This window comes from Astatotilapia calliptera, chromosome 9, assembly GCF_900246225.1.
Source record: "Astatotilapia calliptera chromosome 9, fAstCal1.2, whole genome shotgun sequence".
NCBI lineage: Eukaryota > Metazoa > Chordata > Actinopteri > Cichliformes > Cichlidae > Astatotilapia > Astatotilapia calliptera.
The window spans coordinates 11,391,732-11,448,195 of record NC_039310.1 but is presented as its reverse complement, the minus strand read 5'-3'; the positions used below and the strand labels follow the sequence as shown (position 1 = coordinate 11,448,195).

At 41.0% G+C, this 56,464-nt stretch overlaps 3 protein-coding genes across 3 annotated transcripts; 1 reads left to right on the top strand and 2 right to left on the bottom strand.

Moving 5' to 3' along the window:
* Positions 1 to 3,154: 3,154 nt before the first annotated feature.
* LOC113029885 (sialoadhesin-like) lies at positions 3,155 to 9,652 on the bottom strand. The gene is made up of 8 exons (XM_026180906.1): positions 9,637 to 9,652; positions 7,172 to 7,241; positions 6,028 to 6,396; positions 5,499 to 5,804; positions 5,163 to 5,423; positions 3,730 to 4,002; positions 3,288 to 3,369; positions 3,155 to 3,191 (listed from the first exon to the last, which is right to left on the bottom strand). Exons 2-8 carry the CDS (start codon positions 7,212 to 7,214, stop codon positions 3,155 to 3,157), a joined length of 1,371 nt encoding a protein of 456 aa, XP_026036691.1. The 5' UTR covers positions 7,215 to 7,241; positions 9,637 to 9,652.
* A 6,595-nt stretch (positions 9,653 to 16,247) lies between these two features.
* Positions 16,248 to 21,142, top strand: LOC113028801 (sialic acid-binding Ig-like lectin 7). Its single transcript, XM_026179254.1, has 7 exons — positions 16,248 to 16,334; positions 17,643 to 17,708; positions 17,908 to 18,285; positions 19,406 to 19,711; positions 20,293 to 20,562; positions 20,640 to 20,721; positions 20,829 to 21,142. The coding sequence occupies exons 1-7, from the start codon at positions 16,265 to 16,267 to the stop codon at positions 20,908 to 20,910; spliced, it is 1,254 nt and encodes a 417-aa protein (XP_026035039.1). The 5' UTR covers positions 16,248 to 16,264; the 3' UTR covers positions 20,911 to 21,142.
* Positions 21,143 to 33,359: 12,217 nt separating this feature from the next.
* LOC113028797 (sialoadhesin-like) lies at positions 33,360 to 37,336 on the bottom strand. Its single transcript, XM_026179248.1, has 7 exons — positions 37,279 to 37,336; positions 36,602 to 36,979; positions 36,012 to 36,317; positions 35,657 to 35,917; positions 35,304 to 35,388; positions 34,345 to 34,384; positions 33,360 to 34,027 (listed from the first exon to the last, which is right to left on the bottom strand). The coding sequence occupies exons 1-7, from the start codon at positions 37,319 to 37,321 to the stop codon at positions 33,809 to 33,811; spliced, it is 1,332 nt and encodes a 443-aa protein (XP_026035033.1). The 5' UTR covers positions 37,322 to 37,336; the 3' UTR covers positions 33,360 to 33,808.
* Positions 37,337 to 56,464: the final 19,128 nt, after the last annotated feature.

Here is a 56,464-nt window from a genome sequence, read left to right as displayed (position 1 = left end):
TCGTACATTTGCCTGTGGTATGACGTCATTGATGCATTTTCATTTGTAAATAAAGTCTGTTACATACTCAGCATAATTGTTGATGTTGTTGTCAGCGGCAGTCCGGAAGACTTCCCAGTCTGTGATGCTGAAGCAGTGACGTGGGGCGCTGTCTGATTGGTCGGTCCAGTATTGAACCGAACGCGACATGGCTGATCACTTTTCAGCTTGCAGCAGAACCGAGGAGTGATCTGATTTGCCGAAGGTCAAACATGGTCCAAAATGTTCCCACTATGCCTTCTGATGATACTGCCTAAAGGAAGCATGTATAATGTAAACAGAATTGGTCCTAACACAGAACTCTCTGTGGATGTGATATTGATAATGGAATCGGAGTGTGCAGAGATGCCCCTGACACAATCCAGCACATAACAGCAGGGTACAAGATGCGACAGAGGCATCAGGATCACACTGGAAGATGGGCAGGAAGGGAGTAAGTCGGAGACCAGTGGCCACCAACTTGCAGTCTCCTATCTTTTTTAGATTGCACCTTCTGCATAAGATATAGTCCTCCAATGTGCACCATTTGGCAAAAGGAAACAAATTGGAAAACAAAGTGGTGCCAAAAAACAAAACCCCACATGCACCACGACGCAACCTCCAGCATTAGTCATTTTCAGTGGCTAGCACAACTGTCGCCACTAGGTGGTGTAGGCTACTTGGATGGTAATCACTATGTTGTTGTCTCCCCTCTCAGGACTTTGACTGGACCCATTCATCTACTTCCTAATATAGAATCATGATTAACAAACTGCTGTTGTAGTCCTCCATTTCTTAAGCATTTCAATTTAGAAACAGGAAATGAAAACTTGACTCTGACCTCAAATCCTTTAGATTTATTTCTAAAAGAAGTTGTAAGATGTAAGATGATTGTAAGATGATCCCATGTCTTGGAATAACTACCCAGAGAGCTCACCTGAAAAAAAGCCACAGTTATATTTATGATTATTAACATCTGTGAGTTCAAAACAGTTGAAAAATAAAAAGTATAATAACTATAAGTATTTGTGAGTAAAACTAAAACTGTAAAAATCAAAATCTTAAGATCAGGAAATAAGATCCCCACATGTCAGTGAAGTAAAAGAAAAACAATTAAATAAAAGTTTGAGTGAAATGAAACCAGCTTTTGAACAGCTAAGATAAATCATGCAAACTAGTTTTTATCTTGTCAGAAAGAACATGCACTGACTATCACACTGCATAATGCAGTCAGTTTTGTTCTTTCTCCTTTTATCCTGCAAAAGAGGAAGTCAGTCATTACTGTTTAAAATTATTTGCCACCCTCAATGTTCTAACTTGACTCAATCAAAAGCCTCAAAAGCTCAACCTTACAGAACATACATAACAATATGAACTACAGTGTGCTAGGACTTGTTAGTATGTTATTGACTTCTGTCCCAGCTACTGTGCTGACGTTAAGATGCTGTTCTGCTTGTAAAATGTAGCAACTTTCTACAAACCCAGTTCAGAAAAAGTTGACACTGTGTGAAATTGAAATTAAAAATACTGACGGCCGCCAGTGCTTCACTTCATTCTCATAATAAATACACATAGGGTATCATTTTCAAAAACCCCACATTACCTTATTCTCGATTTATTACACTCACAAGATTTTTAGAAAACGTGACATCTCTTTACTTTACCTTGGTCACCAGGATTCGTGCTCATCTGAGATTTTTAGCAGATGCACCTATGGTACGAATTTGAAATCCTGTCAGCCTTTTATGGCTCAGGGGTAAAAACAGAATCCAAAGATTTGAAGTCCCAAACGTTTCCAAATATGCAGGGCTTTGGACTAAATAATGAAAACAAGCCAGATGCAGCATCTGTGTTTTCCAAAATAATTTTTCTGACTTCCACTTTTCCTCAGTCCATTTTAAATAAACTTTTGTTAGGACTAAAACGATCAAATAAAGCTGTTTTTATGATTTTATATAAACATTGCATGTGATCATTAAAGTGTTGGCACTCTGTGTTTTTGAGTCGGATGCTTCATTCAACAAGGTTGTCTTTATGAGTTTTATTTGCCTTTGCAAAGAAGTCAAATGACAGTACAGAGAACATGACGGCACTTTATGTTTTTACAAAGAGCTACAGTAATACTAGAATATATACAGAATCAAAGTATCTACCTGCCAAAGATTACATGATGACAGAAAGAGACAATATGAAGCCTTTCATTCAGTAAAGTCAGCTTGACACACAAGCAGAAGAATCTTATAATACATCTTATGGAGAAATGATGAACATAGACTCTCTTGCATATTTATATCAGGGAGTTCTTTTCTCAAGGTGCATAACATAGGAAGGAGAATATTTAAATCAAGTACACAAACGATTCAAACATTTTTATGGTTTACAATTTCCTGCTAATTGTTACGACATAGCTATGCTGTAAATTTCCCACTGAAGCAAAAATCCCCAGTTAATATTTAAACTTGCGCTAAGTTACGTGGCTCTTGGCAAACTGGACATTTCATATTGAAATGAATTGACGGTGCTTGTGAAACTAACCACACCTATCCTATCAGCACCATTTGGAGATCGCGCCCACACAATATTTTGGTCAGATATAATGCAGAAACTACAGTATTATACCGGTAACACAACTTCGGCTCTTTGCAAGTACCTGCACAGACAGTATGCTAACACGAAGTTAGCCAAGAATCCAGAGTCATGTTAAAGCTGAGTAAATGCTGAACCTTGCCCAGCACCGTGATAAAGGGGGGTGGGGCGTGGGGTGGGGGACGTCCTTTTCAGTGAAGCTACCCACTTTTTGAACATTTGAACCTGGGTGTACTTAAGCAATATACTGCATTACCTTTAAGAAAAGTTCTGTGTAATGTGTAATAACTTTTCTACTTTTTTGAGTATTGATCCCAACACTGATCACAACAAATGAATCAATTCCCATCCTTAGGGAAGGCAGCAGTGGTTTGAGGAGAGATAATTCTGTAATAACATCCCTATAGTCAAAGTAAAATGGTCATACACAGCTGTTGAACATCAAACTATAAACAAATATGTTACATTTAATGGTTTAGCAGGTAGCATTTATCATCCTGCAGTCACTTTAGTTGATGTGTTGTGATGTTACTCTGCTCATCTGACAGCTCTATGTCTGTTTGTTGGAGCATCTTGATTTGAACCAGCTGAAGGATAAAAACAAATGAGAAACAATTAATCCTTTTTGTTTTATTAGAGACGAGTCGTTTCAAATGAGTTTGTCATAGAAACATTTGTCTCACCACTCAAAGATGCTCAGTGTGGTCAAAAGCATTATGATTCCCACAGTCTTCGTTATAGTGTAGACACCAACCAGGTTTCCAGCTGTAATGAAAAAAAGAGTGATGAAAAATAGCGGCAGAATAAATGTTAAAGAGTAACTGAGGTCTGTTAAAGTGAATCAAAGTCAAGAAAACTTTAATTTATGAAACAAACAGTGCAAACAACTGCTGAAGAAGCATTGTTTTGTTTTTAAAATTTCACAGCTGAAAAACAACATGTTGAAAGATGAAGCACAATCTATAAACAAAAAACCATACCGACGCTCACATAAGGCACACTTCTTTTTGTCTCTTGTATAGGTATAACACAAAAAAGTTTGAAAGAAGGAAAAGAAATTATATTAACACTTTGAAATTGGATTAATTAAAGAAAAATAAAATAAAAATCTGTGACTGACTTTACCTTCACAGTAAGTAAGAGTTGAGAGAGCAATCTCTGCTGATGTCTGATTACCCAGATCATTAGTAGCCACACAGTAATAAACTCCTCCATCTGTTACATTGAAGCTGTAAATCTCTCCTTCAGATACTTTCACAGCTCCATCTCTGCTCTTCTTGAACCAGGTGAAGCTGCTGACTGGAGGTTTGGCTCTGCTGGAGCAGGTCAGGTTCACCCAGCTGCCTGCTGACACCAAACCTGATGGACTGATGGATGCTGAGGTGTTTTTGGAAGCATCTGGAGAAAAAGAAATATCCATAGATCAAACTCTGACTGACACACAAAGATGATCAGTGTGCTCACAAGAATTGTGATTCCCACAGTCTTCACTACAGTGTAGACACCAACCAGTTCTGTAATGCAAGAAGATTTCAGAGAAAAGAAATCTGCATGAAATGACAGAATAAATGTTTAACAGTAAATTGTCTGCTGACTGTGTGGAGAGAGGAGGAGACACGCAAAATCAAAACGTGATTGGCTGATTAAAGAACCAAAAACCAAAGGCAAAGCCAATTCAATGATAAACAAAAACCTAAACTGGGAAGACTAGAAAGAAAACATTAAATATCTTAAACGTGAAAACTTGGCATGGATACATTAATAACTAGAAACATGACAACAACATAACAGATGACCGGGGACAAGGAATGAATGACAGCAGACCACATGAATACACACAAGGGTCATGATGGAAAAGAGAACACATGGGGAACACAGTTGGGATGAATGAACATAACAACAAGACAGGAGGAAGTAAACTGAACACACAGAACATGGGATGTAAGCCCGTCAAAGTAAAACAGGAAACACGCAGACTAAGACAAACAGGCTTAACATGACGAACCAACGAGGAAAACGTATACTATAAACCCAGACGTAGGGAAATGGAAACTGGAGATGAGACATGGACATAACTAAGCAACAAACAGGACTTGATGGCTAGGGAGAACACATGACAGATGGAAATGAACACAAGGGGAAACATGTAAACAGAGGGAAGAGAGAGAGGAAGAGACGGGGACACGAAGGAAAACAAGGACATCACTGAGACACATAAAGGACAAAAGGGACTTAAACACGGGGGACATGACAAACTTGCACACTGAAGAAACGATACTAACCAACATAGTGGGAGAGACACTGACATGGGAGGAAACAGGGAAACTGAAACTGAAACTAAATTGTAAATTATACAAAATGGAACATAATAATACAAAAAGGGCAGGCAACTCAAATTGTTTTTAATGTTTAAAGGCTGAACAACCACACAGTGATGGATGAAGCTGATTTTTATAAAGTGAAATTCACTCTCTTATCAATTGTGAAGTATATCACAAAGAAAACTTGAAAAAATGAAAATGCATTTTTTTTTTAGAATAACTGGTGAGTAACTTTACCTGCAACAGTCATATGAATCTCTGTTGATGTCTGATTACCCAGATCATTAGTGGCCACACAGTAATAAACTCCTCCATCTGTTACATTGAAGCTGTAAATCTCTCCTTCAGATACTTTCACAGCTCCATCTCTGCTCTTCTTGAACCAGGTGAAGCTGCTGACTGGAGGTTTGGCTCTGCTGGAGCAGGTCAGGTTCACCCAGCTGCCTGCTGACATCAAACCTGATGGACTGATGGATGCTGAGGTGTCTTTAGGAGCATCTGGAGAAAAAAAAATGAAGTCCCACGAATCATGATATGTTGACAGGATCCAACAACAAACTCTGATTGTCTTACATGAAACACTGAGAGTTTCTTCTGTCTCTGCTGTCTTGGTGTCTTTTCCTTGGTTCACAGGATATCTGGCAGAGCAGCTGATCTTCTTTCCATCATGTGTGTCTGACAGAGTGATGTTCTGCTGGATTTTAGTTGTAAAGCTTCCATCTGTGTTTTCCTCTATTTTGTTGCGAGAGTCTTGTTGGAGATTCCAGGTGAGTTGAGGAGGGGAGTGTGGACAGGGAGTGAGAGCTGAGCAGGTTATAGTGACAGACTCCTTCTCCTTCAGATCACCTGAGATTGTAATATTGGGCCTCCAAGGAGAATCTGTGGTTTCACAACACAAACATCAATACTACAGAGCACACATCAGCTTTTAAAATCTTTAAAACTTGTCCTGTGAAATTTTACTATTAAATTCAGACGTTTAGAAATGTCATCGAGTCCTCAGAATAATAACAGTGCATAGAAATTATAAACATTCTCTTAGTGTCAGGCTGTTAGGACAATTTTTCATGGTATAAAATCTAAAACATTTTTCTTTTTTTACCTCTGACTGTTATTTGAAGTGGGTTACAGTCAGCTGTCGCCTTGAATCTTTCACTCTCTACTCTGAAGAAGTATGTGTCTGTGTATGTGGTGGTTAAATTAGAAAACAGAGTGGTGCAGTCTCTCTGACTCAGGTTCCCAGTAATACTCCTTGGATAACCTGCACCATTACTGTTGTAGATGACGTTGGTTGGATTTCTGGCATCAATTTTAATCCACACTCCAAAGGTTTTTCCTGTGCTGATAAATGTCTGTGCTTCTTTGGGTTTGAAGCTACATGGGATTTGCAAACAAGATCCACTCAGTGCTTCCATCGTCTTTGGTGCAGTTATGGAGAGTGCTGTTTTATCAGAACAACCAGCCAAAGCACCTATAAATAAAATTTAATGATTAACCTGTTCAGACATTAATATTATGCAATTAATTACATTATTTTTCATTCTCACATTTCTGAGCAAATTTTTCTCTTTTTAAATTTTTTTTAATTTAGAATTTAAAAAAATCAAAAATATAATTTTTTTAATAGAGAAAATAAAACACAATATATATATAAAACAATTCAAAAATATGAGATACATAATTTCAGAGGTTCTTACGAATTCAGGATGCCTTGGCAAAATGTAATGTTTCCATTTGTCACAAATCTCAACAAATGTATCAACCTGTTAGAAAAAATAATTTTTTCCATTTTGAACAACCTCATGCCAGTCATTTAGTGATGGGATTTTTTTCCACTTAGCCATCTCTTAGTGATAGTGTTACGGGCAGCCAAGCTCAAAGTGCCATATAACAGCTTGGTCACTTTATCCACGTTTACTGAGTATAAACATCCAAACAAGAGTTCATTCCAGTTAAAAATAATCTGTAACTAAGAGTGTATCGAAACCCAAAAATTGTTTTTCAGTGGGCAGGACCAAAACAAATGGAGGCGCTTTCTGAGCAAATTATTCTCTTTTTTAAAATTAGTGAGATAACAACAAACTTTTTTATTCCTCTGTCGTTAACATTTTGTACATAAAACATTTTAATCTAAAGTCAGGATATAAAGAGTTTGAAAAAGTAATGCTATGCTTGCTTGGTATCTAAATAATGTTCACTTTGTAAAATAACTTCAGTGTTTTTGAATGACTGAACAAACAGCTCACCTGAAACAAACAGGACAGTCAGTAGCATGCCAACCGTCATCATGTTCACAGAGCTCTATTGCCTGAATATCTAACGAGAAAAAAAATGAAACACCGTTAATGCTTATTATCTGTGGTGCTGTAACATTATACTTATTTTGTATTTTAAGATTCACGGTAAACTTTTATCTGCACATTTTCTTCTGTTATCAACATTTAAAATATAAAGTTGTAGTGACACAAAGCTGTTTATTTAAAACTGGAACATCAGTAAAAAAAAGTTATATATTCACTTGTCAGCACATCAAAAAAAGGAAAAAAAGTTATAGCACAGAAAATTATTGAATAAAATCAATAAAATGTTACCAAAGAAGCCCAAGTGTATTCCTATCATTTTACAGTTTTTGCAAAATTACAGTGAACCGTGTCAGCCAATGTTGAAGAAAAGGAAGTACAGAAAGATGCTGTTTAAGAAAGTGCATTAAAATCAGTTTGTCACAAAGCTGCTAGGTGTCACATGATGCCCTAAAAACTGTTTAGAAATATTATTTCTAAACAGTTCTAAACATATTATTTATTTTATGCATCAGTTCATTGATTACAATAGAAAGTTACTCAAATTACTTTTACAGTGTGTAAACCAGGGTGGTCAAAATGTTGAAATATAATCAGAATAAGTGCATCCTTAAGTAAAAACAACTGACTGCTCTTTTGTATCCGAGTGTTTACTCTTGGGATGCTCGTAATTTGATTCACAATTTTAAACAGTACATATAATTGTTTATATGTTTTTATGGTCAAACAATTCAGTAAACTACAGAACACATACATTCATACAATCTGCTTAAAACAGGCTGTGAATAGAAAAAAACAAGCTGTGAAACAGTGGCACACCGAGCTGATTTGAAGCTAAAACTCCAAACATAAACTGTTTTTATTCTTTCAGCTCTGTGCTGTTTAAGGGTTTGAGAGTAGAGTATAAATATCCAAGCAAAATTCAAACATAGGCTTAGTCTATGTTCCAATTTCATCAACAAGTATAGTCCTGTTTTAGGATCATATTTTAATGCTTATAGAACAATAAAAATGTAAAATTGTTCATTGCCAATTGAAAGAAAAAACCCCTCATAGAATAAAGCTATGTCTTAGAATTTATTACTGATGGTCAATAGAAAAACACACAGAATTTATACACAACTGAAAGAATTTTACCCCATTTTACACCCTCTTAATTCCCCCACAGACACCTGAGGAATCTTCTAGAAATGTGTTTTCAGTATTGTGATATACGCCACTAAGAAGTGAACGATATTGCAGTACAAGAAAACCCAGGTTTTACCCTGAAGTTACCTGGGCAAGGCAAAATCCTGCTTTTTAGTATAGGCCTCTCATGTTATTCTACCTTAAAAGATAAATAAGCAAATCTTTCGGACTTCAAAATCTCATGGAAGCACTAATTACTTGGGAGCTGGAAGCACTGAAGTGAATTTGTAATGTGTCCTGGTTTCCCCTTGCACCACCATAAAAACAGTGGTGGAAAACAGACTACCCAAGGAAGAGAGAAAGGAGTAAGGATGTTTTCTGTTAGAGAAGCACATTAACAGAAGATGCACAAGAAAACACAAGCTGAATGCAGTCTACATAGCATGTCAATGTTTCCTTGGGCAAGATACTGAAGGCTGAGTTGCTTCTGCATGCATGCATGCATATATATGTCTGTGCGTGTAAATGCTGAATAGAAAGCACTTAAAAATAGAAAAAAAGCTTGTGTGAAGGGGTGAATGAGCTGTGTTGTAAAAAGCACTTAGTGCTCAAATATGGTAGAAAAGTTCTATAGAAGAAAAATATTTCTTCTGTTATTTTAAAGCGAACTATGAGAATTATGATATGCAGCATCACACTGGCTTAGGGATATGGTAGGAGCTTCATGTAAGTTACATCTACATAGACAGGACTGGCAAAAAGTTTAAAAATAACTTACCTTTTAGCTTCTTTATCAGTTCCTCAACACAAGTATTAAAATTAAATTTTTGTGTAACCACATTTGCGCTCTTTCATCAACATATGGTTAATTGTGACTCCAGAAGACAAACAATGAGCAGAACACTCACGCAGAGAGCTAAAATTTTGCTTGGAGGACTCAACCAACTTCCTCCCTGACCAACTTCCCCAAAATACAAAGTCTCATTGTCACAAGCGCATACATTTACATATATATTTTAGCACATCAGCACTGGCTGCATCAGCACTTAAAATAATCACAAAGTGTGACAAAGGCCTCAGTAGCAACATATTTTGGTTGTTGAGGAGCACCACCAGGCGTGTGATTTTTTGATGTGAGTATAGTTATTAAAGACAGCACTTATTTTGTATCTGAGCTCAATAAATGATATTTCATTTTTAATGAAGCAACAAGTCTAAATTTTGATTGTATGCTATTAATTAATAGGATAGACTGGAAATAAGCTATTTCTGTTAAATCTCACCTTCTACTTCTGCAACTGTCACGGGCTGCGACGGCAGACCGTGGAGTTGTAGGGAAAGAAGGGCCCAAACGCGAGACTCTAGTGAAAGACAGTGGATTTATTTATGGACAGAAACGACAACTATATACAATCCAAGCACTGTGACTCCTGTGGCGATTCCTCTAAGAATCCCACACAGTGCACGTGTCCATAGCAGTGAAAAGGTGACAACTCCAAAAACCCGATTCCACTCCGTGATTTCCCCTCGTGACGACGTTCCTGACTCCCGACTCCTGGTGACACAAAAACACACACAGCTCAGCAGGCAGCCTTTAGTAGTGAAGCCGATCTCAACACACTACTCTACGGAGGTACTTAACAGGTTCGACTTAGTATAATTCCGCGCCGACTGGGGCTCCGCCACCTTCTTAAATAAGGCGCCCCTCATGAAGCCATCAGCTGCAGCTGGTGAGGGCTAATGGGCGGCAGGTGCGGCAGTCCCCAGTGCGGGAACACTTCCGGGTCGCAGTCCCCTCATCAACCCCAAAACATCCGGGAGCACACAGGGAGAAAGGACAAAAAGGGAGAGAAAACCACTATAACATATGGAAAAACATATACAAGAAATACATGAGCTCTGGTTCATCAGACACAGACCATGACAGCAATGTTTATGTTGATAGATGTAAATGACAAATCATGTATAATCTTAGTGGTAAAATACAAAATTATTATAAAAATCACTCCATCTAGGAGTTTTGTTTAGAAACATAACAGTACGCACAAATAATCTATTCATTTATTCCCCCCCCCCAAACAGATCTCAGTGAATAGAAATAGTGGGTTGTTGTCGGATCATTTAAAAGCATAACAAAATCAGTAAACTATTTTTGTAACTTAACTTAAAAACTAAACGTAAAAACCTAACTTGCATTTTTTTTGTATTTCTATATATGCCATGGTGATTTGTCAAATCAAATACTTTTCAAAATATTTTTTGTCTTTTTTGAATTTTTCTGTTGATGATGAAACCCTTTCAACAGGCTTTTGGTACTCTGGTACAGTTTTTTTAAATATGTTTCTTTTGACATTTTACAGAAATGTCGGGACAATAGACTTACTGAAGTAAGAATTTAGCATTTAAAATAAGGATGCTTGCATTTCGACAGTGTTTTTCATTTATGTTCTTATTCAGCCCTCAGTTTGTTCTCAGGGTGGTTTAGTCACGGCTTTATATACATACAAACTCAGACCTCTCACTGATATAACATTACAAACATTCTTGGAAACTGCAACTGAAAATCCTGTAAAATAAATAATTATATAACAATAGTTATTCAATAATTATTGTCAAGAAGCCTGAGATCCCTTGGCTTAGCTTCAACAGAAATTAGGCAAAATACCTGAAATCCAGCCTTTGTGGTTGTAATGTAGCATAGACTGACAGAGTTTTAGAACTTTTGCTGGTAGTTATTTCTGCTGTAATCAAATCAGAAATGTAATCAAAATACAATCATAAATCAGTAACTCTCTCTAATGTACAATGTCTCTGTGCAGATGAGACCTTGATCTCTGTATGTGTGTGTGAGGAGTTTGCCTAAAAAACTGTCTGTGTGTGTAGATAGTGAAGCAGGCAGAAAGACAGAGAACAGTGAAGGTTTTCGATTTTATTATGCATTAACAACCAGAGGAAGTAATTTTCAAAGATTCCCTAAGATTTTCTCTGAATACGGGACGATTCCGTCTTTTTACAGGACGGTTGGCAACTCTACTAACTAACCTTATGAATTAAATAAAGTTCACTATCAGTACCATAGCACCCACCCAGCTGTATAGAAACTCCGTCATGCTAGCTAGTACAAGTTATTGTAACTGACGGTAAAAACTCAGCACAACGAAAATAAACTCCACCTAAACTTGGTTTATATCTGACCCAGATAGACTGCAGGTCATAACTTCTTACCTGAAATTCAGTTCACCTGACACTCGGACCGGTGGCCGCCTCGGGTCTCTCCTCCTCCTGCCTCCCCTTTACCTCATCTACCTGCTGGTCTCTTGTGGCAGCTCCGCCATAGCCACCACCAAACAACTGAGTTATTTTACACATTTGGCAGCATCTGGCCAATCCATCACCTTTCATTGTTTATACTGTTATAAAAATTTTTTTTTAAAAAAATCATCGGCCCATAAAAACCACTGGCCAGCGGGCCCGATGGCCAGTCCAGCTATGACTGAGGCTTAAAGTGTGATATTCAGAGGAAGCCAAACATGGGCTGCAGTCTGGGGACAGGTCAGTGAGTGATGGTAAAAGGGCTGAAACAGAGGACAGTAGCATCAGTAGTATCAGTGTGAAGTCTTAAATGTGTTGCAGGAAATATCCGAAGTGATTAACTTGCAATGGCTTACTTGTTTGCAGGTAGAGGCACATGTGGGGAGGAGGTTGGTTTGGGTGAGTTTAAGGTGTTCCAATCCGTGAGAGCAGGGAGGCAGGTGTAACAGAGTTAGAAAACAGCTTAATAAATATCCTCAAAATTGATGTGCTTTCTGAATAGTTGAAGCCACCTGGTGGACAAATACCACAACTGCATTGTTAAGGTTCTAAATCACTGCACAGTACATGCCTCAGCAAAGGAAAATAATCCCAAGCTGGAGGTAGGTGCACGTGAGTGATGCTGTTTTCAGTTTTGTATGTTCATTAGTAAAAACATTTTCATAGCAGTAATTTGTAATATTAGTATTTTTATTAAGAGCAGTACTAGCATGTACCCTGAAAGTTACAGTCATTTTGGTTTATTAATAATAACTTTATTCACAAGTAGTATTTTTGGTGAGCATGGTAAGCTAATACTAGTTAGCTTGTTGGGTGCTTTCTGCTTTCTAGTGTTAATGTTTTCTATGAGATTGTAACTGTTCTAATCCTTGTTATCAGGACTGAATGTTGCAGTTTCATAACACTGTTGATGTCGACTCTGTGCTGTTTCCTCTGTATCAGTTACCAGAATAAAGAGGGAACCCAGAGTAAGAGCAAGTCCAGTGTCACAGTGCCGTCCTTTCTACATGGGCATTTCACACCACATGCAAAATACATTTCACTGTGAGCGTCAGCAGTGTCTGAAGATATATTGGCACAAGGCTCATGTCTCTGCAGCCCATGCTTTGGGAGATATGAGGAGGGGAAAATGCCTCCCGTTACAGAATTTCAGCTCTGATTTTCTTGAAGTCTCTGTAGACTTTGAATTGGGAGTTTTCCGACCTTGTGTTGCTATGAGGCAATTTGCGAGAGAACTGCAACTGAACCTCCAACAATAATGCAATGACATTTTCTGAAAGCCAAAAACAATACCTACGTTTTGATGTATAATTTGTGTGGATGGAGCGAAAATTGAGTGAGTATTTGTTCAGACATGAACAACAGATTCAAACTTTTCAACGCGTGCTCTGTTCAGAGTGCCCTTAGCAATGATAGCAACCCATGTTCTGTCCTCATGATTCATGCAAAAGTTAAAAATTCATTGTAGGACAATGGTAAGAGATATGAAAGGGCTGAGTTATAGAGTGATAGATCAAGAATGGGAGAACATTTTAAAGTTGGAATGGTGTTTGTGGGTGAAATCATCTGGAAGTAGTTCAACAGAACAGCTCACCTCTGTTGTTCACCTGAAGAACAACAGAATTATCCTTCCAAGATATCTTCATGATACATTATCCTACATGTTTACTCAAAACAGGACCACTTTTACATAGCTGGTGCATGCGCTATGAAGCGAAACACAACTTCTTTAAAAAACACTTGAAAAGTTTCAAAAATGTAACTAAAACATTGACAATAAAACATCAAAGTTATATTGCTTTCAGTTGGGAGACATGTGACCTCAAGAGACTGACCACTGGCCCAGGTAAAATGCTTTCTTTAAATGCAGTGGACTGGGGCTGTACGATAGCAGAGACTCTTCAGTTACCAATCAACACCAAGGTGTTAAATGTTAGATGGGCAAAACACCATTGAAATACTTATTGTGCAGATTTGATTGTTTGTATAAATAAAAGTCTATTGTGAAATGCTGGTGTTTCACAAGATCTACCATGTTGTTGTGAAGGATGAGAAGTTATTGTTGATTATGTTTGCACTGCAAACAGTGTCTCAATGAGCATTGTGAGATGAATTATCATCAATTTGCCAATACTGAACAATTCAAATGACCATTATCTCAGTGTTACTTACGTTCCACAATGATTAGTTAACACAACAAAACACACCTTTAAGCATTTAATGTCATTTTAAAGTGGATTTTTGGAGACATGGAACGTAAATGTGCCTGTCAAAGAGATTTTTCATAGTCCATGTTTTAGGTATATTTTTTCATTTCTAAAAAATGATTTATATATCGCAGTTCAGAGGGCTTTATACTGAACTTAGAGGTGTCATGTTTAAAATTTTCAGAAGGAATTCAGGAGAAAATATCTGTCGTTTAAAAAGATTTAATTTGCTTCAGCAGTTGAAATGACAAGTTTTACAGTACTGTACCTTTGGGTGAACCAGGGAACTGCATCAAAGAAAAGATGACACTGAATCAGGCAGTGCAGGTTTTATACTGCGACAATCACAAAGATTATTATGGCTATCTTCTCCCAACACAAACGTGGCAGTCTGCTGCGAATCCTCCTCGTTCAGTCCGACCTCACCTCGTATCTGCTCCTCCTCAGAAAGACAGAAAAGAAAAACAACCCCTGCGCAGCCTTGGCTATCTGTTGATTTCTAAGGCCCATTTCCGGACATCTTGTTCGGACTTCCTGAGACTATTCTAACCATTATCAGTATATGTGTAAGCATGCAGCAAAAAGGACCCTCAAACGCTGTACGCCCACTCTTCAATATTTCACCCCAGTCATAGCACCGGATGAAGTTTATTACCCTCAAAACAGAGCGCCAACTCGGTTATGAGCACAATTGCATTGGGTATAAATAAAATAATAAAACAGCTTCATCTAATAATTTAATAAAATGAAAAAATCAATAATTTTCAACCCTAATAGAGGATTAAACAAAGTATTGATGTTATCGCACATCCAGTACCAGCATTAGTACTCAATATTTAGATTGATGACCTCACCTCTAGTAGACACTGTTTTTGTAAGCTGTGTGAGATGACAGACAGAATATTTACTAATGTGCCTTTTTTATATTTGGTTGGTGTTTTATTTTGTTTCTTCTCAAAAAAATTAAAATGCAGACCATATACTGTACAAAAAAGGTAACAATGAAGTGACCATATTTGGATGAGAGGGCGAAGTGTTAATGCTACCAAACATGGTTAGTGAGCAGCATCCATAAACTGTAAGGATGCAACACTCAGAGACATCTGCTAATACAAAGTGTTGTACTAACCAGTTGAATTTCACTTTTCAAAACTGTGGCAAAAAGTTCTTGGTTGCTCTAAAGTGGAGAACAAACTTTAGGAGACTAAATAATGTGCCAGATTGTTAGTGATGGGAGACAAATTTGAATCTCTAACACATTCGAAATTGATTTTGTATGAAAAAAAAAACACAACATGCTTTTTGTGAACATGCAGAAAGCGATGTTAGCACATAGTAGGGCTGGTTTACCAGGATTACCATGATTGAGATTCAGCACAGAAATAAAATAAACTGATGAATGCCACAAGAATACTTGGAATCACAAGAAGATAAGTTCAGTGAGTCATCAAGTTTATCTTTCTGTTACTTAATGGAGGTTCTGGAGTGGTGTGACAGGTTGTGCTGTGTGTACATACTGCAGACAGATTGGATTCCAGGGAAAGAATTGAAGCTCAGTCATGCCAATAGGACTCTTTGCAAACAAACAGAAGTTTTCACTGTATAAACATTACAAATAAAACAACACCAAAAACAACAAAACATAAATAACAGAAAGAACAAGCCAAGATATTTTTTATGCATCTTTCCTTTTTCCAAGTATCATCGCGCTGTAGCAAGCCAGCTACAGCGACTGGTTTCAGGTCTCCCCTGTCTACCGAATTCACTTTACCCGCTAATACAGGACTTTCTCCTCAACACCCTGTACCTTCATCCTCCAACTGCAATCGCTTACCTGCCCGGCCCACTGGAGGATTCGCTGCCCAGCCTGTGTGTCCCGCCTTTGAGGAGGAAGGAACATCTATGCTGCCGATGCTCCTCACCACAGCCAGATTCCAGGACTTCAGAGCAGCCGGTTGTGGTGAGTAACGGTGACATTTTTTCCACACCTGTTGAAATACTGGCTGTTTCTTCTGGGGCAGTGTTTTGTGTAACAAAGACCGTTTCCATTCTGTCCTCCCAGACTATGTGCTTTGCTCACCCATGTCGAGCCACCTAAAACATTTACTTCACGATAATATTATGCTATTGCTTTTCTCATTTTTAATATGATTATTTTACAGTGCATTACAAGTATGTTGCTTCTGATGTCAGCATCATTTGTATTAGCAAAAGTTGTATATTAATACTGAGAATGACTAAAACATTACTGCAAGGTTAAGCTTTGAGGCTTTGACAAATACAAGCTAAAGATATGTTTAAGGATATCATCTGACTTCATTCACAGGAAATAAGCAGGAAGGACAAAACTGACTTCATTATGCAGTGCAGTGCAGTCAGTGGATGTCTCTATATGTTCTTCCTGAAATTTGCTACAGGCTGCTTCAGTTTACTCATAAGACCATCAGCAGACTTAATGTGGGGTAAGCAAACATTTTACAGCTTTTTATTCTTAAGTTTTAAACTAAAACTTATTTTGTTATTCTTCTTTATTTATTTAATTACATTTTTATTTAAAGCTTTATTTAACCAGGAAATAAAATAACTCTCCATATTAAAAATCTCTGTTACAAGAATCTACACAAAGAACATTTTATTGTCAATGTGTATAAATTGACAGAATCGGTTGTTTATTGCCTTTTATTTCATTAAAACAGCTAGGTTATTTTGCTCGCTAAAAAGGGAACAAGCTTGTGCCTGCATGTGAACATGCTAACACTTTTTCTTAATCAGCATGTCCTGTTTCTAAACTTCCTCCTAACAACGATGGTGCATGTTTTACTGTAAAAATAGTATAAACCTGTTGTGTAATGCTGTGGGAGGCAGGCAGGATAGGACCAAAAATGCAGAACACAAAGCAGGGCTGAACTCAGAAACTTTATTGCTGGATTAATCAAACATGTAGAAACTAGGAAATGATAAGGAACCTAAACTGGGAAATACAACAGGTGGAAACACCGCTGGAATGAGTCTGACTAATGAAACAGGGGAGGCAAAACCAAATATAATCCACACGGGACAAGAGACTAACACAATAAATCCAGAAACAGAGAGAGACCAGTCATAGGAAAACATGGGAAACACACTGACATCCAAACTGGCAAAATACAGGGAACAGAGGGAGGAGACAGAGACAAGACAAGGAAGAGAGTGAGGGACCAAGAGAGAACAGAGGTACCAGACAGACACACAGAGACAAGACTTACTTTACATAGAAACACAGGATGGCAAAGACTAAACTAACCAACATAATAACAAATGCTGACTGACGACAAATACAAAATATAGAACTATAATACAAGGATAACAAAACAGAAAACTCCTAAACATTCCCAAAATTAAAAAACTCTGGGTCACAGTGACAAATCTTACACTAACACTCCACACTTCTGTAAGGCACATTTTACTTTTTCTTTTCACCGCAACTAAATGATGCATCAAATAATTTATTTAGTGTTTTAATTTGACATGAACTCTGAGATATATTGTTTTTATTGCATTTCAGTTATTTTCGCATAGTTCCACAGGTGTACTTAAAAATTACAAAAATGACACAAACCACTGATACGGATGAAAAATGTGATTGCACAGAATGAGTTTGTATTGAAAAGTTGGTTTAAAGACAACATTGTGTAAAAGCTCCACATGTGAAATGATTCAAAACAATGATTTTATTTCTTTTTTATCTGTTTATCTGATTCTTGCCGTTGCTTTTTTATTTGTAAACACAGGGAAGGAGTTTCTGTCTGTGAACATTTTGACTGTCGGTGTGCTACTGATTGGTCTCTTTCTTTCAGGTGAGCTGATTGTTCAGCTATTCAAAGGCATTGTTGAAAAGATTTTTTAATTTAACCTCATTTTGAAACAAAATGGAAGACCTTTGAAAACAGAGTCAACTGTTCATGTCCTGACGAAAACTGTAACACTTACATATAAACATTGAACTGCAAACATGAAAAGAACAGCATTTTGTTAACCATGACACTGTACTTACAGCTGCTTTGCCTGATTGTCATGATGGAGCAGACCTCTTCATAACGGCTCCAAAGAAGCTGGAAGCACTGAGTGGATCTTGTTTGCATATTTCATGTAGCTTCAGACCCAAAGAAGGACAGACATTTATCAGCACAAGAAAAACCTTTGGAGTGTGGATTAAAAGTTATCATAGAGTTACCAGAAACAATGTGATCTTCAACAGTAGTGGAGCAGTTAGCATCTATCCAATGAGTATTACTGGGAACCTGAGTCAGAGAGACTGCACCACTCTGTTTTCTAATTTAACCACAAACTACACAGACACATACTTCTTCAGAGTAGAGAGTGAACCATTCAAGGCAACAGCTCATTGTGATTCTCTTCAAATAACAATCAGAGGTAAAGAATTTTGAATTCATTTCTAACATAAAAATATATGCCTTCATTCTGAAAGTTGCAGTAACCCTACAGTCACAATGACTGTTCTGATTTATTTCATTTAAAAAAATGTGTGAAATTTTCAGAAAGATTTTTTTTTAAAGCCCAGAACCCAAATATAGGGATTTACAAACCATGTACAAACAACATATCAAGGGTTAAAACTGGGAAATTAGATTGTTTTATAAGTAAAATAGAAAGAAAGAACATCGAATTTTTCTGAGTCTGAGACAAACATAATTTTCATTGTTGCATAATATACAAAATCATTTTTAAGACCAGAACCTGACCTTAAAAATGATTAAGCACACGGACTCTTTCCCTACGAATAAAGAACCCGTTTGGTTCTTTAGTCATCGGGATTATTGTCTGAAGGCCAAGAAAGATGCCCAACAGATTTAATTTACCGAGTGGATCATCACAGTCTTGCCGTACTGGTCCATCTGATTGACCTTTTGTTATTATCATTTATTTATTTTATTTTATTTTCAGCTGTTACTTGTTTAGGAGATCTTATATACAAACCTAGAGAAAGCAGTAGTGTTTGTGCATCTTTAGAATACAAATCAGCACTTGTTTTGACCACTGGTTGTCACTTATAGAATTTATAGAAATCCCTGTACACAATCTTCAATCTTTGCATGTTTTCTGTTGAGAACTTTTTTTTAACATTGTTTAACTATTTACCTCAACACTCTTTGAGAATGATAAATCCCTCACATGTTCAGTTCTGAAAACCAAAAAAAAAAAGAAAGAAATTTTGACATTACACAATATTTCTAGTATTTTCTCACCCTCGCCTCAACTTTGTTTTTAATAGATTGTTTAATAATGTCTATGTTATTCAAAACTAATCCAATGTCTCACATTTTATCCTTAAATGTGTTGTTCTTGTACCATTTTTGATTCGTTATAATGTTTCATTGAGTTGTACATAGGTGCATTCAGTGGATTACATACTAAGTCTCAACTGCTTTATAGATGGGTTTGTTAAACTGCTATTTAGTGCATATGAGAAAACCTGCAAATGCACACCAATTAAACTCTTTTTTTAAACTATGTTTGTGATGTGAAACCACAGATTCTCCTTGGAGGCCCAATATTACAATCCCAGGTGATCTGAAGGAGAAGGAGTCTGTCACTATAACCTGCTCAGCTCTCACTCCCTGTCCACACTCCCCTCCTCAACTCACCTGGAATCTCCAACAAGACTCTCACAACAAAATAGAGCAAAACACAGATGGAAGCTTTACAACTAAAATCCAGCAGAACATCACTCTGTCAGACACACATGATGGAAAGAAGATCAGCTGCTCTGCCAGATATCCTGTGAACCAAGGAAACGACACCAAGACAGCAGAGACAGAAGAGACTCTCAGTGTTTCATGTAAGACAATCAGAGTTTGTTATTTGAACCTGTCAGCTCATCATGATTCGTGGGATATAATTTTTAAGTAGTTTTTATAAGGACAGCCCAGTCATCCATGAAATTTTAAAAATGAAGAAAAAAGAAATACTTAATTTATCCTGAAATGATTGTGTTACAGCAGTCAAAATGTGAAACTAATTCTATGAATACAAATTTATATGTGATAATGTAGGGAGTCTAAATTTAGCGCTGCTGGTGGTAAAGATTTTCTGCATCTGTCCTTGTGGCAGCAGAGTTAAAAAGATTTTAACACTGCTGCAAGTTTTCAACTCCATGTGCAGTGGGGTGAAAGTACCTCTGTGTTGGATGTAAAGTGACTAGTGCACAATGACTATGGTGCTCATGGTCAGAGTTAAGCAGCATAAAGGGTTGTAGAGATAAATGTGAAGCTAAGTTGATGATGGTTATATAGTGTATACTATAAAGAAATCATAAAAAGTGTCAGTATGAGGCGCAGAGAAATCATACCATAGCAATGAACGAGAGCCAATTGAATACTATAGTGAAAAATAGTTATCTAACTCGCTTTTTTTTCTTAGATGCTCCTAAAGACACCTCAGCATCCATCAGTCCATCAGGTTTGGTGTCAGCAGGCAGCTGGGTGAAGCTGACCTGCTCCAGCAGAGCCAAACCTCCAGTCAGCAGCTTCACCTGGTTCAAGAAGAGCAGAGATGGAGCTGTGAAAGTATCTGAAGGAGAGATTTACAGCTTCAATGTAACAGATGGAGGAGTTTATTACTGTGTGGCCACTAATGATCTGGGTAATCAGACATCAGCAGAGAGTCATGTGACTGTTACTTACAATGAAGGTAAAGTAGGTTACTTAGTTATTTTCATTTTGTCACTTCATACATACATTTAACACTAAAATCTGGTTTGATTTCAGCTGGCATACTGATTGGTGTCTACACTATAGTGAAGATTGTGGGAATCATAATGCTTGTGAGCACACTGGGCATGTTTGAGTGGTGAGAAAAATGTTTCTGTGATACACTCAATTGAACTTACAGAATAACTGTTCTGTAGTAAAACAAAAGGGATTTGTTTTTCATTGATTTCTTTGTTTTTCCTTCAGCTGGTTCAGCTCAAGATGCTCCAACAATCCAGAGACAGAAAGCTGTCAGATGAGCAGAGTCACATCACAACACATCAACTAAAGTTTCTGCAGGAGGACAAACTCCACCTTAAAATGTCACTAAATTACTCCAGAGTGCACCCTGGACATCTCGCCAATCTGATGCAGGGCTAACACATGCTGCCCTCTATTCACATCACTAATACTGTATTAAATAACTTGCTGCCCCCTTTGTGGAATTTTGCCCATCCAATTATAAATGCTTGAAAGTGAATGCCATCCTGTATTAAATAAGACATGGAAATAGCAATTGAGATATCTGTGTAGGTTCTCAGTCTTTTATTTCATGGAAGTCTAAGTCACTTGGAAAGCAAGCGACAAGAATTCTTCGTCTCTTGAAGACATTGCATCTCTAATCTAAGATGCTTCTTCAGTTCTAAAACCACATGGTTGAAGGTCCCAGTTATTTAAACCCTAGTGAGGGTTGTACCTGAAGAGGATCCTTGTACCAGTATTAATTATATGCCTCATCACATGAGCCAAGGTGAGAAAAAAGGTGTGGGTCATTACCACCAAACCAGAGGTTTTCAGTGAAACCTTGTCTTACTCTATCATGTGACGCAAAATGTGAGTAGAGGTGAGATACCTGGGAAGGGATCTGAAAACTACACTGTAAGTGACAGTTGGTGTCGTAAGCCACCACCTCTGTTAAATAATGATCATTTACAGTGGATAATGGCCTCTATTTGTCCTCTTTCAAACCATTCGTATTCTGGTCCAAAATGGGAACATTTGCACCTTTATCCTTTAGATGCAGATGTACAGTTGAGTCTTGTCCTGTTGAGGTGGACCTGAGTAGCTCCTCTATGTTGTGTCATGTATTTATGGAGTGGCTGTTTGGTTTCTCCAATGTAGAGGTCAGAGCACTCCTCGTTGCACTGTATAGCATACACTATGTTGCTTAGTTTGTGAGTTTTAAATGACCCTCACGAACTTGCAACACCAGGGAGAAAACATTCCCCCTAAGCCAGAAGGCAAAGAAAAAGAACACACTCATTTAAAAAAAAAAACAACATAAAATAAACCTGTGGTTATTACAACTGTGCTTTCATCAAATCAGCAAAGATGCACAGGAAAGAAGGTCAGACACCAACTAGGGGTAATCACAAGGACAAACTGAACATTTTCATATGTATGTCTTATGTAGCAGGTTTATCAGAGGGACACAGGAGAATTTTCTCCAAGCTAGGCATCCAAATCCACTTCAAATCGAGCCACAACCTAAGTTAAAAAATAGTTAAACTGCCAAACTCACCTCAAATTAACAGCTAGATCGTTCAAATTTGGACAAAATATGATCTTCCAGCATTGTGTATGTGACTAGTGCACAATGACTTTGGTGCTCATGGTCAGAGTTAAGTTACACAAGGGGTAGTAGAGATAAATTTGAAATTAAGAAAATGATGGTTGTGTAGTGTATACTATAGCGTAAACATAAAAAGTACACTGTCAGTGTAGAGGATGGAAATCAGCCAGAACAACTATGCAAATCCACAAAAGCAGCAGTTCAGCTGATCACAGCTTGTACATTAAGACAGTCTAGAAATCTTGTACTGTACTTTTTCACTTTTACTTGAGTAAAGAACTTCAATCAGTACTTCAACTTTTACTGGAGTATTTTTTAACACTAGTATGTATCTATGCTAGTCTAATTTATTTAATTATTGTAAAAAAAAAAACCCAACCTTTTCAAAACACATAAATAAAGACAAAAATGTGTGAAATGTAAGAAAAAACTATATAAAATGATTTATTAATTAAATACAAAGGAGTTTGTCAAGGGAATTAAAACGAATTGACTATGTGCACGTTAGCATATGCTACTTCCGGTGCGGAAACTCCTGTGGGGAGCTTTGTTTCCGGTGTCCTATTCGCGCCTTGTTTACGGTCCAAAACAAGTTAAGCAAATGAATGAATCAAGCGGCGATTTACATTTCTATAGATGTCTTGGGCATTTACCCAATATATCTGTAAATGATGTTCATCGACTTGTCGATATTTTTCCCCCGCACCTCAGAGCAAAAAGAGAAAAGGGAGTCAAATGTTATATTTCTCAGTATCTGTAAACAGTGGTCCCTCGTTTATCGCGGGTGTTATGTTCTAAAAACAACCAGCGATAGGTGAAATCAAGTAGCCAATTTTATTTTTTGACAGTGCAAAATGTTTCGTCGACATCCAGTACTGCACTTCAGAGTCACACTGCTAGCGATCGATGCAGCGATTCTGTACTGTACAGGAGACACGTCACGGAGGAGATCGTCAGCAGCGATCAGGACGCAGGACAATGTGATGTAAAAAAAAAAAAAAGCATGCAAACTTGCACTAAAAAATCTGCGAAACAGTGAGGTGAAAGGTGAACCGCGTTATAGCGAGGGGCCGCTGTAATTTTGAAGGTAAGTCACAACATACCCTTCGTAAATACTAATGTATAGAAACCCTTACCAGCAATCATTAATTTTTTGTGTGGCTTTTTTTCACGGTTTGTTAACATGCTGTGTAGGTGTGTACTTGACTAGCTGATATCGACATAACGGGGAAACATCTGGTTTGACTTTTTTTCACCTGTAGTTTTAATGCGGAACATTTGCCTGTTTAAATCATAAGACCAGTCACTATACAGAGATGTGCTTCTGAATGTGGACAATGTGTCTTCTGCTGCAGCAATGCAGTTCTGCTTGTGTTGAGTGATGTAAACAACTGATCGATCTAAACTCTTTAAACGTCAAAATTGATCATTCGATTTTTTATGACACAACAGTGGTGAGTGTTCCCACCTTCTGCTCTTTGTAACTTAACGCGATCTTTCCGTTTTCGAGTTTTGGACATGATTTTGGAGTATATCTTCGCAGTAGCGATTGACCGCAAAGTAAAGCTACCGGAAATGTACAACCCTACATCCGGTCTCAAACCAGGAAGTTAGCATTTTCTCGTGCACAGGGTCTATTAAAATTGATGTCATTATGTACAGAGGCGGAGCCAGACATTTGAAACACCCGGGGCTTAGCCCTAAAGGGTAGTATGCATGTGGGATTTTTTTTTTTTTGGGGGGGGGGGGGGGTAAAAATGACTGAAAGATTAATAGGCTCTGTTTTGAGTTTTGTTCAAAAAAGAATGACTTCATATAGGGGAAAATATATATCACATATGCAGGACACCTTAAACTAGTTTTTTAATTAAGCAGCAAGGCAGAACAAAATCGGGGCTGTATCAAGACACAGGGACTAAACCCCAATTCAACCAGACCCAGAACTGATCCGGAATTAAAACAGGACTACAACAGTTCAAAATCAGGACTACTGAGGACTTAACAAAGACAGAACCAGAATCAGAACTAGATGATAGCACTAAAAATCCTCATAGACCTGCACTACACTTATTTTTTTAATTCTACTAAAGTCCACTATTTAGATTTAGAAAAGTTTATATAATTATTTAGCCTTGTTGTGCAAACAAGCCTGCAAAACTTAATAAATATAGAATTTGAAAAATAGCAAACCTAAAAAGAAACACTAGGTACGAGATACATGAGGACCTATGATACGGTGATACTTTTGGTAAACAACCATTTGACTAACATGTGTGTCTCACCTGCTCTTGTTCATCTCTGTTCTGTCCTCATTCTCCATCTCCCTCTCTGTTCCTCTCTCTCCCTCTCTGTTCCTCTCTCTCCCTCTTTGTGCTGACAATCATCAAATATACAGTTGAAACCAGATATTTACACACTCTTCAGATCAAAACACAAACACTTTTTTAATTGTAACATCAAATCAGACTAAATGTTTATTTTTTTTAGATTGATAAATATAAAAAACATATTTGTTAACTTTAAGAGTAAAGAGAGAAACTATCTGTATTTCTTAATTGCAAATGGCACCAAATTGTATTCAAAACTGAGCCACACTTATTGTCATGGTCCTGAGTCTGAGGACTCAGTGTTTTGTGTTTCCTTATGCTTTTGTTCATTCCGAGTGTGTATTCTGTTGTGATTTTGCCATTTGTTAGGTTTCTGTTCTTTGCCTGCCTGCTCCCACTTCTCTGTGTTCCCTCTGTCTGTCCATGGTGTTATTGTGTCTGCTCATGAGTCTGCCTGTCATGTTCAGTGTCCTGTCTGATTCTCTGTGTCTGTTAGTTTCCTGTTTTATTCTGAAAGTTCATGTCTCATGTCAGTGTGTTCAGTTTTACCTCTCCCCTGTCTCGTTAGCCTTATTGCTCCCAGCTGTGTCTCCCTCCTGTGGCCCATTCCCTGATTACTCCCCGTGTATTTAAGCCCTGTGTTTTCCTGTGCTCTCTGTCGCGTCGTCTGTTTAACTCCGTGTCCGTCGGCATCATTCTGTGTAACCTGGTGTTTAGTCTGCGTCTCTCCGCCATCTTTCATTGTGTATTTTGTTCCTCCCCCTGTGCGTGTTTGGTTTAAGTTGAGTTCTTTAGTTTTCCCCAGTTTAGGTTGGTTTACTCCCCGCTCTGCTCCTCCTATTTTTGTCACCTTATCACCTCTGCAAATAAATATTCACTCGCACCCCAGTCAGTGCCTGCATCTTGGATCCTTTACTCAATTCACCACACGACTGCTGTGCAGCCGTGACAGTACGACGCGACCACAAGATGGATCCAGCGGCCCTGACCGGGGAGAGCGACCTCACACGGGCCCTACGCCTGGTGGACTGGGTAACCCACACCTCCAATGCACAAGCGAAGGTTGTGGGGATAAATGCCGTTGAAGCAATCCTGGCCGGAAATCCCTATCTCCACCAGGTCCGGGGATTTACAGACTTACTCGCTGAGCTGCATAAAGCCCGGGAAGCGGTGCAAGCTCGGGAAGTAGCGGATTGCGCCCAGCAACAATGGACTACGACCGCCACAAAGCATCCGTCTCAGAGTCACCCACCGGAGGTTTCACGGCCCGACCCCCCAGAGGTTTTTCCCTGCCTGTCGGAGCCGTCAACGGTTGGGAGGACGCTGGTGCTTCTGGGACTGTGTTTTCTGGGGCTGTTCATAGTGAAAGTAGAGACAGTACACGGCGTTTACCTACCTTCGTGGTAACTGACCTCTCACAAGTTGGCATTTTCAAAACATCCATAACAGTAACTGACTGTGTTTCATCCACTCCACCACCAACTCCAGTCTCACTTCAACCAGTACATCAGCCTTTAGCCAGTTCATTAGCCCAGCCTGCATCTATGCCATTAGCCCGATCACCCGTTCCCTCCATACTGGAGGCTGTGTCTGTGCCACCCATTTTGAATCCCGTTCCTAGCACCCATTTTAAGCGGAGAGACAAACCCATTAAAACCACTCTAGTTTCTCAGAAATTTAATTTAGAGACTGTTACTTGCCCCAGGGCCTCCCCAGAGGCTGGGTCTCAGCCCCCAGCAGACTCGGGACCCCTGGCGGTTAAGAAGCCAGCTGGGGACGGCACCCAGCCGTCACTGCCTGAGCAGACTCAATGCTCTGTGCAGCTGCCGTCTGCCATGTGTTTGCCAGAGACCCGTGCGCCTGCTGGTTCTGTTGCGTCCCTGCCAGAGGCCCGTGCACCTGCTGGTTCTGTTGCGTCCCTGCCAGAGGCCCGCGTGCCTGCTGGTTCTGTTGCGTCCCTGCCAGAGGCCCGTGTGCCTGCTGGTTCTGTTCTGTGTGTGCCAGGGGCTCCAGTGCCCACTGGGTCTGAGACTGTTTTTGCTGGGGGGCCCGAGGAGCCCGTCCAGCCTTCTGCCTCGTCAGCTGGGGGGCCCGAGGAGCCCGTCCAGCCATCAGCTGCAGTCTCATCACCAGCTGCAGTCTCATCACCAGCTGCAGTCTCATCACCCTCGCCTGCTGCGGCCTCAGAGTCTTCGGCCTCGCCTGGTCCGGTTTCAGCATCTGCTTTGGCTTCATCCTCGTCGCCTGGTCCAGCGTCTGCTTTGGCTTCATCCGGTCCAGCCTCTGCATCCTCATCATCTTCGTCTGGTCCAGCCTCTGCATCCTCGTCTGGTCCAGCCTCTGCACCCTCGTCTGGTCCAGCCTCTGCATCCTCGTCTGGTCCAGCCTCTGCATCCTCGTCTGGTCCAGCCTCTGCATCCTCGTCTGGTCCAGCCTCTGCATCCTCGTCTGGTCCAGCCTCTGCACCCTCATCTGGTCCAGCCTCTGCATCATCCTCATCTGGTCCAGCCACTGCTTCATCCTCGTCTGGTCCAGCCTCCGTGTCTTCATCCTCGTCTGGTCCAGCCTCCGTGTCTTCATCCTCGTCTGGTCCAGCCTCCGTGTCTTCATCCTCGTCGCCTGGTCCAGCCTCCGTGTTTTCATCCTCGTCGCCTGGTCCGGCTCCAGCGTCCTCATCAGCGTCGCCTGATCCGGCTCCAGCATCCTCATCAGCGTCGCCTGGTCCGGCTCCAGCATCCTCATCAGCGTCGCCTGGTCCGGCTCCAGCATCCTCATCAGCATCGCCTGGTCCAGCTTCTGCTTCAGCGTCCTCATCAGCTTCGTCTGGTCCAGCCTCCGCCTCCGCCTCGTCTGGTCCAGCCTCCGCTTCGCCTGGGGCTGCAGGGGCCACGCAGCCTTCAGGTCCCCTACTACCACCTCCACATCGTCGGTCATCTGCCAGGCCGCTTGTTGGGCATCTCCGCCACCGTGGACGCCCTCCTGAACGCCCTCCTGAACGCCGCCACTACCTTCCACGTGGCCGGCCTCCGGACTTGTTTCCACGCCGCTGTTGCGGTCCGCACGGTCAGCCCCCAGAGCTGTTTCCACGCCGCTGTTGCCGTCTGCACGGTCGGCCCCCAGAACTGTTTCCACACCACTGCCTACTGCGTGGCCGGCCTCCGGACCTGCCCCACTGCCGCTGCCTTTCACACGGTCGGCCCCCGGAACTGAACTGTTTTGGCCTCCGGGTCGGCCCCCTGACCTTGTCCGTCTGGGCCTTTTCGGACTGTGTCCCTCCGTCCTGGACCCCCACCGCCCGCCCTGGTCGGGTCGTTTTCTGTTTTTTGGTTCGTGGGGGGTTTTTTTGGTTTTGGCCCGTTTTTGTGTTTCTGTTGGGCTGTCTGGTGCCAGCCCTTGAGGGGGGGGGGGGGGTACTGTCATGGTCCTGAGTCTGAGGACTCAGTGTTTTGTGTTTCCTTATGCTTTTGTTCATTCCGAGTGTGTATTCTGTTGTGATTTTGCCATTTGTTAGGTTTCTGTTCTTTGCCTGCCTGCTCCCACTTCTCTGTGTTCCCTCTGTCTGTCCATGGTGTTATTGTGTCTGCTCATGAGTCTGCCTGTCATGTTCAGTGTCCTGTCTGATTCTCTGTGTCTGTTAGTTTCCTGTTTTATTCTGAAAGTTCATGTCTCATGTCAGTGTGTTCAGTTTTACCTCTCCCCTGTCTCGTTAGCCTTATTGCTCCCAGCTGTGTCTCCCTCCTGTGGCCCATTCCCTGATTACTCCCCGTGTATTTAAGCCCTGTGTTTTCCTGTGCTCTCTGTCGCGTCGTCTGTTTAACTCCGTGTCCGTCGGCATCATTCTGTGTAACCTGGTGTTTAGTCTGCGTCTCTCCGCCATCTTTCATTGTGTATTTTGTTCCTCCCCCTGTGCGTGTTTGGTTTAAGTTGAGTTCTTTAGTTTTCCCCAGTTTAGGTTGGTTTACTCCCCGCTCTGCTCCTCCTGTTTTTGTCACCTTATCACCTCTGCAAATAAATATTCACTCGCACCCCAGTCAGTGCCTGCATCTTGGATCCTTTACTCAATTCACCACACGACTGCTGTGCAGCCGTGACACTTATGGAGCTCCACAGTTCTTCTCCTGGTGTTTTGGTTGACATCTTTTGATTTTCCCATGTCAAAGAAACAGGCTCTGTGTTTTTCCTTATATGCAGCTCTGTCTCTCTTTATTCTGACATTTAACTAATTCAAAATATATTTCAATATTTATCTAAAACAAAAGTTTACTCTAAATTGATGTTGTACAGTAAAAATGTTTTCTCCCTAAAGTGTATGTAAATATCTGGTTACAAATGTGAATATCCTGCTGTGTACTGAAATCCCTCTTGTTTTGCATAGAAATATACTGAACAACATACAAAGCATAATATATAAAATAACATTTACCTGAGTTTTTTCTTTGAAAGAACCCTCTAATGTCCATTCTTATATTTCAGTACATAACTGAAACCGATTTAGTCGGGGAGGGTAAGAACTGAAAATATGAAATAAACACACGTAAGATAAGACTCTCTAAAAAAAATAGCATTTATTCGGCTTTTCATTTCGCCATTTGTTGATTCACTTGAAGAGCAAGTAACGTAATATTGGTGAAGTGATCAGTTTGATATCAATCTTTCGTGATGCACCGTCATATTTACATTATTTGTATGGTACGAATGATTTGCTTTGGTACCTGGTCAAACTTAAGCTCTCCTTAGTATGGCTGGCTCCGTTTCTCCAACAGCGACAGGCAGCAGCTGCCCCGCCCCCTCGCTCAGTTGCCTAGTGCCTGAGCTCGGATCATACCAATATCAGGGGGGATTCACGCACAGTCGTAAATTCCCACAGTGTGCACAATGTGCTTCGAATATTGTGTGTACTTCTTGTTTTATACAGTGTCAGCCAGGCATCTAACTATGAAAAAATTACACTCCAAAAGACCCCGGGCTTCTGACAAAACAACCCGGGCTTAAGCCCAGTAAGCCACCCCCACGCTCCGCCCCTGATTATGTACAAAGATTTTGTAATAGATTATGTAACTAGAACACACACACACTTTTGTACTGTACAGTAAAAATAAATCTAAATCTCCACATTCTTTGAAAGTCTTAAAGTTTATTCAATTTTGATTAAACATGTTTCTAAAGTAGCCTTAGGCTAACGCTAATGCTAAAGCTAACTACTAATAGGAAATGACACACAGAGAGCATAATGGGAACCAGGAAACAGATTCCCTTTCTCAATTTTCACTTGCCAAGAATGTGAGTATGGACTCGCGATTTGTACAATTGGAACACCAGTGTACTTGATGATGTCACAGGTCGGAGTTTTTACTGCCGTCCCGTAATTTAACTGGTATTATGTTATGAAGCTTAACTTTAAACTCAGCCAAACCAGTTTACTCAGAAACAAATAAAACACTGAAACAAACCAAACATTAAGATTTAGAAGTTATCTCAGTGACTTATATATCATGTTTAACCTCAGTAGCAAAATCTCTCTATTAATAAAACTAGTGTAGATGTATGCCTGAAAAAAAACAAACAGGTAAGATCTTAGAACGTTTTTATTTTTATTTTAGTAGACACTCCAAATTTACAACAGACAGCTGCTGGGGTTTGGAAGAGAACTGAACAAATATTTAAAATATAATCTGATCATTTTTGAAGCAGCCTTCAGAATCTCCATGTATTAACATGTATTATTGTTCCCGGTGAAAATGTTTCCTCCTGAATTAAAATATTTTTAATGTTAGAATTAATTCTGAGTCAGCTAATCTCAGCCAAAATGATTTACTCAGGAACAACAACAAACACACATAAGCCAAACATTAACATTTAGAAGTTATCTAAGTTATTTATATATCATGTTTAACCCTGAGTAGTGAAAGGCCGCGGGGGGTTTGAAAATGATGTGCCGGGAGTCCGCTGTTCTAACCAGGCTCTAGTGATCCTCGACCTCCCGGTCTGCTATCAAGCTGGTGGGTGACAGACGTCCCCGAAAACGTCGGAGCACTTTTGGAAATATGTGATGTCTTGATAAATTGAGGAGATATTTGATGTTTATACAGCTACAATTTCGCCTGAAAATATCTTAAAAGTTTATTTCTCCATTAGCAGTTCACTGGCAGAGAAGAAGGGAGCTATGGAGGGCCTGTGTACCTGGAGCACTGCCCCCCAGTACATCCTAAACACACCGATATTTTGTTTTCAAACTCTACTGCAGTTTATTTCACACATCAAACCTTTTGTAAACACATACAAGTAAACTACAATAACTTACATGTAGCAATAAAATAAACTGCTACCTCTTTTAAATAACAAAACATCTTTATGGTGTAATTATTTTACACGTAGTTGTTATTTTTGTTTTTTAACTGTGTAATAATATTCAACATTGCTATCAGTACATTTTTCAAAAAATGCCTCTCTGTGCAAAATGGGTTTAAAAACACAAACAGCTGTGGGATGCTGTTTGTCCGTGATTTGGACAGCCCTGCGCGTGCTCTCGATGCACGGTGTAGAATAAGGAGGGGATGTTTTTCTCATTATCATTTAATATTTTAATATGGCATTATTAGTTCATCAGAAGTATATAACCATCCATCCATCCATCTTCATCCGCTTATCCGAGGTCGGGTCGCGGGGGTAGCAGCCTAAGCAAAGAGGTCCAGACCTCCCTCTCCCCAGCCACCTCCTCCAGCTTGTCCGGGGGAATACCAAGGCGTTCCCAGGCCAGCCGAGAGATATAATCTCTCCAGCGTGTCCTGGGTCTGCCCCGGGGCCTCCTCCCGGTGGGACATGCCTGGAACACCTCGCCCAGGAGGCGCCCAGGGGGCATCCTTGCCAGATGCCCAAACCACCTCAGCTGGCTCCTTTCGATGTGGAGCAGCAGCTGCTCTACTCTAAGCCCCTCCCGGATGGCCGAACTTCTCACCCTATCTCTAAGGGAGAGGCCAGCCACCCTTCGGAGGAAGCTCATTTCCGCCGCTTGTATCCGCGATCTCGTTCTTTCGGGATCTAAGACTGGCAATAGGGAGTATATAACCAGCTTTGCATTAAACATAAATTGAAGTCTTTGACCTTACATTATCCTTTGCATTACAGTGATTGTTATAACTTTAGTTTGATCTTTTCTTACAGGTACCAGAATAATAACATGATTTTCCATTGCAGATGTAACCATGATCATTCCATACATATTGCAGTTCGTTGCTTATTCTAGAGTTGTGCTCAAGGTAATTAAAGGTTAAAAGCTACAGCCAGCGCGAGTCTGGCTGATCTATGGAGGGCAAAGGCTTTGAGCTTGGAAGGCCGCACGCGCTTACACAGCACTTATAAGATGTTATTCTTGGTGATTTTGTGCTTAGTCGTGTTTTAATATGTTTTAAGTAGAAGTAGCTGATCCAGCAATATTCATTTAATATTATATACTTGATTTAGAGCAATACACACTGATGGTCTTAATAAATGAAAGAGTCCTTGTAGCTGCCATGTTGTGTCTTAGCAGGGTACAGACGGGTCCAGGAGACGGGGGCAGTCAGCGTCTGCCCTCGCGAAGGAGACAATGATATTCTTTGTGTTAAATAAAATTGTCAACATTGATTGTATTACACCTGTCACTACGCATGAGGGGGCGTTCTAATACCCTGATTTCATAAAACTATGGTGATGTGTTTTTTGAGACGAGATCTGAGGCTGTCTGCATACAGTGTCCATCTCCCACATGTGTGATCATTAAATCATCGTTTGACTCAACCCGACCGGACCAGTGTTGTTATTGTGGGTTTTTCCTCTGGTGTCCATCCCCAATATTTTGAACCTTAACAACGGGAAACAAATTCTGCCGGGGATACCTAACTTGGCACCGCCATTGTGCAGGTGAAGTCAAAGACAAGATATACTTGATTATATTTTCTTGCTTCGTCTTCTGCTTTGCGTTAATGTGGGAGCCCCATCAAAAAACCTGTCCGTTATGCTAGCAATGTCCAAGCATTCTTTTTTTTTTATTATTCACAGTGTGTTGTTGGTCCTTCAGCCAGCTATTTGATGTTTTTTAATGCTTCTCCTGTTCCTGATAAACTCCAGAACAAGGCAGATGGGTCTGTTCTGGCCCTTGTGTCAAGAAACCTCCATTCAACCTATGAATGCTAAAAAGCTACATGCTGTTTGGTTTTTGGAGGACAGCACAGGAGCACGTTCGTGCAGACTGAAAATCCTTCTCTGTAGGCAAATACTTACTCAGATGGACTCAACCACACTACCACAGTACAAGGATTCATGGCCTGCAGTCAAGTACAGTTAAGCCTACGTTCAGAGACAATAGAAAACTGCTGTCACAAGGTGGCAGTAAAGGATGGATGCAAACTAGCAAGAAGCTTCATGAAAAAAAATACACTTTTTAAAACAAAAGAAGATAAACTCCTTTGACTTTATTTGGAACTATAACTACTTACTAAAGTTTGAGTTGAATAAAGAGCTCTTATTTTGTGTCCGTCTCTCTAATTGGAGACCCACTGTAGAGGAAGAGCTGGCATTCAGTTTTTCACCCAGTTTAGACTTACTAAACTTTATAAATTCATTTATAGATCGATGCATTTATATCTTCATTCTTTCAGTCATGCATTTACTTAAGAGCTGAGTTTATGAAAGCCTGATTGTATAACATGTAACTCAGGTGTAAATCATGGCACAAAAAATATTTCAGAAGTCTTCAGAAAACAAGTTGTTGTTTTTTATTAGATTGTAAAATGTTACAATCTCTAAATAATTATTCATGTCAACCATAGAAAAATGCAAAAAAATGAGGGTTTAGGACTGTAGTTTCTCTACTAGTTAGTGGTGGACAGAAACAGATCACTACAAGAGTGACGCATGTAAGAAACTAAGTGACCACAAAGGAACCCAATATTACTTCCCCACCCAACACACAACATTTTGGGTCATACATACAGAAGGTGGAGCTTATTTTTTAGTTGCATGCTGAGCTTATTATTTTAAAATTCTTCATTTTAGAAGCACTGAAAATGTAGTATGTATGATAAATGGGTTCCACAGAACAAACATATTTTACTGGAAATAAACTGCTAATGTGAGTCACTTTGATATCTCCTTTGTTTACTTTAGTCTCCTGTGGGAGCACTACTCACTGCTGTTAACAACCATCAGACATTACCAGCTTAAGCATATTGATCCCGTTCCCTGTATTTTACTACAAGAGAACATTTCTCTGTATTAACGTTTGTTTAACCAAAGACACATCCGCACTCTCACTTTTTCTGTACTTGAGAGTAGACGCACTCTCGATTACTTGTCTGTGTTAATCTTTGTTCAGTCTTGCACTCTTTGACCTGTGAATACACCACATCCTGCTGCTGTGTGCTGTCCTGCGCTGAGTCTAAAGAAGGCCTCTGCTTCGAGAACTCGATCTCATTGTAATGGACGTCTTCATTTTCTGCTGTTCTGGCTGCTTCTTCAAGAGACACACTCTGCGAAAACAAACAGACCAAAGTTAATTCTGGTACCATTAAAATAACCATCTTTTACTGAACACAGTAAACGTAGAACTGCTATGAAGTCCAATGTTGTAGCCAGAGATCAGACCCAAATTTAATATTAAATATATAGTCCTGTGCGTCAAAACATCAGGTGTGTCTCACATCAAACAGTAAAAAGAGAAATAAAAGACACAACAAAGGGTCACTTTTCACATTTCTACCTCACTTACTATGAATCACCTCAGTTAAATCTATGTCCTAGAATCATAAACACAGAAAATATTACACAATGAAATTCAGTTACCCACCTGTGTCGGATGTGAAGCTACATGTGTTGACTGCAGATACCTACAAAAAACAGCGGAGCTCTTTAAATTGAAATTTTCAATTATAATAATATTATTAATAACAATTATTAAATCATTATTAATAGTATTATTAGCATCGGTAGCATCAGTAGTATGTGAAAAAGTAATATTAGTATTATTATATATTGCAATACAGTTTTGAATAAATGTCTTCAAAAATGTCTGAAAGTTGTTGAATAATAATTACATATTAATGTTAGATGTAGACAAGTCCCACGCACTTTCTCAATATCCCTGATCCAACCTTTTCATTACTAACCTCTTCCTTTGAATACTTTCCTGTACGTCCTCATTCCACACCGAGTTTCATTCCCTTCTTTCTTCTGTCCAGAGGATACACTTCCTTGGCAGATTACCTCACTACTTCGGCTGTACTTTCCCAGCCATCTGGTTACTCCTGTCTACCACCTGGAGACTCAACTCCTCCATGAAATCTGTGCAACATTGTTTCATCTTCAACATCCACCAACATTTAATCTGCCTTTATTCACTTCACTTTTCAAAGTGGACCTGGAGAGTCTCCTGTCTCTTTCAGAGTGCACTTTTGCCACAAGATGTATTAAACTCTTATACGTCACCCTATGTCCCTCTCTCCTTAAAGTACAATGTCATTTACACAGTCATTTACATTCTCTCAAAAAATCCATTACCATCTATCCTTCTGCATCTCTTAACACACACCTATCCAGAACCTACCGATCACCTTTGTTTCCATCACCTACACTGAAGTCTTCTACAACCACCACCCTGGAGACACTTCATCTAACTTACTCCAGAATTCCTGACATCAACCCTGTGGGGCATACACACCGGTATCTTGCAACTTTTGGTTTTATTTTCCAGTTACATAAAAGCTACTATGGATTTAAAAAAGCAAAACATGTATCTGGGAGTCTTACCAAAGGATGAAAACCATACAGATGAGAATGATGATCCCAATGATCGCTCCAACAGCAGCCCCCCATAATACAGGCTTGATCATTCCTGTAGAGAGAAACAAAAGAAAGAACCAAATCCAAACCATATAAGTGACTGAACCTTTCATTTGTGTGAGATGGGTCTAAGTTGGATATGTACTTACATGTACAGGTATAAAAACAAACAGCAAAATAAGATACACTTAAAAATAAAAGTAAAAGCAGATATTTACACACATGACTCTTTCTTAAATTTCTGGACTTGTCCTTTATGCAGATTCCAAAGACTTTAATAAAGTCCTGATGACTAAGTTTTATATTTGTCTTTACTTTACCTCCAACAGTCACATGAATCTCTGCTGATGTCTGATTACCCAGATCATTAGTGGCCACACAGTAATAAACTCCTCCATCTGTTACACTGAAGCTGTAAATCTCTCCTTCAGATACTTTCACAGCTCCATCTCTGCTCTTCTTGAACCAGGTGAAGCTGCTGACTGGAGGTTTGGCTCTGCTGGAGCAGGTCAGGTTCACCCAGCTGTCTGCTGACACCAAACCTGATGGACTGATGGATGCTGAGGTGTCTTTAGGAGCATCTGGAGAAAAAGAAATATCCATAGATCAAACTCAAATTATATCCTATAAATCATGATATGTTTGCAGGATGAAAAAACAAACTGATTGTCTTACATGAAACACTGAGAGTCTCTTCTGTCTCTGCTGTCTTGGTGTCGTTTCCTTGGTTCACAGGATATCTGGCAGAGCAGCTGATCTTCTTTCCATCATGTGTGTCTGACAGAGTGATGATCTGCTGGATTTTAGTTGTAAAGCTTCCATCTGTGTTTTCCTCTATTTTGTTGTGAGAGTCTTGTTGGAGATTCCAGGTGAGTTGAGGAGGGGAGTGTGGACAGGGAGTGAGAGCTGAGCAGGTTATAGTGACAGACTCCTTCTCCTTCAGATCACCTGAGATTGTAATATTGGGCCTCCAAGGAGAATCTGTGGTTTCACATCAAACACATATTAAAAATGAAGAGGACAAAATCTTTCAAACTAATCATGTAATGCTATCTTCCTGAATTCACATAGAAGTTCAGAAATGTAATCAAGTCCTGAACAAAGCAGCACAGAAATTAAAAGAAAGAAATACATACATCCTTTTAGTGTCAGGATGTTAGTTATGATGATCATTATGTCTTTCATCTAACATTTCCTCAGCAGTTAATTTAATTAAAATTAATTAAAAATAATATGTTACAAAGTATAAACTCACATTTCTTTACCTCTGACTGTTATTTGAAGAGGATCACAAGAAGCTGTCGCCTTGAATGTTTCACTCTCTACTCTGAAGAAGTATGTGTCTGTGTATGTGGTGGTTAAATTAGAAAACAGAGTGGTGCAGTCTCTCTGACTCAGGTTCCCGGTAATACTTATTGGATAGATGCTAACTGCTCCACTACTTTTGAAGATCACATTGGTTTTGATTTTGGTAATATCAGAATTATTTTTAATCCACACTCCAAAGGTTTTTCTTGTGCTGATAAATGTCTGTTCTGCTTTGTGGCTGAAGCTACATGGGATTTTCAAACAAGTTCCACTCAGTGCTTCCAGCTTCTTTGGTGCAGTTACAAAAAGGTCATCATGGCAGTGAGCTGAAGCACCTGTAAGGATAGTTTCATGGTTAACCCATTCACACATTAAATATTGTTAAAAAAATAATAATAAAAAGAATTTTGCTCCCAACAAAACTTTAAACAAACTTTGATCAAATTATTAGTATCATTATGTTTCTGTGTGTGTATGTTTTATGTAGAAACAAACTGACATTTTCCCTCTCGTTTCTACATAAAGCTTTTCAAGACATAAAGAGAAAAAGTCTCTGTTTTCACTTTGCTTGAAGAAACAAATAATATTATAAATGATTCAAAAATGTCTTAGATTGACTAAATAAACAGCTCACCTGAAAAAAAGACGACCATCAGTAACATCCCGACTGTCACCATGTTCAGAAACTCATTCCCTGCATTTGTGAACAAAAATGATTTTTTATTTAAATGATTTCACACATGGAGCTTTTATACTCTACTGGTGTGTTTCAAAACAAGTTAACAATCAAAACTTTTATCAGCAGATTTTCCATTTTTATTACCAAAGATGAAGAAAATCTAAAGAGCTGTGTGATTTGAAACCACTTGAAATAAGAAAACAATAACATAACAGTTCCTGGAAAACTGAAGCATCAATAAATAAAATATGTATGCTTCTCTTAGCAAAAGACGAATAAACAAAAGTTTTTGTGACAAGAAGCAGTAAAATGTTTCCTTACCAAATACACCCAAGTGAAGATCTCACAGTGAGATGAAAATGTTTTTAGTGAAACATTTAGTCAACTTAACATATAAGTCACTAGATTAAAAAGGAGGTACAAAAAAAACATGCAGTTCAAGAAAGTTCAACAAGTCTGTTTTGTCTGGTTGCAAAGCTGCTAGAGGTGTGACACGATGCCCCTGAAATACAGCAGTGAAAAAATCGTCAGTTTTTAGCTTCCTGCAAAAATCCTGTGAAAGAGGAAGTCAGACATGACAGCAGCTTAAGTCTGAAATTACTTCCTCACCCTCAAATACTTTTTACTACCATGAGTTATTCCAAGAATGTATAAGCTGAGAGTAGATACACTCTGTGCCACCACCTGTCTGTGTTAAGCTATTTTCAGTCTTTGAACTGTGAATAAATCCTGCTGTGTGCTGTCCTGCACTGAGTCTAAAGAAGGTCTCTGCTTGAAGAAGCCAGTCTCTCTGTAATGGACGTCTTCATTTTCTGCTGTTCTTCTGCTTCTTGAGGAGACAGACTCAGTGAAATCAAATATACCAAAGTGAATTGTAATGACGAGCTGGAGGAAAACTCTCATGCACTTCATCAAAGGAGCTTGCAAAGAAAAGCGTCTGGACTTCTTTAAGTTGCTTGAAGACGTTTCACCTCTCATCCGAGAAGCTTCTTCAGTTCATCTTCTCATGTACACTCAAAAAACAGATTCAGGTCCTTCTTTCAAAGAACACATCCAAATTGTGTTAGTTGTTCATAAATGCAATTAAAAACTACCAAATTAATTTGAATTTCTTTGTATAAACCTAAAATTATTCTAAACCAGCAGAGGCTGATTCTGAACACAAAATGAATGAGTTTGTTGGGGCACTAGGGGTAGGAGGAGTACATTTTTGCACTTAAGTATTTGTAAACTCAAAGAAATAAATTCAAGCCCCTCTTTAAGCTTAAACATTTTTTTTAATCTCACTCAACGCAAATGTAGCACTCCAGCGTTACTGCAATTATTATTCGTGTGGTGAACCTAAATTATTTTCTCTCAAAGCAGTCTTTGTTACAAGAACACAAAGTTATTGAGTTACACAACGGTCCGCCTTCTTTGAAAATTTTGCGCTCTTTCAGGATCACCTAAATGAATGCAGCTACTCTTGGCCTCTCTGTACTTTTTGGATAAAACTACACCTTCAGGTAAGGTAACATATTATTTTTTCATATATCCAATTGTGTATTTCTTTATCAGCTAACTCTATGGCAATGCTATTTATCATAGAAGCTTGTAATCATAGCTGGACTGGCCATCGGGCATACCGGGCATTTGCATGTGCATTGGTTCAATGGGGAGATCTACATTCAGTCATATGTCTGCTTTCCCAGGTGTTTGGCTACTTGTCTATTCATTACATCACTTTCCCTTTCCCACGGTGTAAAAGTCAATGCCGATGGCATTGCTGTAATTCCCAGGGTTTCTGCTTCTTCCAAATCAATCACTCGCAGACGAAAAAGAACCAGAACCAAGCCTATTTGCTGTCTGGGTCTACTAGCTCTATCTACGATCAACTATCTACTCCAGCTACTAGCTGCATGGATGTGGTGCAGTGCTCTCAGACAGTCATGCATCTCTACATGCCATTGATGCCTTCTTCGATCCCTCCAGCCTAGCATGCTATGTTCATGCTATGCCTTTGCCTCCATATCCTCCCAGCAGTTCTCTGGAAACTGCTTCTTCCACCTCCTGCATAAGAATGTTGCAATAAGAAGGTTGCTTCTTATGCCAGTTTAGCAACTGTTCTCTTTTTTTTTTTTTTTTTTTTTTGGCCTGTCCCGTTTGGCTCTTTTGCCTCTTTTGTTGTCTAAAGGCAAAGAAAGATGCCCAACAGATTTACTTTACCAAATTGACCATCCCAGCCTTGCCGTAATGGTCCATTTGATTCACCTTTTATTGTTTATTTTATTTTCACTTACTGAATACGGGACAGACTTGACTGGGGGAAAGAAGGGGAGAAAGAAAGAGGGAAAGAGAAACAGCTGAGAAGAGGGACGGGGGAGAAGGGCAAAAGACAAAAACCAACAGAACGGGCAGAGAGAAAAAAAATGCATATATCAATCACCTGGATCACCTGCTGAGAAAGAAAAAAGAAAGCAAGCAGAAGAGAACAAGAGTAATAGAATAAACAACATCACAATGATATATGGGAATATGACAGTAAATACTAAATGTTAAACATTATTGTGCAGCACATAAGATCAACAGAACACAGTGTGCTTTGAGGTAGGAGCCAAAAAGGGTGTAGTTTGTGGGTGTGATCACCCGTGTGTACACCTGTGAGCATGGACGCGCTTGTTTTTTGTTTTTTAAAAGGTTCCTTCATGTAATAATCTGCTAGAGGGTGTGGGGGGGCCACAGCCCCGTCCTCCAGGGCGTGAAGCAGGTGTGGAGGAGATCAAAACTCCAGACATCCAGAGGCCCCCAGAACACAAGAGACCAAGGAAGACCAACAGAGGGGCAGCTGCGCCACTGTCCCGGAAAGAGCTGAGGAGAGTCCCAGATGAGGGCTCACTCAGCAGCCGCGGAGCAGAAGCCAGGGGGAGTTGCAGTGACGCGCCCGTGAGCTCCGCCGGCAGCCAGCTGCGCCTGAGTGACCGAGCCCCAGGCTGAGAGGCCGGGGGCACCCCACCTCCGAAGTGGCCCGAGCGAGCCCCAGGCTCCAGGCCCCGATAAGCGGCCGCCAAGGAGTGAGCCGGTGTGTACCTGGACGCCCATCCCTGGACACAAAGAACCACCAACGCACCGATGTCTGAGGGGGTCCGCCACTGGCAGGGGAAGTGGTGGTAGGGGGAGATAGGCCTCCAAACCTTGGAGGCCTATATGTGCTGTTCAAGATTCATCTGGGAACACATTATATGAACCGATACAAATAAACAACATTTTCAGGGATTTCTATAAAACGTTGTATTCACCACAAATAAACCCATCTAAAAAAGAAATTGATCAGTTTTTGGACAACATAACTCTTCCAAAATTATTGGACACTCAAGCAATGGCACTGGATTCACCACTGACACCAGGTGAACTCCAGGAAGCCCTGATAAGTATGCACAATAATAAGGCTCCAGGTCCAGATGGCTTTCCTGCAGAATTCTACAAAGAATTCTGGTCGATTCTAGCACCAGTTTTCTACAGAACGTTGTTGGAAATTAAAGAAAAGGGCAGACTTCCATCAAATATGAATTCTGCAAACATTAATCTCCTGCTAAAACCAGGCAAAGACCCTGTATATCCCTCAAGCTATCGTCCAATATCCCTTATAAATGTAGACCTTAAAATAATCTGCAAAGCTCTCTCAAAGAGACTGGAGAAAATAACCCCCCTCTTAATTCATCCTGACCAAACTGGTTTCATAAAAGGTAGGCACTCATCAACAAATACACGTAGATTACTTAATTTGATAGACTACTCATACAGTAAAAACCTAGAAACTACAATATTCTCTTTAGACGCAGAAAAAGCATTTGACAGAGTTAACTGGAAATTTCTATTTGCAACTTTACACAAATTTGGTTTTGGATCCTCTTTCATAAACTGGTTAAAAATATTATATAATTCCCCAACAGCTTGTGTTAGAACAAATGACCAGACATCCTCCAGCTTCTGTCTCTTGAGGGGCACCAGGCAGGGATGCCCACTCTCCCCTTCACTATTTGCAATTTTTATTGAACCACTAGCAGCAGCAATTAGACAGAATTCAGTAATTAAGGGCATAAAATGCAAGAACGTGGAACATAAAATCAGCCTTTATGCGGATGATGTGTTACTCTTTCTCCAAAATTCACAAACCAATATCTCTGGGGTGATTGAATTGATAAACTCTTTTGCAAGAATATCAGATTACTCAATTAACTGGTCAAAATCTACAGTCCTACCGATTAATTGCTCCTTCCATAATTCCTCTTCTACACCACTGCAATCGGGAAATATAAAATATTTAGGTATTAATGTTTCTCCCAAGCTTGCAGATCTAACTAAATTAAACCATATCCCACTTTTAAAGAAGGTAGAAGATGATCTGGCTAGATGGAAATGTCTACCCATATCACTCATGGGAAGGGTTGCCGCTATAAAAATGATGGTCTTACCAAAAATAAATTATTTATTCTCAATGATCCCAACTAAACCGTCACAAGATTGGTTCAGATCTTTAGATTCATGTATGTCCAAATTCCTTTGGAAAAATAAACCCCCACGTATAAGCTTAAAAACACTACAAAAGACCAAGGATAAAGGAGGACTAGAACTGCCTAACTTTCAGCACTACTTCTTAGCCAACAGGCTTCAGTTTATCTCAGGATGGCTAAAACACACCCTCTTAGATGAACCTTGGCTAGATGTAGAACAAGCACTCTGCAATAATCTAGAGATCTCAGACCTACCATTTATCAGCTCAAACATCCAACGACATGAATGCTTTAAAAGCATCAACATCAGCTCTTCTCTGACAGCATGGTGGGAGTTTCTAAAATTGACGGCGTCTTCATTAATCCCATGCAAACGTACACCTATCTGGAACAACCCTGACATATTACAAAACAATAATATGATAAACTTTTCAGATTGGAGTGATAAAGGAATCAAATATTTAGAACATATACTAGAAGGAACAGAATTTATTTCATTTGACGGACTAGTTACACAATATGGGATCAACAAGAAAAGATTTTTAGAATATCAACAAATTAAATCCATAGTAAAAAAGAAATTTAAACCGGGTCAAGTTGAACTACAAACACCACCAAGTGTGGTTCAATTTCTTACTCTTAAACCCCCCAAATTACTATCCAAAATATACAGAATGCTTTCTAAAACAGATGAATCAATATCACTTCCTATTGCAAAATGGGAAGCGGATTTATCAGTTAACTTAGACCTAAACTTCTGGTCTCAGATTTGCTTAAAAACCTTTCATCTAATTAGAAATGCCAGTCTTCAATTAATTCAATACAAAATATTACATAGAGTGCACTATACAGGTCATCGGATGTTCAAGATGGGCTTTACGTCTACCAACAACTGCTCACACTGCCAAACCAATTCACCGGACAATTATATCCACGCTCTTTGGTTCTGTCCACCAGTTCAGAAGTTTTGGCGCGAGATACAGTGGGGCAAAAAAGTATTTAGTCAGCCACCGATTGTGCAAGTTCCCCCACTTAAAATGATGACAGAGGTCAGTAATTTGCACCAGAGGTACACTTCAACTGTGAGAGACAGAATGTGAAAAAAAATCCATGAATCCACATGGTAGGATTTGTAAAGAATTTATTCGTAAATCAGGGTGGAAAATAAGTATTTGGTCACCTCAAACAAGGAAAATCTCTGGCTCTCACAGACCTGTAACGTCTTCTGTAAGAAGCTTTTCTGTCCCCCACTCGTTACCTGTATGAATGGCACCTGTTTGAACTCATCATCTGTATAAAAGACACCTGTCCACAGCCTCAAACAGTCAGACTCCAAACTCCGCCATGGCCAAGACCAAAGAGCTTTCGAAGGACACCAGGAAAAGTATTGTAGACCTGCACCAGACTGGGAAGAGTGAATCTACAATAGGCAAGCAGCTTGGTGTGAACAAATCAACTGTGGGAGCAATCATCAGAAAATGGAAGACATACAAGACCACTGATAATCTCCCTCGATCTGGGACTCCACGCAAGATCTCATCCCGTGGGGTCAAAATGATCATGAGAACGGTGAGCAAAGATCCCAGAACCACACGGGGGGACCTGGTGAATGACCTGCAGAGAGCTGGGACCAAAGTAACAAAGGTCACCATCAGTAACACACTACAACGGCAGGGAATCAAATCCCGCAGTGCCAGACGTGTTCCGCTGCTGAAGCCAGTGCATGTCCAGGCCCGTCTGAAGTTTGCCAGAGAGCACATGGATGATACAGCAGAGGATTGGGAGAATGTCATGTGGTCAGATGAAACCAAAGTAGAACTTTTTGGTATAAACTCAACTCGTCGTGTTTGGAGGAAGAAGAATACTGAGTTGCATCCCAAGAACACCATACCTACTGTGAAGCATGGGGGTGGAAACATCATGCTATGGGGCTGTTTTTCTGCCAAGGGGACAGGACGACTGATCCGTGTTAAGGACAGAATGAATGGGGCCATGTATCGTGAGATTTTGAGCCAAAACCTCCTTCCATCAGTGAGAACTTTGAAGATGAAATGAGGCTGGGTCTTCCAACATGACAATGATCCAAAACACACCGCCCGGGCAACAAAGGAGTGGCTCCGTAAGAAGCATTTGAAAGTCCTGGAGTGGCCTAGCCAGTCTCCAGACCTCAACCCCATAGAAAATCTGTGGCGGGAGTTGAAAGTCCGTGTTGCTCGGCGACAGCCCCAAAACATCACTGCTCTCGAGAAGATCTGCATGGAGGAATGGGCCAAAATTCCAGCTACTGTGTGTGCAAACCTGGTAAAGACCTATAGTAAACGTTTGACCTCTGTTATTGCCAACAAAGGTTATGTTACAAAGTATTGAGTTGTATTTTTGTTATTGACCAAATACTTATTTTCCACCCTGATTTACAAATAAATTCTTTACAAATCCTACCATGTGGATTCATGGATTTTTTTTTCACATTCTGTCTCTCACAGTTGAAGTGTACCTCTGGTGCAAATTACTGACCTCTGTCATCATTTTAGGTGGGGGAACTTGCACAATCGGTGGCTGACTAAATACTTTTTTGCCCCACTGTATGTGAAGACTTATCAAAGTGTCTGAAATGTAACAGCTTAGATAATGTCACTTCAGAAAAGAATATCGCCCATATGGTTTTCACTGCCCTATGCATAGCCAAGAAAACAGTCCTCATGAACTGGAAAAATAAAAATAATCTTAATTCTAACCAATATAGAAATTATCTATTAGATTACATTAGTCTTGATACAGCCTCTGCCACCACATCAGATCAATTGCTCTGGGCTCCTTTGATCAGCTCCATCACCTAGTGGGGGTGGGGGGTCATAGTTTGGTCCCGCCTTCACTGTTGTGATTGGTGTGGGGGTAGGGACAGGCTTAGGGCATCGGGGGGTTCCCCGGAGGCATCTTCCTTGGGGGGCTCAACCCGGGGTAGCGGTCATGTCCGGTTAGGGGCTCTGTTGGCTCTCCGGTGACTGTTTCCTCGCGGCTGCGTGCAGCGGGGCTAGGGGAGGGTCTGTGCTGACGGACGTGGGTTACTGACCTGGTAGCCTGGCTGCCCCTGGGTGGGTCCGGGATGGGCGTGAGGTTCTGGGGGCGCTCCGTCTCTGGGCTGGGACCCGGACCGGGCCTCGGGGGCTTGGGTCCTGGTTGGTGTGTTGCCGGGGTTGTGGGCGGGTGGGTGCATGGGGGCCCAGCCCTGGAGCAGGGTGCCGCCGGTGCGTCGAGCCACCTGGGGGGCTCTTCAACTGGTGGGGAAGATTGTCACATCTTGCAGGAGCTTTCCTCTCCTCAGGAGCTCCCTCTGCAGGAGGGGGAGATACAGGAGAGGTGGAGGAAGATCTCAGCCTGGGTGTTTATTGTCTTATGTAGTCTGGAAGATGAGTGGATGGTGGGGTGGGTGCAGTTTTCTCTGTGGTGGGGTTGGGTGGACTGTCCCGGGCTCTGTGGGGCCGGGCGGCGCTGCTGCACTGGGCCCGGTCTGGATGGGCCTGGGCCCCCTTTCCCTGGCGGGTCGCGGAGTATGGGGGTGCCTACTGGGGTCAGCGGGGGAGCTGGCCCCACAATTTTATCCCACAACTTAGACATTCACATTACTCACACTCTCATTACACATACATATAGGATCTTGGGGGTGGGCACGATACACGGAGTCCAAAGTACCATCAGGGTGTACACCCCACCCCTGGCATCGTTGCCCACCTCTCAATTTTAAATACACGTAGACATTGAGGGCTAGCAGGAGGGACCATGCGCTTACCTGCTGCTCTCTGGCAGGTAGCTCCAAGCCCTCCTGGGTTTTAAATGCACCTTAGAACACACATGCATCAACATTACAATGAGCGGGTGGAGGGAGGTTTGGAGTCTTCTCTCACCCCCGTTCTCTGCGACCTGCTGGAGCAGGGGGGCTAGGACTAGGAGGAAGAGTTGGCCGTCCGACTGCGGTCTGGAGTGTGGAGCCTTCCTGCTGCTGCGGAGTCGGGGCGGTCTGCCTCCCCCCACCGCAGGGAAAAGGGAAACACCACCTGGGTCTGGGTGCAGTTCCCCCCTCCAGGGGCGGGGGCACCTAGACCCGGTTTGTAGAGTACGCTTGGGGAGTGTGATCGTGTGTACAACGTCTCTTTATGTCTGTCTCCACGTTGGTTGAGTGTGGAGTAAGTGCATATGAGAGCATGAGGGTGGGAATGGATGTTTGTATCTGTGTGTGCCTGTATGTCTGTGTCTATATGTCAGGTTGGGTGTCAGGCGCCACCTCTCTGGGGACATCTCAAGCAACTGTTCTCAAGTCATCTGATCCTTGCCTGTCTGTTGGCAAGTTACAGGTTGCTTTAGCCATTCTTCAAGACACCATCTGCTTGGTTTATCCTGAACAATTAGAAAACAAATTAACTATCAGATTAGCTATAAAATTAGATAACAGATTAACTATTGGATTAGCTATCTTATTTCCAAATTTCTGAAGAAATATGAAGTAGCCGAGTGGTGCATTGTAAGGAGCTCTCTGATTGGTTAGACCAGGGGTCGGCAACCCTAGGAACGGGTTAACTGATGGCACGGCCATAGCTGGACTGGCCATCGGGCATACCGGGCATTTGCTAGGTGGCCCGATGATTTTTTATTTTTTTTTGTAACGGTATAAACAACGAAAGGTGGTGGATCGGCCAGATGCTGGCCGGTGTGTGAAAATAACTCAGTTGTTTGGTGGTGGCATCGCGGAGCTTCCACAGATTCAGTAACATTATCAAGTGGTGGAGGCTGGCAGGTGGATCAGGGAGAGGGGAGGCAGGACAATGAGAGACCCGAGGCGGCCGCCGGTCCGAGTGTCAGGTGAACTGAACTTCAGGTAAGAAGTTATGACCTGCAGTCTATCTGGGTCAGATATAAACCAAGTTTAGGTGGAGTTTATTTTCGTTGTGCTGACTTTTTACAGTCAGTTACAATAACTCGTACTGCGTACTAGCTAGCATGATGGAGTTTTATACAGCTGGGTGGGTGCTATGATGTTACTGATAGTGAACTTTATTTAATTCATAAGGTTAGTTAGTAGAGTTGCCATCGTCCTGTAAAAAGACAGAATTGTCCAGCATTCAGAGAAATTATTACTCGTTTCGAGTTGAGCTGAGAAGGGACGCAGTTTGTCCCGGACGTCAGCTAGAATGAAAAAAGACACAAAGGTGGAGCTGCACAGCTGCCTCTTCTTCTCTCCCTCTCTCTCCTATTGCTACTTTAATCATGAAACTGATCAATGATCAGCTGATCGGCTCTCTTGTTTGTTTATCGCCCACTTTGCGCCAGATGTCGTGCTAAACAACAGCAGCACGTTTAAGCTTGATCAGCTGTTTTTAGAATTTATTTAATATTAATTTCTAGTATCAGCTGATATTTGCTGGAGCCACAGCTGTAAAAGCTGCTGGTCATGATATCGGTTTGGTTATCTTGTGAGAGGGAAACATGAAGATGAAACCAGGAGATGTCCTTACTGAATCATCAGAGCTGAACAGGTGATGGAGAAACAGGTTTACCTTTTAGGTGACATTAATGAGTTGATGGAAAGTTATGAACTGTTTCTAAGAGACAAATAACACCAATATCATTTTCTAAGTAGCTGACAGCTGGTAACTGTGCAGGGGTGGCTCTAGCAAAGTTTTGCCAGGGGGCCAGGGGGGCATTAACAGGGAAAGTGGGGCACAAAGAAATACTTTCTTATTCTCATTTAAAATGTCTGGCTGTTATTAAATAATTATCTGAAGCTTACAACCAAAGTTTTTATCTGACATAAAATGAATAGAAATCATACATATACCAACAACATTGTACATCACTGTCACAACAGCATTTGTTTTCATTCAAAGGCTTTATGGCTTCAATACCTGGTGGGCCGGTCTTTAGTCAAAATGCCCGGGCTGTTTTTTTTTTTTTGTCCCAGTCCAGTCCTGGGCACGACACGCAGTGAAATAATCTGAGAAGGTGCATCAAAAAATAATTGGCCGCGCCAGCGGTGCACATCTCAAATCAGCTCGCATACACACATTAGTTGTTCCTCTTCTTAATGACAGTATCTTAGCTAACAACCCCAACTACCAGATTCAACTTGTAATTGGCTAAAAATAACTTAGCCTACTGGTGAGAGGGTCGTTGTTAGCTTTCCACATTCCGACACTTCAAAAGCTTCAGGAGCTTTCCGCTCAGCACAGCATCAGCATCCAGGAAAAACACGGATACATCTGTGGACACGAGACACAATGGATTTTTGGGACTTTCAGGTGTATGGACCAATGTTTTATTTTCTGATCAAACTAGAAATCTTTAATGAGCAGGTAGATTTGTCTTGCATTAACTGGCTGAGTTAATGCCAGTTAATGCAACATCGAAGCAGCTGGAATCCATAGCTGTGCGTGTTCATGGAGCTGCATTTTCACCTGCTGGACATCACTACCTGACAAGTTTGACTGTCTTCAGAACATTGCAGAGGCCTTATTGACAGGATTTGGCTCTGCATGTCTGTGTGAGCAGATTTTCCCTCACATGAGTCCTCAGGTAGCCGTCTGAATGCTGGACACTCGGAGACCTGTGTCTCTGAGTGGGAGACCAGAGATCATATTAACATGTGTGTCTCTGTATTAACAGACATGCCATATTGGCTTAGTTTATTTTTCATATCATTCTTGTGAGGAGACCATAAATAGCATTTGTATTTTCTGTTGTACAGTTCATTTGCTGTTATGGAGTTCTTGTTATGGATAAAAAGTGTCTTTTTTGTCACGGACCCGGTTCCGGGGACTTGGGGTCCGTGAGCAGTGTGGACCTTTAGTATTACTATTGCTGTTGTTGTTGTTATTATTATTAGTATTATTAGTATTATTGTTATTATTGTTATTATTGTATTGGATGTATATTTGCTGCACTGTGCCCTTGTGTTCCATGCTGGTGTGTGTACGTGTGGGTGTCTGCGGGTGTGGCTGAAGGATGAAGGACAGCCACCTGCAGGCCTTATGGGCGTGGTCCTGCCGGCTGCCAGTCACGCCTAGGTTCTCACACACCTGCTTCTGATCAGGCTCGTCGGGGGAGCTACTTAACAGTGCGATGGAGCTTCCTCTGGCGCAGGATCGTTGAGTTAGACTCCATGTCAGTGTTTAAAGTGCTGTTCAGTGTATGCCTGCTGGAGTTGGCGCCATAACGGCTGTGTCTGTTGTTTTTCCTCAGGAAGACAACGGAACACAGGGTTGCAAGACACACGGGGTGTGCGAAGGCACAGGGGCAGAGAGCACGAAATACCAGCACTTAGGAGAAGACACGTCACGGGAGTCGAGGGAGCACTTTGGAGATTTATTGTGTGGTGTACATTTACCTCACTGTAAATAAACCCACTGCTCATTCCACTAAGTCCAGTGTTTGGGTCCTTTCTCCAACATCCCCCACGGTCTGCCAGCCAGACCGTGACATGTTTTGTTTCAAAATAGCTGATAACTATTCGCTGATAGCTGCCAACATCTGTGAACAAATATAATTCTATAAAGTGGTTCTATATAGTGTGTAACTGATCCCTGTTATATTTTTACAAAGTGTTAGAGCGATGGCTGCAACCTACAGCTTTTAAAATCAGAATTAAAAGAGCTATATGTAAACACATCAGTTCAGATGTTACCACATTGCCTTCTGATACTTAGAATGAAAAGAACTGATATAGCGTGGCTAAAATAATAGCGTTCAGTTCTCTCAGTCCTTATATTCCTGCCTCCAGGCAAAGCTGGAGATTCATGCCATATTCATGAAGGATGTTATGACTTTGTGGCATCAGACAGGCACAAAGGAAAACCAGCACCTGGACTTCCCTTAGTGATGACTGACTTTCCATCCTGTATTTTACATCCTATTCTCTATCTCCTTTAACATACAATTATTACAAAAAAAGTTGTGTAAATTTATTAAGTACGCATTTGTACTTTTACTTGTTTTATGAGTTATGCAAATGTAAAACAGTGTTATTGTTTATTTTCTAGTCAGTTCAGGTTATTTTCACTCAAAATTTAAATTCATGCATTTCATATGTTTCTCAACACTGGAGGTAACGTAAATAACTAAATTCATTGCAACTTTCTTTGCACCTCATCTACCACCCCTTGGCTGCCAAAATGTATTTTATTCAATCCACAAGACATGTGCATGTGTTAGTGATTCTTTAATCTCACTGCTCCAGCGATACTTATTTGGCTCAATCAGAGTGTGTGTTGGAAGGTTATTTGTGCTTTCTGGTCAACAGTTTAAATTGTTCATCCATGTTTATGTCTTCTTCATAATCGACTTTAGGAGGCGCAAACAGGTCCACTCCCCTGTCATTATAAATGAAGAATGGGTGGAATCTGTCTCCACCTTTAGGTTTCTGGGCACCCACATTTGCACTGACCTCACCTGACCCACAACACGCCCTGGTAAGAGGCCCAGCAGCAGCAGCTGCACTTCCTCCATGTCCTATATATATATATATATATTAGGGGTGCAACGATACACAAAATTCACGGTTCGGTTCGATGATTTGGTGTCACGGTTCGATATTTTTTCGATACAAAAAAATGTTCATGCATTTTTAGTTTGTCATTTATTAAAATTATAGTGTCCGGCAGCCTCGCCTCTGTCAGTGCGCCCCAGGGCAGCTGTGGCTACAACGTAGCTTGCCATCGCCAGTGTGTGAATGTGTGTGTGAATGGGTGAATGACTGAATGTAGTGTGAAGCGCTTTGGGGTCCTTAGGGACTAGAAAAGCGCTATACAAATGCAGGCCATTTACCATATATATTTTAACTCAAAAGTACAGTTTTTAAATTTAACCCTAACCCTTGTGCGTGTTTTTTATTTTGACAGCGAATGCGCACCTGCGGACCACTTATGTGCAGCCCTGGTTATTTAGCTCATCATATTGCAGCCACAGAAATTCTTTTGTCCATGAAACCATAAAGCTGAATTTTCTTTTTGCCTTATAGTCTGATTTGTCATAACTTCTCCGTTTTGTGGTAAGCTTTTCTTTGGCTGTCACTTCTTCACCCCGACCTGTCTTATTTGGCTCAGCAGAACTGAAATGCTTTTACACACGCACTCACATAAGCTCAGCGATTCTCTGCGCGATCAACCTCTCACATGTTTAAGCTTGCTGCGGGAGATTTCACTTGTCATGTTTGCATAGTAAGCTAACGATTAATAAGACGATGTCAGAGGAATTGGTGCACAAATTATCATCACTCACAGATCAGTGCTGTCGCTCTCTATACACAGTTCGCACGATTGCAAAGTGAAAGCAAAAAACAAGCGCAAATTCAAACGCGACTTCAATATGTCACATATTGACAGTGGCTCACCGATGCCAATGACATAATTACCCAGCTACATTTCCAAAAGAATGCAAAAGCATTGACATATATTTTTCCTACAATAGCCCGACGGGCAGGGCAGAGATAGATTTTGGTAGCCCGACTGAAAAAAATCGCTAGCTCCGGGACGTCGGGCTAGCGATATTGCAAGCCCTGTATCTGATTGAGGAATCACTCATCTTTGGAAAAGAGAGTTTATTACAGAGAAATGGCTCTTTCCAAAATAAAAGCTATACTATCCGCTTCTTCTGGGCTATATTCTCAGCAGCATAAGGAGAATCATGTGCTAACAGCTGTCTAAATGACTCGGCTAAAGTTAGTAGCATGCTTGCTTTTTTTGTCTGCTTCCACTTGTCTTTGCACTAGGATGATGTCGGCGTAAATGTGCAGTCATATTCGTTGTGTTCCCACGAGTGCTTTCAGGTTAATCTCGTTGAAATGACCTTAACGCCACAACACGGCAAATCTCCGTTAACGAGCTACCGCCGATCGCTCCGTGCATGGGGCTAGACGGCCAACACGTTAACGAGCTAACTGCGCTAACACACTAGTTCACACCAATGTAATAGAGCATTGCATGGCACATCCAACATACTGTTTTACTTTAGTCCATGACTCGCTTACCTTCAGGGTCATATGTCACATGAAAACCAAAATAATTCCAAACGCCAGATCTGAATGAGGTTCAATTTGCCTGTTGCAAGGAGAGCTTAACTTCTGTCTCGCTAGCTTGCCCTGCGCTCTTCCTTCTGACTATGCTGTCTGTGTTGAGCGCTCAGTGGATCTGCGCTGGACAGTGCAGCCTAGGCGGAGTAGTCGAACACAGATTCACTGAGCGCTCAACACAGACAGCATCGTCAGAAGGAAAATTGATAAAATAAATTACAAATGTTGTATTGTTCGATACATATGCGTACCGAACCGAAAGCACTGTATCGAACGGTTCAATATCGATACGAATATCGTTGCACCCCTAATATATATATATTGTGTCCCGCTCATGTATTGACCCATGTGCCTGTTCATCTTAGCCGATATGATGCCTGACAGGAGCTTCCATGTGGTACTGAGGCCGGTTATTGGTCGGTAGTTGGAGGGGACCGGTCCCTTCTTGGGGTCCTTGGGGATCAGGACCGTCCGACCTTCGGTTAGCCATTCCGGGTGTCTCTCGTTAACTAGCAGCTGGTTCATTTGTGCTGCCAGACGCTCGTGGAGTGCAGTCAGCTTCTTCAGCCAGTAGGCGTGAACCATGTCGGGCCCTGGTGCTGTCCAACTCTTCATACTGGAGACCCTTTCTTGGATATCTGCCACTGTGATGGTTACTGGACCCTGTTCAGGGAGGCCGCTATGGTCTGCCCTCTGATCCACTAGCCACTGAGCATTGCCGTTATGGGTTGCGTCCTTCTCCCATATGCTCTTCCAGTATTGCTCCGTCTCCAGCCTTGGTGGTGCTGTTCTTTTATTATTATTGTTCCCTTGCCACTGAGAGTACACCTTTGCTGGTTCTGTGGAGAACAGCTGGTTTATTCTCCTGCCTTCTATCTCTCTGGTGTACCTCCTCAAGCGGCTGGCCAAGGCTGTGAGTCTTTGCTTGGCAGTTTCCAAGTCCTCAGGTATGGACAGCTTGCTGTATTTCTTATGCACCTTCTTTGAGTACCAGAGTACCAGAGGCGCAAAACACCAGCTACTGGTAGACAGAACAGTCAGCCGAGACTGCAAGACCAGACTGACCAACCTGTGCACTGCCTGGATTGATTACAAGAAGGCCTATGACTCAATGCCCCACAGCTGGATACTGGAATGCCTAGAATTGTACAAGATCAATGGGACCCTAAGAGCCTTCATCAGGAACTCAATGGGGATGTGGCGTACAACACTAGAGGCCAACTCCAAGCCCATAGCACAAGTCACCATCAAGTGCGGGATCTACCAAGGAGATGCTCTGTCCTCACTGCTGTTCTGCATAGGCCTGAACCCCCTCAGTGAGATCATTAACAAGACTGGCTACGGATACCGACTACGGAACGGAGCAGTTGTCAGCCACCTCCTGTACATGGATGACATCAAGCTGTATGCCAAGAGTGAACGAGACATCGATTCACTGATCCACACTACCAGGCTATACAGCAATGACATTGGAATGTCGTTCGGACCGGAGAAGTGTAGTCGGATGGTAACAAAGAGAGGGAAGGTAGTCAGAACTGAGGGGATTGAACTACCAGAAGGCAACATTGCAGACATAGAGGACAGTTACAAGTACCTGGGGATCCCGCAGGCGAATGGGAACCATGAAGAAGCCGCTAGAAAAGCTGCAACCACCAAGTACCTGCAGAGGGTCAGGCAAGTCCTGAGGAGTCAGCTGAACGGTAAGAACAAGATCCTGGCCATCAACACCTACGCCCTGCCCGTGATCAGGTACCCTGCTGGGGTAATAGGCTGGCCAAAGGAGGAGATAGAAGCCACTGACATAAAGACAAGAAAGCTCCTTACCATGCATGGAGGGTTTCACCCCAAGTCCAGCACCCTGAGGCTGTACGCTAAGCGGAAGGAAGGGGGCCGGGGACTGGTGAGTGTCAGCACCACAGTCCAGGATGAGACAACGAACATCCAAGAATACATTTGGAAGACGGCCCCAACTGACCGAGTGCTCAGTGAATACCTCAGGCAGCAGAAACCCAAGAAAGAGGAGGGAGACGAGGAACCATCATGGAAGGACAGGCCCCTGCACGGTATGTACCACCGGCAGATAGAGGAGGTGGCTGATATCCAGAAATCCTACCAGTGGCTGGACAAAGCTGGACTGAAAGACAGCACAGAGGCACTAATCATGGCAGCACAAGAACAAGCTCTGAGCACAAGATCCATAGAGGCTGGGGTCTATCACACCAGGCAAGACCCCAGGTGCAGGCTGTGTAAAGATGCCCCAGAGACAATCCAGTACATAACAGCAGGGTGCAAGATGCTAGCAGGCAAGGCATACATGGAACGCCATAACCAAGTGGCCGGCATAGTGTACAGGAACATCTGTGCCGAGTATAACCTGGAAGTCCCGAGGTCAAAATGGGAGATGCCCCCAAGGGTAGTGGAGAATAACCGAGCTAAGACCCTGTGGGACTTCCAGATACAGACGGACAAAATGGTGGTGGCTAACCAACCATAGTGGTGGTAGACAAACAGAAGAAGACGGCCGTAGTGATCGATGTAGCGGTTCCGAATGACAGCAATATCAGGAAGAAGGAACACGAGAAGCTGGAGAAATACCAAGGGCTCAGAGAAGAGCTCGAGAGGATGTGGAGGGTGAAGGTAACGGTGGTCCCCGTGGTAATCGGAGCACTAGGTGCGGTGACTCCCAAGCTAGGCGAGGGGGTCCAGCAGATCCCGGGAATAACATCGGAGATCTCTGTCCAGAAGAGCGCAGTCCTGGGAACAGCTACGATACTGCGCAGGACCCTCAAGCTCCCAGGCCTCTGGTAGAGGACCCGAGCTTGAAGGATAAACCGCCCGCAGGGGCGTGCTGGGTGTTATATATATATGTACCTTTTGTAGTACTTTCATACAAATATATATATATATATATATATGTGTGTGTGTGTGTGTGTGTGTGTGTGTGTGTGTGTGTGTGTAGTATATGTAGTATGACAGAAATGGCAAAATAAAACGGAGAAATCAAAACATTTCAGTACCAAACAAGCTGATTTGGTACTGATTTGTCACCTTTAGCACAGTTACAATAAACCATGCTGACTACTTGTTTTTATGATAGGTAGAGTGACCTTTACATATCAGCTGACTATCACGCTGCATGAAGAGGTTAGTTTTGTCCTTTATTGTTATATGTGTTAAATGAGGAAGTCAGCGATTCTTGTTTCTTAAAAGTCTAAAATGATGTGCACAGCCTCAAAAAAAGAAAAAGAAGAAAGCCTCCAAGTTTAATCTTACAAAATAAGTTTAATTTCTCCCAGTCTGAATACCACATTGTACTGTAATAGCAGCTGTCATTGATGAGCTCTACTAACACATGATGAGAGAATTAATGATAAAAAATGCTTTTCTTAGACTTCCTCTTTTGCACGATATAAGCAGGAAAGAGAAAACTGACTTCATTATGCAGTGTGATAGTCAGTTGATGCATGTGACACTCTTTCTATCATGAAACTTGTTAGTATGGTTTATTGTAACTGTGTTAAAGAAATTCATTTTGCTCTGAAATCATAGAACTTAATGTTCAGTTTCTTTGGTACTGAAATGTTTTGATTTCTCAGCTGTATTTTGTCATTTCTCTCATATTCCACTGACAGATATGTTCAGGAATTTCATTGACAGGCGTTTGAATTTTGCTCTCAAAAACTCGAACACTGTGTTATTATAGTTTTTATTTTTCAGCCACCTTGTACTCACAGAAGTGAATAATCACCTTTACTAGACATGATTCAACTCTGGTTGCAGAGTGGAAGTTTTTTATTGTGAATTAAAGACAATCAAAACTGTGTAGTAATCAACAAACAATGAAGTAGCTAGTATTTTGTATATTTGCCAATCCAGGGAGTCAGTTTCTGTCTGACAGTAGGCACATTACTGATCGTTCTCTTTGTTTGAGGTGAGCTGACCTGCTCCAGAGCTTGTTAAAATAGTCTGTATCTTTACAATCTCAATTTCTTTTAGAAACAAAGCTAAAAGAATCTGAGGACAGAGCCAACTCTTCATGTCCTGGTTGTAAATTAAAATGCTTAACAGATTAGTGAATGTGTACAGTTTTGCATATGTGTGTGCATATTTGCATGTACATTATATGCTATATACTTTTACATGTCTTACAATTCTTTTTTAAAATGTTTTCTTTCTATTTCAATTCTTTTATTATATTATCCCTCTGTTCAGCACTTTGGCCGACACTTGATGTCTTTTAAATGTGCTATATAAATAAAGATGACTTGACTATTGAATAACCTTTCAACAGCTTCTGCTGCCCCCTTTGTGGACTACACAAAAGAACATTTGTAATGCCCTGAAGTGTTCAGGCTGCATTGGGGGAATAGCAGTGATTTACAAGTACAACTTCAGTTATGATACATTTACTCTGAGCTCATTTCATTCCTTCAAAGTTAACCATGAAAGTCCAGTTTGCTGTAGTATTATCCACCTGTGATGACTTTCTGAATGAATTCTTTGATCTGTTTTAATACATTGTTGCAAAATTAAACCAAATCCCTTTGGTAGGTGATTTTAATTACACTGATGATCTAACTGTACAACCTCAGAATCT

Coding starts and splice junctions, on each gene's coding strand:
- LOC113029885 (XM_026180906.1), bottom strand. CDS start 7,214: ATGATGACGGTTGGCATGCTACTGACTGTCCTGTTTGTTTCAG. Junction 5,805..6,027: donor ACTTCAAATAACAGTCAGAG/GTAAAAAAAGAA, acceptor GTGAAACCACAG/ATTCTCCTTGGAGGCCCAAT. Junction 4,003..5,162: donor GATTCATATGACTGTTGCAG/GTAAAGTTACTC, acceptor CTTTTTCTCCAG/ATGCTTCCAAAAACACCTCA.
- LOC113028801 (XM_026179254.1), top strand. CDS start 16,265: ATGTTCTTCCTGAAATTTGCTACAGGCTGCTTCAGTTTACTCATAAGA. Junction 16,335..17,642: donor ATCAGCAGACTTAATGTGGG/GTAAGCAAACAT, acceptor TTGTAAACACAG/GGAAGGAGTTTCTGTCTGTG. Junction 19,712..20,292: donor AGAGACTCTCAGTGTTTCAT/GTAAGACAATCA, acceptor TTTTTTTCTTAG/ATGCTCCTAAAGACACCTCA.
- LOC113028797 (XM_026179248.1), bottom strand. CDS start 37,321: ATGGTGACAGTCGGGATGTTACTGATGGTCGTCTTTTTTTCAG. Junction 36,318..36,601: donor TCTTCAAATAACAGTCAGAG/GTAAAGAAATGT, acceptor GTGAAACCACAG/ATTCTCCTTGGAGGCCCAAT. Junction 35,389..35,656: donor GATTCATGTGACTGTTGGAG/GTAAAGTAAAGA, acceptor TTCTCTCTACAG/GAATGATCAAGCCTGTATTA.